Source organism: Pleurodeles waltl, chromosome 2_2, assembly GCF_031143425.1.
Source record: "Pleurodeles waltl isolate 20211129_DDA chromosome 2_2, aPleWal1.hap1.20221129, whole genome shotgun sequence".
Taxonomy (NCBI): domain Eukaryota; kingdom Metazoa; phylum Chordata; class Amphibia; order Caudata; family Salamandridae; genus Pleurodeles; species Pleurodeles waltl.
The window spans coordinates 121,188,508-121,260,596 of record NC_090439.1 but is presented as its reverse complement, the minus strand read 5'-3'; positions in this window follow the sequence as shown (position 1 = coordinate 121,260,596).

Below are 72,089 nucleotides of genomic sequence, written 5' to 3'. Positions count from 1 at the left end.
ACTAGAGACCTAGGGGAATCCAAGGAGGGGTGACTTGCGGGCTCGGACCAGGTTCTGTTACCCAGAATCCTTTGCAAACCTCAAAATCTGGCTAAAAAAACACATGTTCCTCACATTTCTGTGGCAGAAAGTTCTGGAATCTGAGAGGAGCCACAAATTTCCTTCCACCCAGCGTTCCCCCAAGTCTCCCGATGAAAATGATACCTCACTTGCATGGGTAGGCCTAGCCGCGGCGACAGGAAACACCCCAAAGCGCAACGTGGACACATCCAAAATTTTGGAAGAAAACAGAGGTGTTTTTTTCGAAGTGCCTACCTGTAGATTTTGGCCTCTAGCTCAGCCGGCACCTAGGGAAACCTACCAAACCTGTGCATTTCTGAAAACTAGAGACCTAGGGGAATCCAAGGAGGGGTGACTTGCGGGGCTCGGACCAGGTTCTGTTACCCAGAATCCTTTGCAAACCTCAAAATTTGGCTAAAAAAACGCATGTTCCTCACATTTCTGAGGCAGAAAGTTCTGGAATCTGAGAGGAGCCACAAATTTCCTTCCACCCAGCGTTCCCACAAGTCTCCCAATAAAAATGATACCTCACTTGCATGGGTAGGCCTAGCGCCGGTGACAGGAAACACCCCAAAGCGCAACGTGGACACATCCAAAATTTTGGAAGAAAACAGAGGTGTTTTTTACGAAGTACCTACCTGTAGATTTTGGCCTCTAGCTCAGCCGGCACCTAGGGAAACCTACCAAACCTGTGCATTTCTGAAAACTAGAGACCTAGGGGAATCCAAGGATGGGTGACTTGCGGGGCTCGGACCAGGTTCTGTTACCCAGAATCCTTTGCAAACCTCAAAATCTGGCTAAAAAAACACATGTTCCTCACATTTCTGTGGCAGAAAGTTCTGGAATCTGAGAGGAGCCACAAATTTCCTTCCACCCAGCGTTCCCCCAAGTCTCCCGATGAAAATGATACCTCACTTGTGTGGGTAGGCCTAGACGCGGCGACAGGAAACACCCCAAAGCGCAACGTGGACACATCCAAAATTTTGGAAGAAAACAGAGGTGTTTTTTGCGAAGTGCCTACCTGTAGATTTTGGCCTCTAGCTCAGCCGGCACCTAGGGAAACCTACCAAACCTGTGCATTTCTGAATACTAGAGACCTAGGGGAATCCAAGGAGGGGTGACTTGCGGGGCTCGGACCAGGTTCTGTTACCCAGAATCCTTTGCAAACCTCAAAATCTGGCTAAAAAAACACATGTTCCTAACATTTCTGTGGCAGAAAGTTCTGGAATCTGAGAGGAGCCACAAATTTCCTTCCACCCAGCGTTCCCCAAGTCTCCCGATGAAAATGATACCTCACTTGCATGGGTAGGCCTAGCCGCGGCGACAGGAAACACCCCAAAGCGCAACGTGGACACATCCAAAATTTTGGAAGAAAACAGAGGTGTTTTTTACGAAGTACCTACCTGTAGATTTTGGCCTCTAGCTCAGCCGGCACCTAGGGAAACCTACCAAACCTTTGCATTTCTGAAAACTAGAGACCTAGGGGAATCCAAGGATGGGTGACTTGCGGGGCTCGGACCAGGTTCTGTTACCCAGAATCCTTTGCAAACCTCAAAATCTGGCTAAAAAAACACATGTTCCTCACATTTCTGTGGCAGAAAGTTCTGGAATCTGAGAGGAGCCACAAATTTCCTTCCACCCAGCGTTCCCCCAAGTCTCCCGATGAAAATGATACCTCACTTGCATGGGTAGGCCTAGCGCCGGTGACAGGAAACACCCCAAAGCGCAACGTGGACACATCCAAAATTTTGGAAGAAAACAGAGGTGTTTCTTGCGAAGTGCCTACCTGTAGATTTTGGCCTCTAGCTCAGCCGGCACCTAGGGAAACCTACCAAACCTGTGCATTTCTGAAAACAAGAGACCTAGGGGAATCCAAGAAGGGGTGACTTGCGGGGCTCGGACCAGGTTCTGTTACCCAGAAAACTTTGCAAACCTCAAAATTTGGCTAAAAAAACACATGTTCCTCACATTTCTGTGGCAGAAAGTTCTGGAATCTGAGAGGAGCCACAAATTTCCTTCCACCCAGCGTTCCCCCAAGTCTCCCGATAAAAATGATACCTCACTTGTGTGGGTAGGCCTAGCGCCGGCGACAGGAAACACCCCAAAGCGCAACGTGGACACATCCAAAATTTTGGAAGAAAACAGAGGTGTTTTTTACGAAGTACCTACCTGTAGATTTTGGCCTCTAGCTCAGCCGGCACCTAGGGAAACCTACCAAACCTTTGCATTTCTGAAAACTAGAGACCTAGGGGAATCCAAGGATGGGTGACTTGCGGGGCTCGGACCAGGTTCTGTTACCCAGAATCCTTTGCAAACCTCAAAATCTGGCTAAAAAAACACATGTTCCTCACATTTCTGTGGCAGAAAGTTCTGGAATCTGAGAGGAGCCACAAATTTCCTTCCACCCAGCGTTCCCCCAAGTCTCCCGATGAAAATGATACCTCACTTGCATGGGTAGGCCTAGCCGCGGCGACAGGAAACACCCCAAAGCGCAACGTGGACACATCCAAAATTTTGGAAGAAAACAGAGGTGTTTTTTACGAAGTACCTACCTGTAGATTTTGGCCTCTAGCTCAGCCGGCACCTAGGGAAACCTACCAAACCTTTGCATTTCTGAAAACTAGAGACCTAGGGGAATCCAAGGATGGGTGACTTGCGGGGCTCGGACCAGGTTCTGTTACCCAGAATCCTTTGCAAACCTCAAAATCTGGCTAAAAAAACACATGTTCCTCACATTTCTGTGGCAGAAAGTTCTGGAATCTGAGAGGAGCCACAAATTTCCTTCCAACCCAGCGTTCCCCCAAGTCTCCCAATAAAAATGATACCTCACTTGCATGGGTAGGCCTTGCCGCGGCGACAGGAAACACCCCAAAGCGCAACGTGGACACATCCAAAATTTTGGAAGAAAACAGAGGTGTTTTTTGCGAAGTGCCTACCTGTAGATTTTGGCCTCTAGCTCAGCCGGCACCTAGGGAAACCTACCAAACCTGTGCATTTCTGAAAACTAGAGACCTAGGGGAATCCAAGGATGGGTGACTTGCGGGGCTCGGACCAGGTTCTGTTACCCAGAATCCTTTGCAAACCTCAAAATCTGGCTAAAAAAACACATGTTCCTCACATTTCTGTGGCAGAAAGTTCTGGAATCTGAGAGGAGCCACAAATTTCCTTCCACCCAGCGTTCCCCCAAGTCTCCCGATAAAAATGATACCTCACTTGCATGGGTAGGCCTAGCCGCGGCGACAGGAAACACCCCAAAGCGCAACGTGGACACATCCAAAATTTTGGAAGAAAACAGAGGTGTTTTTTGCGAAGTGCCTACCTGTAGATTTTGGCCTCTAGCTCAGCCGGCACCTAGGGAAACCTACCAAACCTGTGCATTTCTGAAAACTAGAGACCTAGGGGAATCCAAGGAGGGGTGACTTGCGGGGCTCGGACCAGGTTCTGTTACCCAGAAAACTTTGCAAACCTCAAAATTTGGCTAAAAAAACACATGTTCCTCACATTTCTGTGGCAGAAAGTACTGGAATCTGAGAGGAGCCACAAATTTCCTTCCACCCAGCGTTCCCCCAAGTCTCCCGATGAAAATGATACCTCACTTGCATGGGTAGGCCTAGACGCGGCGATAGGAAACACCCCAAAGCGCAACGTGGACACATCCAAAATTTTGGAAGAAAACAGAGGTGTTTTTTGCGAAGTGCCTACCTGTAGATTTTGGCCTCTAGCTCAGCCGGCACCTAGGGAAACCTACCAAACCTGTGCATTTCTGAATACTAGAGACCTAGGGGAATCCAAGGAGGGGTGACTTGCGGGGCTCGGACCAGGTTCTGTTACCCAGAATCCTTTGCAAACCTCAAAATCTGGCTAAAAAAACACATGTTCCTCACATTTCTGTGGCAGAAAGTTCTGGAATCTGAGAGGAGCCACAAATTTCCTTCCACCCAGCGTTCCCCCAAGTCTCCCGATGAAAATGATACCTCACTTGCATGGGTAGGCCTAGCCGCGGCGACAGGAAACACCCCAAAGCGCAACGTGGACACATCCAAAATTTTGGAAGAAAACAGAGGTGTTTTTTTCGAAGTGCCTACCTGTAGATTTTGGCCTCTAGCTCAGCCGGCACCTAGGGAAACCTACCAAACCTGTGCATTTCTGAAAACTAGAGACCTAGGGGAATCCAAGGAGGGGTGACTTGCGGGGCTCGGACCAGGTTCTGTTACCCAGAATCCTTTGCAAACCTCAAAATTTGGCTAAAAAAACGCATGTTCCTCACATTTCTGAGGCAGAAAGTTCTGGAATCTGAGAGGAGCCACAAATTTCCTTCCACCCAGCGTTCCCACAAGTCTCCCAATAAAAATGATACCTCACTTGCATGGGTAGGCCTAGCGCCGGTGACAGGAAACACCCCAAAGCGCAACGTGGACACATCCAAAATTTTGGAAGAAAACAGAGGTGTTTTTTACGAAGTACCTACCTGTAGATTTTGGCCTCTAGCTCAGCCGGCACCTAGGGAAACCTACCAAACCTGTGCATTTCTGAAAACTAGAGACCTAGGGGAATCCAAGGATGGGTGACTTGCGGGGCTCGGACCAGGTTCTGTTACCCAGAATCCTTTGCAAACCTCAAAATCTGGCTAAAAAAACACATGTTCCTCACATTTCTGTGGCAGAAAGTTCTGGAATCTGAGAGGAGCCACAAATTTCCTTCCACCCAGCGTTCCCCCAAGTCTCCCGATGAAAATGATACCTCACTTGCGTGGGTAGGCCTAGACGCGGCGACAGGAAACACCCCAAAGCGCAACGTGGACACATCCAAAATTTTGGAAGAAAACAGAGGTGTTTTTTGCGAAGTGCCTACCTGTAGATTTTGGCCTCTAGCTCAGCCGGCACCTAGGGAAACCTACCAAACCTGTGCATTTCTGAATACTAGAGACCTAGGGGAATCCAAGGAGGGGTGACTTGCGGGGCTCGGACCAGGTTCTGTTACCCAGAATCCTTTGCAAACCTCAAAATCTGGCTAAAAAAACACATGTTCCTAACATTTCTGTGGCAGAAAGTTCTGGAATCTGAGAGGAGCCACAAATTTCCTTCCACCCAGCGTTCCCCCAAGTCTCCCGATGAAAATGATACCTCACTTGCATGGGTAGGCCTAGCCGCGGCGACAGGAAACACCCCAAAGCGCAACGTGGACACATCCAAAATTTTGGAAGAAAACAGAGGTGTTTTTTACGAAGTACCTACCTGTAGATTTTGGCCTCTAGCTCAGCCGGCACCTAGGGAAACCTACCAAACCTTTGCATTTCTGAAAACTAGAGACCTAGGGGAATCCAAGGATGGGTGACTTGCGGGGCTCGGACCAGGTTCTGTTACCCAGAATCCTTTGCAAACCTCAAAATCTGGCTAAAAAAACACATGTTCCTCACATTTCTGTGGCAGAAAGTTCTGGAATCTGAGAGGAGCCACAAATTTCCTTCCACCCAGCGTTCCCCCAAGTCTCCCAATAAAAATGATACCTCACTTGCATGGGTAGGCCTTGCCGCGGCGACAGGAAACACCCCAAAGCGCAACGTGGACACATCCAAAATTTTGGAAGAAAACAGAGGTGTTTTTTGCGAAGTGCCTACCTGTAGATTTTGGCCTCTAGCTCAGCCGGCACCTAGGGAAACCTACCAAACCTGTGCATTTCTGAAAACTAGAGACCTAGGGGAATCCAAGGATGGGTGACTTGCGGGGCTCGGACCAGGTTCTGTTACCCAGAATCCTTTGCAAACCTCAAAATCTGGCTAAAAAAACACATGTTCCTCACATTTCTGTGGCAGAAAGTTCTGGAATCTGAGAGGAGCCACAAATTTCCTTCCACCCAGCGTTCCCCCAAGTCTCCCGATAAAAATGATACCTCACTTGCATGGGTAGGCCTAGCCGCGGCGACAGGAAACACCCCAAAGCGCAACGTGGACACATCCAAAATTTTGGAAGAAAACAGAGGTGTTTTTTGCGAAGTGCCTACCTGTAGATTTTGGCCTCTAGCTCAGCCGGCACCTAGGGAAACCTACCAAACCTGTGCATTTCTGAAAACTAGAGACCTAGGGGAATCCAAGGAGGGGTGACTTGCGGGGCTCGGACCAGGTTCTGTTACCCAGAAAACTTTGCAAACCTCAAAATTTGGCTAAAAAAACACATGTTCATCACATTTCTGTGGCAGAAAGTACTGGAATCTGAGAGGAGCCACAAATTTCCTTCCACCCAGCGTTCCCCCAAGTCTCCCGATGAAAATGATACCTCACTTGCATGGGTAGGCCTAGACGCGGCGACAGGAAACACCCCAAAGCGCAACGTGGACACATCCAAAATTTTGGAAGAAAACAGAGGTGTTTTTTGCGAAGTGCCTACCTGTAGATTTTGGCCTCTAGCTCAGCCGGCACCTAGGGAAACCTACCAAACCTGTGCATTTCTGAATACTAGAGACCTAGGGGAATCCAAGGAGGGGTGACTTGCGGGGCTCGGACCAGGTTCTGTTACCCAGAATCCTTTGCAAACCTCAAAATCTGGCTAAAAAAACACATGTTCCTCACATTTCTGTGGCAGAAAGTTCTGGAATCTGAGAGGAGCCACAAATTTCCTTCCACCCAGCGTTCCCCCAAGTCTCCCGATGAAAATGATACCTCACTTGCATGGGTAGGCCTAGCCGCGGCGACAGGAAACACCCCAAAGCGCAACGTGGACACATCCAAAATTTTGGAAGAAAACAGAGGTGTTTTTTTCGAAGTGCCTACCTGTAGATTTTGGCCTCTAGCTCAGCCGGCACCTAGGGAAACCTACCAAACCTGTGCATTTCTGAAAACTAGAGACCTAGGGGAATCCAAGGAGGGGTGACTTGCGGGGCTCGGACCAGGTTCTGTTACCCAGAATCCTTTGCAAACCTCAAAATTTGGCTAAAAAAACGCATGTTCCTCACATTTCTGAGGCAGAAAGTTCTGGAATCTGAGAGGAGCCACAAATTTCCTTCCACCCAGCGTTCCCACAAGTCTCCCAATAAAAATGATACCTCACTTGCATGGGTAGGCCTAGCGCCGGTGACAGGAAACACCCCAAAGCGCAACGTGGACACATCCAAAATTTTGGAAGAAAACAGAGGTGTTTTTTACGAAGTACCTACCTGTAGATTTTGGCCTCTAGCTCAGCCGGCACCTAGGGAAACCTACCAAACCTGTGCATTTCTGAAAACTAGAGACCTAGGGGAATCCAAGGATGGGTGACTTGCGGGGCTCGGACCAGGTTCTGTTACCCAGAATCCTTTGCAAACCTCAAAATCTGGCTAAAAAAACACATGTTCCTCACATTTCTGTGGCAGAAAGTTCTGGAATCTGAGAGGAGCCACAAATTTCCTTCCACCCAGCGTTCCCCCAAGTCTCCCGATGAAAATGATACCTCACTTGTGTGGGTAGGCCTAGACGCGGCGACAGGAAACACCCCAAAGCGCAACGTGGACACATCCAAAATTTTGGAAGAAAACAGAGGTGTTTTTTGCGAAGTGCCTACCTGTAGATTTTGGCCTCTAGCTCAGCCGGCACCTAGGGAAACCTACCAAACCTGTGCATTTCTGAATACTAGAGACCTAGGGGAATCCAAGGAGGGGTGACTTGCGGGGCTCGGACCAGGTTCTGTTACCCAGAATCCTTTGCAAACCTCAAAATCTGGCTAAAAAAACACATGTTCCTAACATTTCTGTGGCAGAAAGTTCTGGAATCTGAGAGGAGCCACAAATTTCCTTCCACCCAGCGTTCCCCCAAGTCTCCCGATGAAAATGATACCTCACTTGCATGGGTAGGCCTAGCCGCGGCGACAGGAAACACCCCAAAGCGCAACGTGGACACATCCAAAATTTTGGAAGAAAACAGAGGTGTTTTTTACGAAGTACCTACCTGTAGATTTTGGCCTCTAGCTCAGCCGGCACCTAGGGAAACCTACCAAACCTTTGCATTTCTGAAAACTAGAGACCTAGGGGAATCCAAGGATGGGTGACTTGCGGGGCTCGGACCAGGTTCTGTTACCCAGAATCCTTTGCAAACCTCAAAATCTGGCTAAAAAAACACATGTTCCTCACATTTCTGTGGCAGAAAGTTCTGGAATCTGAGAGGAGCCACAAATTTCCTTCCACCCAGCGTTCCCCCAAGTCTCCCAATAAAAATGATACCTCACTTGCATGGGTAGGCCTTGCCGCGGCGACAGGAAACACCCCAAAGCGCAACGTGGACACATCCAAAATTTTGGAAGAAAACAGAGGTGTTTTTTGCGAAGTGCCTACCTGTAGATTTTGGCCTCTAGCTCAGCCGGCACCTAGGGAAACCTACCAAACCTGTGCATTTCTGAAAACTAGAGACCTAGGGGAATCCAAGGATGGGTGACTTGCGGGGCTCGGACCAGGTTCTGTTACCCAGAATCCTTTGCAAACCTCAAAATCTGGCTAAAAAAACACATGTTCCTCACATTTCTGTGGCAGAAAGTTCTGGAATCTGAGAGGAGCCACAAATTTCCTTCCACCCAGCGTTCCCCCAAGTCTCCCGATAAAAATGATACCTCACTTGCATGGGTAGGCCTAGCCGCGGCGACAGGAAACACCCCAAAGCGCAACGTGGACACATCCAAAATTTTGGAAGAAAACAGAGGTGTTTTTTGCGAAGTGCCTACCTGTAGATTTTGGCCTCTAGCTCAGCCGGCACCTAGGGAAACCTACCAAACCTGTGCATTTCTGAAAACTAGAGACCTAGGGGAATCCAAGGAGGGTTGACTTGCGGGGCTCGGACCAGGTTCTGTTACCCAGAAAACTTTGCAAACCTCAAAATTTGGCTAAAAAAACACATGTTCCTCACATTTCTGTGGCAGAAAGTACTGGAATCTGAGAGGAGCCACAAATTTCCTTCCACCCAGCGTTCCCCCAAGTCTCCCGATGAAAATGATACCTCACTTGCATGGGTAGGCCTAGACGCGGCGACAGGAAACACCCCAAAGCGCAACGTGGACACATCCAAAATTTTGGAAGAAAACAGAGGTGTTTTTTGCGAAGTGCCTACCTGTAGATTTTGGCCTCTAGCTCAGCCGGCACCTAGGGAAACCTACCAAACCTGTGCATTTCTGAATACTAGAGACCTAGGGGAATCCAAGGAGGGGTGACTTGCGGGGCTCGGACCAGGTTCTGTTACCCAGAATCCTTTGCAAACCTCAAAATCTGGCTAAAAAAACACATGTTCCTCACATTTCTGTGGCAGAAAGTTCTGGAATCTGAGAGGAGCCACAAATTTCCTTCCACCCAGCGTTCCCCCAAGTCTCCCGATGAAAATGATACCTCACTTGCATGGGTAGGCCTAGCCGCGGCGACAGGAAACACCCCAAAGCGCAACGTGGACACATCCAAAATTTTGGAAGAAAACAGAGGTGTTTTTTGCGAAGTGCCTACCTGTAGATTTTGGCCTCTAGCTCAGCCGGCACCTAGGGAAACCTACCAAACCTGTGCATTTCTGAAAACTAGAGACCTAGGGGAATCCAAGGAGGGGTGACTTGCGGGGCTCGGACCAGGTTCTGTTACCCAGAATCCTTTGCAAACCTCAAAATTTGGCTAAAAAAACGCATGTTCCTCACATTTCTGAGGCAGAAAGTTCTGGAATCTGAGAGGAGCCACAAATTTCCTTCCACCCAGCGTTCCCACAAGTCTCCCAATAAAAATGATACCTCACTTGCATGGGTAGGCCTAGCGCCGGTGACAGGAAACACCCCAAAGCGCAACGTGGACACATCCAAAATTTTGGAAGAAAACAGAGGTGTTTTTTACGAAGTACCTACCTGTAGATTTTGGCCTCTAGCTCAGCCGGCACCTAGGGAAACCTACCAAACCTGTGCATTTCTGAAAACTAGAGACCTAGGGGAATCCAAGGATGGGTGACTTGCGGGGCTCGGACCAGGTTCTGTTACCCAGAATCCTTTGCAAACCTCAAAATCTGGCTAAAAAAACACATGTTCCTCACATTTCTGTGGCAGAAAGTTCTGGAATCTGAGAGGAGCCACAAATTTCCTTCCACCCAGCGTTCCCCCAAGTCTCCCGATGAAAATGATACCTCACTTGCGTGGGTAGGCCTAGACGAGGCGACAGGAAACACCCCAAAGCGCAACGTGGACACATCCAAAATTTTGGAAGAAAACAGAGGTGTTTTTTGCGAAGTGCCTACCTGTAGATTTTGGCCTCTAGCTCAGCCGGCACCTAGGGAAACCTACCAAACCTGTGCATTTCTGAATACTAGAGACCTAGGGGAATCCAAGGAGGGGTGACTTGCGGGGCTCGGACCAGGTTCTGTTACCCAGAATCCTTTGCAAACCTCAAAATCTGGCTAAAAAAACACATGTTCCTCACATTTCTGTGGCAGAAAGTTCTGGAATCTGAGAGGAGCCACAAATTTCCTTCCACCCAGCGTTCCCCCAAGTCTCCCGATGAAAATGATACCTCACTTGCATGGGTAGGCCTAGCCGCGGCGACAGGAAACACCCCAAAGCGCAACGTGGACACATCCAAAATTTTGGAAGAAAACAGAGGTGTTTTTTGCGAAGTGCCTACCTGTAGATTTTGGCCTCTAGCTCAGCCGGCACCTAGGGAAACCTACCAAACCTGTGCATTTCTGAAAACTAGAGACCTAGGGGAATCCAAGGAGGGGTGACTTGCGGGGCTCGGACCAGGTTCTGTTACCCAGAATCCTTTGCAAACCTCAAAATTTGGCTAAAAAAACGCATGTTCCTCACATTTCTGAGGCAGAAAGTTCTGGAATCTGAGAGGAGCCACAAATTTCCTTCCACCCAGCGTTCCCACAAGTCTCCCAATAAAAATGATACCTCACTTGCATGGGTAGGCCTAGCGCCGGTGACAGGAAACACCCCAAAGCGCAACGTGGACACATCCAAAATTTTGGAAGAAAACAGAGGTGTTTTTTACGAAGTACCTACCTGTAGATTTTGGCCTCTAGCTCAGCCGGCACCTAGGGAAACCTACCAAACCTGTGCATTTCTGAAAACTAGAGACCTAGGGGAATCCAAGGATGGGTGACTTGCGGGGCTCGGACCAGGTTCTGTTACCCAGAATCCTTTGCAAACCTCAAAATCTGGCTAAAAAAACACATGTTCCTCACATTTCTGTGGCAGAAAGTTCTGGAATCTGAGAGGAGCCACAAATTTCCTTCCACCCAGCGTTCCCCCAAGTCTCCCGATGAAAATGATACCTCACTTGCGTGGGTAGGCCTAGACGAGGCGACAGGAAACACCCCAAAGCGCAACGTGGACACATCCAAAATTTTGGAAGAAAACAGAGGTGTTTTTTGCGAAGTGCCTACCTGTAGATTTTGGCCTCTAGCTCAGCCGGCACCTAGGGAAACCTACCAAACCTGTGCATTTCTGAATACTAGAGACCTAGGGGAATCCAAGGAGGGGTGACTTGCGGGGCTCGGACCAGGTTCTGTTACCCAGAATCCTTTGCAAACCTCAAAATCTGGCTAAAAAAACACATGTTCCTAACATTTCTGTGGCAGAAAGTTCTGGAATCTGAGAGGAGCCACAAATCTCCTTCCACCCAGCGTTCCCCCAAGTCTCCCGATGAAAATGATACCTCACTTGCATGGGTAGGCCTAGCCGCGGCGACAGGAAACACCCCAAAGCGCAACGTGGACACATCCAAAATTTTGGAAGAAAACAGAGGTGTTTTTTGCGAAGTGCCTACCTGTAGATTTTGGCCTCTAGCTCAGCCGGCACCTAGGGAAACCTACCAAACCTGTGCATTTCTGAAAACTAGAGACCTAGGGGAATCCAAGGAGGGGTGACTTGCGGGGCTCGGACCAGGTTCTGTTACCCAGAATCCTTTGCAAACCTCAAAATTTGGCTAAAAAAACGCATGTTCCTCACATTTCTGTGGCAGAAAGTTCTGGAATCTGAGAGGAGCCACAAATTTCCTTCCACCCAGCGTTCCCACAAGTCTCCCAATAAAAATGATACCTCACTTGCATGGGTAGGCCTAGCGCCGGTGACAGGAAACACCCCAAAGCGCAACGTGGACACATCCAAAATTTTGGAAGAAAACAGAGGTGTTTCTTGCGAAGTGCCTACCTGTAGATTTTGGCCTCTAGCTCAGCCGGCACCTAGGGAAACCTACCAAACCTGTGCATTTCTGAAAACAAGAGACCTAGGGGAATCCAAGAAGGGGTGACTTGCGGGGCTCGGACCAGGTTCTGTTACCCAGAAAACTTTGCAAACCTCAAAATTTGGCTAAAAAAACACATGTTCCTCACATTTCTGTGGCAGAAAGTTCTGGAATCTGAGAGGAGCCACAAATTTCCTTCCACCCAGCGTTCCCCCAAGTCTCCCGATAAAAATGATACCTCACTTGTGTGGGTAGGCCTAGCGCCGGCGACAGGAAACACCCCAAAGCGCAACGTGGACACATCCAAAATTTTGGAAGAAAACAGAGGTGTTTTTTACGAAGTACCTACCTGTAGATTTTGGCCTCTAGCTCAGCCGGCACCTAGGGAAACCTACCAAACCTTTGCATTTCTGAAAACTAGAGACCTAGGGGAATCCAAGGATGGGTGACTTGCGGGGCTCGGACCAGGTTCTGTTACCCAGAATCCTTTGCAAACCTCAAAATCTGGCTAAAAAAACACATGTTCCTCACATTTCTGTGGCAGAAAGTTCTGGAATCTGAGAGGAGCCACAAATTTCCTTCCACCCAGCGTTCCCCCAAGTCTCCCGATGAAAATGATACCTCACTTGCATGGGTAGGCCTAGCCGCGGCGACAGGAAACACCCCAAAGCGCAACGTGGACACATCCAAAATTTTGGAAGAAAACAGAGGTGTTTTTTACGAAGTACCTACCTGTAGATTTTGGCCTCTAGCTCAGCCGGCACCTAGGGAAACCTACCAAACCTTTGCATTTCTGAAAACTAGAGACCTAGGGGAATCCAAGGATGGGTGACTTGCGGGGCTCGGACCAGGTTCTGTTACCCAGAATCCTTTGCAAACCTCAAAATCTGGCTAAAAAAACACATGTTCCTCACATTTCTGTGGCAGAAAGTTCTGGAATCTGAGAGGAGCCACAAATTTCCTTCCACCCAGCGTTCCCCCAAGTCTCCCAATAAAAATGATACCTCACTTGCATGGGTAGGCCTTGCCGCGGCGACAGGAAACACCCCAAAGCGCAACGTGGACACATCCAAAATTTTGGAAGAAAACAGAGGTGTTTTTTGCGAAGTGCCTACCTGTAGATTTTGGCCTCTAGCTCAGCCGGCACCTAGGGAAACCTACCAAACCTGTGCATTTCTGAAAACTAGAGACCTAGGGGAATCCAAGGATGGGTGACTTGCGGGGCTCGGACCAGGTTCTGTTACCCAGAATCCTTTGCAAACCTCAAAATCTGGCTAAAAAAACACATGTTCCTCACATTTCTGTGGCAGAAAGTTCTGGAATCTGAGAGGAGCCACAAATTTCCTTCCACCCAGCGTTCCCCCAAGTCTCCCGATAAAAATGATACCTCACTTGCATGGGTAGGCCTAGCCGCGGCGACAGGAAACACCCCAAAGCGCAACGTGGACACATCCAAAATTTTGGAAGAAAACAGAGGTGTTTTTTGCGAAGTGCCTACCTGTAGATTTTGGCCTCTAGCTCAGCCGGCACCTAGGGAAACCTACCAAACCTGTGCATTTCTGAAAACTAGAGACCTAGGGGAATCCAAGGAGGGGTGACTTGCGGGGCTCGGACCAGGTTCTGTTACCCAGAAAACTTTGCAAACCTCAAAATTTGGCTAAAAAAACACATGTTCCTCACATTTCTGTGGCAGAAAGTACTGGAATCTGAGAGGAGCCACAAATTTCCTTCCACCCAGCGTTCCCCCAAGTCTCCCGATGAAAATGATACCTCACTTGCATGGGTAGGCCTAGACGCGGCGATAGGAAACACCCCAAAGCGCAACGTGGACACATCCAAAATTTTGGAAGAAAACAGAGGTGTTTTTTGCGAAGTGCCTACCTGTAGATTTTGGCCTCTAGCTCAGCCGGCACCTAGGGAAACCTACCAAACCTGTGCATTTCTGAATACTAGAGACCTAGGGGAATCCAAGGAGGGGTGACTTGCGGGGCTCGGACCAGGTTCTGTTACCCAGAATCCTTTGCAAACCTCAAAATCTGGCTAAAAAAACACATGTTCCTCACATTTCTGTGGCAGAAAGTTCTGGAATCTGAGAGGAGCCACAAATTTCCTTCCACCCAGCGTTCCCCCAAGTCTCCCGATGAAAATGATACCTCACTTGCATGGGTAGGCCTAGCCGCGGCGACAGGAAACACCCCAAAGCGCAACGTGGACACATCCAAAATTTTGGAAGAAAACAGAGGTGTTTTTTTCGAAGTGCCTACCTGTAGATTTTGGCCTCTAGCTCAGCCGGCACCTAGGGAAACCTACCAAACCTGTGCATTTCTGAAAACTAGAGACCTAGGGGAATCCAAGGAGGGGTGACTTGCGGGGCTCGGACCAGGTTCTGTTACCCAGAATCCTTTGCAAACCTCAAAATTTGGCTAAAAAAACGCATGTTCCTCACATTTCTGAGGCAGAAAGTTCTGGAATCTGAGAGGAGCCACAAATTTCCTTCCACCCAGCGTTCCCACAAGTCTCCCAATAAAAATGATACCTCACTTGCATGGGTAGGCCTAGCGCCGGTGACAGGAAACACCCCAAAGCGCAACGTGGACACATCCAAAATTTTGGAAGAAAACAGAGGTGTTTTTTACGAAGTACCTACCTGTAGATTTTGGCCTCTAGCTCAGCCGGCACCTAGGGAAACCTACCAAACCTGTGCATTTCTGAAAACTAGAGACCTAGGGGAATCCAAGGATGGGTGACTTGCGGGGCTCGGACCAGGTTCTGTTACCCAGAATCCTTTGCAAACCTCAAAATCTGGCTAAAAAAACACATGTTCCTCACATTTCTGTGGCAGAAAGTTCTGGAATCTGAGAGGAGCCACAAATTTCCTTCCACCCAGCGTTCCCCCAAGTCTCCCGATGAAAATGATACCTCACTTGCGTGGGTAGGCCTAGACGCGGCGACAGGAAACACCCCAAAGCGCAACGTGGACACATCCAAAATTTTGGAAGAAAACAGAGGTGTTTTTTGCGAAGTGCCTACCTGTAGATTTTGGCCTCTAGCTCAGCCGGCACCTAGGGAAACCTACCAAACCTGTGCATTTCTGAATACTAGAGACCTAGGGGAATCCAAGGAGGGGTGACTTGCGGGGCTCGGACCAGGTTCTGTTACCCAGAATCCTTTGCAAACCTCAAAATCTGGCTAAAAAAACACATGTTCCTAACATTTCTGTGGCAGAAAGTTCTGGAATCTGAGAGGAGCCACAAATTTCCTTCCACCCAGCGTTCCCCCAAGTCTCCCGATGAAAATGATACCTCACTTGCATGGGTAGGCCTAGCCGCGGCGACAGGAAACACCCCAAAGCGCAACGTGGACACATCCAAAATTTTGGAAGAAAACAGAGGTGTTTTTTACGAAGTACCTACCTGTAGATTTTGGCCTCTAGCTCAGCCGGCACCTAGGGAAACCTACCAAACCTTTGCATTTCTGAAAACTAGAGACCTAGGGGAATCCAAGGATGGGTGACTTGCGGGGCTCGGACCAGGTTCTGTTACCCAGAATCCTTTGCAAACCTCAAAATCTGGCTAAAAAAACACATGTTCCTCACATTTCTGTGGCAGAAAGTTCTGGAATCTGAGAGGAGCCACAAATTTCCTTCCACCCAGCGTTCCCCCAAGTCTCCCGATAAAAATGATACCTCACTTGCATGGGTAGGCCTAGCCGCGGCGACAGGAAACACCCCAAAGCGCAACGTGGACACATCCAAAATTTTGGAAGAAAACAGAGGTGTTTTTTGCGAAGTGCCTACCTGTAGATTTTGGCCTCTAGCTCAGCCGGCACCTAGGGAAACCTACCAAACCTGTGCATTTCTGAATACTAGAGACCTAGGGGAATCCAAGGAGGGGTGACTTGCGGGGCTCGGACCAGGTTCTGTTACCCAGAATCCTTTGCAAACCTCAAAATCTGGCTAAAAAAACACATGTTCCTCACATTTCTGTGGCAGAAAGTTCTGGAATCTGAGAGGAGCCACAAATTTCCTTCCACCCAGCGTTCCCCCAAGTCTCCCGATGAAAATGATACCTCACTTGCATGGGTAGGCCTAGCCGCGGCGACAGGAAACACCCCAAAGCGCAACGTGGACACATCCAAAATTTTGGAAGAAAACAGAGGTGTTTTTTTCGAAGTGCCTACCTGTAGATTTTGGCCTCTAGCTCAGCCGGCACCTAGGGAAACCTACCAAACCTGTGCATTTCTGAAAACTAGAGACCTAGGGGAATCCAAGGAGGGGTGACTTGCGGGGCTCGGACCAGGTTCTGTTACCCAGAATCCTTTGCAAACCTCAAAATTTGGCTAAAAAAACGCATGTTCCTCACATTTCTGAGGCAGAAAGTTCTGGAATCTGAGAGGAGCCACAAATTTCCTTCCACCCAGCGTTCCCACAAGTCTCCCAATAAAAATGATACCTCACTTGCATGGGTAGGCCTAGCGCCGGTGACAGGAAACACCCCAAAGCGCAACGTGGACACATCCAAAATTTTGGAAGAAAACAGAGGTGTTTTTTACGAAGTACCTACCTGTAGATTTTGGCCTCTAGCTCAGCCGGCACCTAGGGAAACCTACCAAACCTGTGCATTTCTGAAAACTAGAGACCTAGGGGAATCCAAGGATGGGTGACTTGCGGGGCTCGGACCAGGTTCTGTTACCCAGAATCCTTTGCAAACCTCAAAATCTGGCTAAAAAAACACATGTTCCTCACATTTCTGTGGCAGAAAGTTCTGGAATCTGAGAGGAGCCACAAATTTCCTTCCACCCAGCGTTCCCCCAAGTCTCCCGATGAAAATGATACCTCACTTGCGTGGGTAGGCCTAGACGCGGCGACAGGAAACACCCCAAAGCGCAACGTGGACACATCCAAAATTTTGGAAGAAAACAGAGGTGTTTTTTGCGAAGTGCCTACCTGTAGATTTTGGCCTCTAGCTCAGCCGGCACCTAGGGAAACCTACCAAACCTGTGCATTTCTGAATACTAGAGACCTAGGGGAATCCAAGGAGGGGTGACTTGCGGGGCTCGGACCAGGTTCTGTTACCCAGAATCCTTTGCAAACCTCAAAATCTGGCTAAAAAAACACATGTTCCTAACATTTCTGTGGCAGAAAGTTCTGGAATCTGAGAGGAGCCACAAATTTCCTTCCACCCAGCGTTCCCCCAAGTCTCCCGATGAAAATGATACCTCACTTGCATGGGTAGGCCTAGCCGCGGCGACAGGAAACACCCCAAAGCGCAACGTGGACACATCCAAAATTTTGGAAGAAAACAGAGGTGTTTTTTACGAAGTACCTACCTGTAGATTTTGGCCTCTAGCTCAGCCGGCACCTAGGGAAACCTACCAAACCTTTGCATTTCTGAAAACTAGAGACCTAGGGGAATCCAAGGATGGGTGACTTGCGGGGCTCGGACCAGGTTCTGTTACCCAGAATCCTTTGCAAACCTCAAAATCTGGCTAAAAAAACACATGTTCCTCACATTTCTGTGGCAGAAAGTTCTGGAATCTGAGAGGAGCCACAAATTTCCTTCCACCCAGCGTTCCCCCAAGTCTCCCAATAAAAATGATACCTCACTTGCATGGGTAGGCCTTGCCGCGGCGACAGGAAACACCCCAAAGCGCAACGTGGACACATCCAAAATTTTGGAAGAAAACAGAGGTGTTTTTTGCGAAGTGCCTACCTGTAGATTTTGGCCTCTAGCTCAGCCGGCACCTAGGGAAACCTACCAAACCTGTGCATTTCTGAAAACTAGAGACCTAGGGGAATCCAAGGATGGGTGACTTGCGGGGCTCGGACCAGGTTCTGTTACCCAGAATCCTTTGCAAACCTCAAAATCTGGCTAAAAAAACACATGTTCCTCACATTTCTGTGGCAGAAAGTTCTGGAATCTGAGAGGAGCCACAAATTTCCTTCCACCCAGCGTTCCCCCAAGTCTCCCGATAAAAATGATACCTCACTTGCATGGGTAGGCCTAGCCGCGGCGACAGGAAACACCCCAAAGCGCAACGTGGACACATCCAAAATTTTGGAAGAAAACAGAGGTGTTTTTTGCGAAGTGCCTACCTGTAGATTTTGGCCTCTAGCTCAGCCGGCACCTAGGGAAACCTACCAAACCTGTGCATTTCTGAAAACTAGAGACCTAGGGGAATCCAAGGAGGGGTGACTTGCGGGGCTCGGACCAGGTTCTGTTACCCAGAAAACTTTGCAAACCTCAAAATTTGGCTAAAAAAACACATGTTCCTCACATTTCTGTGGCAGAAAGTACTGGAATCTGAGAGGAGCCACAAATTTCCTTCCACCCAGCGTTCCCCCAAGTCTCCCGATGAAAATGATACCTCACTTGCATGGGTAGGCCTAGACGCGGCGACAGGAAACACCCCAAAGCGCAACGTGGACACATCCAAAATTTTGGAAGAAAACAGAGGTGTTTTTTGCGAAGTGCCTACCTGTAGATTTTGGCCTCTAGCTCAGCCGGCACCTAGGGAAACCTACCAAACCTGTGCATTTCTGAATACTAGAGACCTAGGGGAATCCAAGGAGGGGTGACTTGCGGGGCTCGGACCAGGTTCTGTTACCCAGAATCCTTTGCAAACCTCAAAATCTGGCTAAAAAAACACATGTTCCTCACATTTCTGTGGCAGAAAGTTCTGGAATCTGAGAGGAGCCACAAATTTCCTTCCACCCAGCGTTCCCCCAAGTCTCCCGATGAAAATGATACCTCACTTGCATGGGTAGGCCTAGCCGCGGCGACAGGAAACACCCCAAAGCGCAACGTGGACACATCCAAAATTTTGGAAGAAAACAGAGGTGTTTTTTTCGAAGTGCCTACCTGTAGATTTTGGCCTCTAGCTCAGCCGGCACCTAGGGAAACCTACCAAACCTGTGCATTTCTGAAAACTAGAGACCTAGGGGAATCCAAGGAGGGGTGACTTGCGGGGCTCGGACCAGGTTCTGTTACCCAGAATCCTTTGCAAACCTCAAAATTTGGCTAAAAAAACGCATGTTCCTCACATTTCTGAGGCAGAAAGTTCTGGAATCTGAGAGGAGCCACAAATTTCCTTCCACCCAGCGTTCCCACAAGTCTCCCAATAAAAATGATACCTCACTTGCATGGGTAGGCCTAGCGCCGGTGACAGGAAACACCCCAAAGCGCAACGTGGACACATCCAAAATTTTGGAAGAAAACAGAGGTGTTTTTTACGAAGTACCTACCTGTAGATTTTGGCCTCTAGCTCAGCCGGCACCTAGGGAAACCTACCAAACCTGTGCATTTCTGAAAACTAGAGACCTAGGGGAATCCAAGGATGGGTGACTTGCGGGGCTCGGACCAGGTTCTGTTACCCAGAATCCTTTGCAAACCTCAAAATCTGGCTAAAAAAACACATGTTCCTCACATTTCTGTGGCAGAAAGTTCTGGAATCTGAGAGGAGCCACAAATTTCCTTCCACCCAGCGTTCCCCCAAGTCTCCCGATGAAAATGATACCTCACTTGCGTGGGTAGGCCTAGACGCGGCGACAGGAAACACCCCAAAGCGCAACGTGGACACATCCAAAATTTTGGAAGAAAACAGAGGTGTTTTTTGCGAAGTGCCTACCTGTAGATTTTGGCCTCTAGCTCAGCCGGCACCTAGGGAAACCTACCAAACCTGTGCATTTCTGAATACTAGAGACCTAGGGGAATCCAAGGAGGGGTGACTTGCGGGGCTCGGACCAGGTTCTGTTACCCAGAATCCTTTGCAAACCTCAAAATCTGGCTAAAAAAACACATGTTCCTAACATTTCTGTGGCAGAAAGTTCTGGAATCTGAGAGGAGCCACAAATTTCCTTCCACCCAGCGTTCCCCCAAGTCTCCCGATGAAAATGACACCTCACTTGCATGGGTAGGCCTAGACGCGGCGACAGGAAACACCCCAAAGCGCAACGTGGACACATCCAAAATTTTGGAAGAAAACAGAGGTGTTTTTTGCGAAGTGCCTACCTGTAGATTTTGGCCTCTAGCTCAGCCGGCACCTAGGGAAACCTACCAAACCTGTGCATTTCTGAATACTAGAGACCTAGGGGAATCCAAGGAGGGGTGACTTGCGGGGCTCGGACCAGGTTCTGTTACCCAGAAAACTTTGCAAACCTCAAAATTTGGCTAAAAAAACACATGTTCCTCACATTTCTGTGGCAGAAAGTACTGGAATCTGAGAGGAGCCACAAATTTCCTTCCACCCAGCGTTCCCCCAAGTCTCCCGATGAAAATGATACCTCACTTGCATGGGTAGGCCTAGACGCGGCGACAGGAAACACCCCAAAGCGCAACGTGGACACATCCAAAATTTTGGAAGAAAACAGAGGTGTTTTTTGCGAAGTGCCTACCTGTAGATTTTGGCCTCTAGCTCAGCCGGCACCTAGGGAAACCTACCAAACCTGTGCATTTCTGAATACTAGAGACCTAGGGGAATCCAAGGAGGGGTGACTTGCGGGGCTCGGACCAGGTTCTGTTACCCAGAATCCTTTGCAAACCTCAAAATCTGGCTAAAAAAACACATGTTCCTCACATTTCTGTGGCAGAAAGTTCTGGAATCTGAGAGGAGCCACAAATTTCCTTCCACCCAGCGTTCCCCCAAGTCTCCCGATGAAAATGATACCTCACTTGCATGGGTAGGCCTAGCCGCGGCGACAGGAAACACCCCAAAGCGCAACGTGGACACATCCAAAATTTTGGAAGAAAACAGAGGTGTTTTTTTCGAAGTGCCTACCTGTAGATTTTGGCCTCTAGCTCAGCCGGCACCTAGGGAAACCTACCAAACCTGTGCATTTCTGAAAACTAGAGACCTAGGGGAATCCAAGGAGGGGTGACTTGCGGGGCTCGGACCAGGTTCTGTTACCCAGAATCCTTTGCAAACCTCAAAATTTGGCTAAAAAAACGCATGTTCCTCACATTTCTGAGGCAGAAAGTTCTGGAATCTGAGAGGAGCCACAAATTTCCTTCCACCCAGCGTTCCCACAAGTCTCCCAATAAAAATGATACCTCACTTGCATGGGTAGGCCTAGCGCCGGTGACAGGAAACACCCCAAAGCGCAACGTGGACACATCCAAAATTTTGGAAGAAAACAGAGGTGTTTTTTACGAAGTACCTACCTGTAGATTTTGGCCTCTAGCTCAGCCGGCACCTAGGGAAACCTACCAAACCTGTGCATTTCTGAAAACTAGAGACCTAGGGGAATCCAAGGATGGGTGACTTGCGGGGCTCGGACCAGGTTCTGTTACCCAGAATCCTTTGCAAACCTCAAAATCTGGCTAAAAAAACACATGTTCCTCACATTTCTGTGGCAGAAAGTTCTGGAATCTGAGAGGAGCCACAAATTTCCTTCCACCCAGCGTTCCCCCAAGTCTCCCGATGAAAATGATACCTCACTTGCGTGGGTAGGCCTAGACGCGGCGACAGGAAACACCCCAAAGCGCAACGTGGACACATCCAAAATTTTGGAAGAAAACAGAGGTGTTTTTTGCGAAGTGCCTACCTGTAGATTTTGGCCTCTAGCTCAGCCGGCACCTAGGGAAACCTACCAAACCTGTGCATTTCTGAATACTAGAGACCTAGGGGAATCCAAGGAGGGGTGACTTGCGGGGCTCGGACCAGGTTCTGTTACCCAGAATCCTTTGCAAACCTCAAAATCTGGCTAAAAAAACACATGTTCCTAACATTTCTGAGGCAGAAAGTTCTGGAATCTGAGAGGAGCCACAAATTTCCTTCCACCCAGCGTTCCCACAAGTCTCCCAATAAAAATGATACCTCACTTGCATGGGTAGGCCTAGCGCCGGTGACAGGAAACACCCCAAAGCGCAACGTGGACACATCCAAAATTTTGGAAGAAAACAGAGGTGTTTTTTACGAAGTACCTACCTGTAGATTTTGGCCTCTAGCTCAGCCGGCACCTAGGGAAACCTACCAAACCTGTGCATTTCTGAAAACTAGAGACCTAGGGGAATCCAAGGATGGGTGACTTGCGGGGCTCGGACCAGGTTCTGTTACCCAGAATCCTTTGCAAACCTCAAAATCTGGCTAAAAAAACACATGTTCCTCACATTTCTGTGGCAGAAAGTTCTGGAATCTGAGAGGAGCCACAAATTTCCTTCCACCCAGCGTTCCCCCAAGTCTCCCGATGAAAATGATACCTCACTTGCGTGGGTAGGCCTAGACGCGGCGACAGGAAACACCCCAAAGCGCAACGTGGACACATCCAAAATTTTGGAAGAAAACAGAGGTGTTTTTTGCGAAGTGCCTACCTGTAGATTTTGGCCTCTAGCTCAGCCGGCACCTAGGGAAACCTACCAAACCTGTGCATTTCTGAATACTAGAGACCTAGGGGAATCCAAGGAGGGGTGACTTGCGGGGCTCGGACCAGGTTCTGTTACCCAGAATCCTTTGCAAACCTCAAAATCTGGCTAAAAAAACACATGTTCCTAACATTTCTGTGGCAGAAAGTTCTGGAATCTGAGAGGAGCCACAAATTTCCTTCCACCCAGCGTTCCCCCAAGTCTCCCGATGAAAATGATACCTCACTTGCATGGGTAGGCCTAGCCGCGGCGACAGGAAACACCCCAAAGCGCAACGTGGACACATCCAAAATTTTGGAAGAAAACAGAGGTGTTTTTTACGAAGTAAGTACCTGTAGATTTTGGCCTCTAGCTCAGCCGGCACCTAGGGAAACCTACCAAACCTTTGCATTTCTGAAAACTAGAGACCTAGGGGAATCCAAGGATGGGTGACTTGCGGGGCTCGGACCAGGTTCTGTTACCCAGAATCCTTTGCAAACCTCAAAATCTGGCTAAAAAAACACATGTTCCTCACATTTCTGTGGCAGAAAGTTCTGGAATCTGAGAGGAGCCACAAATTTCCTTCCACCCAGCGTTCCCCCAAGTCTCCCAATAAAAATGATACCTCACTTGCATGGGTAGGCCTTGCCGCGGCGACAGGAAACACCCCAAAGCGCAACGTGGACACATCCAAAATTTTGGAAGAAAACAGAGGTGTTTTTTGCGAAGTGCCTACCTGTAGATTTTGGCCTCTAGCTCAGCCGGCACCTAGGGAAACCTACCAAACCTGTGCATTTCTGAAAACTAGAGACCTAGGGGAATCCAAGGATGGGTGACTTGCGGGGCTCGGACCAGGTTCTGTTACCCAGAATCCTTTGCAAACCTCAAAATCTGGCTAAAAAAACACATGTTCCTCACATTTCTGTGGCAGAAAGTTCTGGAATCTGAGAGGAGCCACAAATTTCCTTCCACCCAGCGTTCCCCCAAGTCTCCCGATAAAAATGATACCTCACTTGCATGGGTAGGCCTAGCCGCGGCGACAGGAAACACCCCAAAGCGCAACGTGGACACATCCAAAATTTTGGAAGAAAACAGAGGTGTTTTTTGCGAAGTGCCTACCTGTAGATTTTGGCCTCTAGCTCAGCCGGCACCTAGGGAAACCTACCAAACCTGTGCATTTCTGAAAACTAGAGACCTAGGGGAATCCAAGGAGGGGTGACTTGCGGGGCTCGGACCAGGTTCTGTTACCCAGAAAACTTTGCAAACCTCAAAATTTGGCTAAAAAAACACATGTTCCTCACATTTCTGTGGCAGAAAGTACTGGAATCTGAGAGGAGCCACAAATTTCCTTCCACCCAGCGTTCCCCCAAGTCTCCCGATGAAAATGATACCTCACTTGCATGGGTAGGCCTAGACGCGGCGACAGGAAACACCCCAAAGCGCAACGTGGACACATCCAAAATTTTGGAAGAAAACAGAGGTGTTTTTTGCGAAGTGCCTACCTGTAGATTTTGGCCTCTAGCTCAGCCGGCACCTAGGGAAACCTACCAAACCTGTGCATTTCTGAATACTAGAGACCTAGGGGAATCCAAGGAGGGGTGACTTGCGGGGCTCGGACCAGGTTCTGTTACCCAGAATCCTTTGCAAACCTCAAAATCTGGCTAAAAAAACACATGTTCCTCACATTTCTGTGGCAGAAAGTTCTGGAATCTGAGAGGAGCCACAAATTTCCTTCCACCCAGCGTTCCCCCAAGTCTCCCGATGAAAATGATACCTCACTTGCATGGGTAGGCCTAGCCGCGGCGACAGGAAACACCCCAAAGCGCAACGTGGACACATCCAAAATTTTGGAAGAAAACAGAGGTGTTTTTTGCGAAGTGCCTACCTGTAGATTTTGGCCTCTAGCTCAGCCGGCACCTAGGGAAACCTACCAAACCTGTGCATTTCTGAAAACTAGAGACCTAGGGGAATCCAAGGAGGGGTGACTTGCGGGGCTCGGACCAGGTTCTGTTACCCAGAATCCTTTGCAAACCTCAAAATTTGGCTAAAAAAACGCATGTTCCTCACATTTCTGAGGCAGAAAGTTCTGGAATCTGAGAGGAGCCACAAATTTCCTTCCACCCAGCGTTCCCACAAGTCTCCCAATAAAAATGATACCTCACTTGCATGGGTAGGCCTAGCGCCGGTGACAGGAAACACCCCAAAGCGCAACGTGGACACATCCAAAATTTTGGAAGAAAACAGAGGTGTTTTTTACGAAGTACCTACCTGTAGATTTTGGCCTCTAGCTCAGCCGGCACCTAGGGAAACCTACCAAACCTGTGCATTTCTGAAAACTAGAGACCTAGGGGAATCCAAGGATGGGTGACTTGCGGGGCTCGGACCAGGTTCTGTTACCCAGAATCCTTTGCAAACCTCAAAATCAGGCTAAAAAAACACATGTTCCTCACATTTCTGTGGCAGAAAGTTCTGGAATCTGAGAGGAGCCACAAATTTCCTTCCACCCAGCGTTCCCCCAAGTCTCCCGATGAAAATGATACCTCACTTGCGTGGGTAGGCCTAGACGAGGCGACAGGAAACACCCCAAAGCGCAACGTGGACACATCCAAAATTTTGGAAGAAAACAGAGGTGTTTTTTGCGAAGTGCCTACCTGTAGATTTTGGCCTCTAGCTCAGCCGGCACCTAGGGAAACCTACCAAACCTGTGCATTTCTGAATACTAGAGACCTAGGGGAATCCAAGGAGGGGTGACTTGCGGGGCTCGGACCAGGTTCTGTTACCCAGAATCCTTTGCAAACCTCAAAATCTGGCTAAAAAAACACATGTTCCTAACATTTCTGTGGCAGAAAGTTCTGGAATCTGAGAGGAGCCACAAATCTCCTTCCACCCAGCGTTCCCCCAAGTCTCCCGATGAAAATGATACCTCACTTGCATGGGTAGGCCTAGCCGCGGCGACAGGAAACACCCCAAAGCGCAACGTGGACACATCCAAAATTTTGGAAGAAAACAGAGGTGTTTTTTGCGAAGTGCCTACCTGTAGATTTTGGCCTCTAGCTCAGCCGGCACCTAGGGAAACCTACCAAACCTGTGCATTTCTGAAAACTAGAGACCTAGGGGAATCCAAGGAGGGGTGACTTGCGGGGCTCGGACCAGGTTCTGTTACCCAGAATCCTTTGCAAACCTCAAAATTTGGCTAAAAAAACGCATGTTCCTCACATTTCTGTGGCAGAAAGTTCTGGAATCTGAGAGGAGCCACAAATTTCCTTCCACCCAGCGTTCCCACAAGTCTCCCAATAAAAATGATACCTCACTTGCATGGGTAGGCCTAGCGCCGGTGACAGGAAACACCCCAAAGCGCAACGTGGACACATCCAAAATTTTGGAAGAAAACAGAGGTGTTTCTTGCGAAGTGCCTACCTGTAGATTTTGGCCTCTAGCTCAGCCGGCACCTAGGGAAACCTACCAAACCTGTGCATTTCTGAAAACAAGAGACCTAGGGGAATCCAAGAAGGGGTGACTTGCGGGGCTCGGACCAGGTTCTGTTACCCAGAAAACTTTGCAAACCTCAAAATTTGGCTAAAAAAACACATGTTCCTCACATTTCTGTGGCAGAAAGTTCTGGAATCTGAGAGGAGCCACAAATTTCCTTCCACCCAGCGTTCCCCCAAGTCTCCCGATAAAAATGATACCTCACTTGTGTGGGTAGGCCTAGCGCCGGCGACAGGAAACACCCCAAAGCGCAACGTGGACACATCCAAAATTTTGGAAGAAAACAGAGGTGTTTTTTACGAAGTACCTACCTGTAGATTTTGGCCTCTAGCTCAGCCGGCACCTAGGGAAACCTACCAAACCTTTGCATTTCTGAAAACTAGAGACCTAGGGGAATCCAAGGATGGGTGACTTGCGGGGCTCGGACCAGGTTCTGTTACCCAGAATCCTTTGCAAACCTCAAAATCTGGCTAAAAAAACACATGTTCCTCACATTTCTGTGGCAGAAAGTTCTGGAATCTGAGAGGAGCCACAAATTTCCTTCCACCCAGCGTTCCCCCAAGTCTCCCAATAAAAATGATACCTCACTTGCATGGGTAGGCCTTGCCGCGGCGACAGGAAACACCCCAAAGCGCAACGTGGACACATCCAAAATTTTGGAAGAAAACAGAGGTGTTTTTTGCGAAGTGCCTACCTGTAGATTTTGGCCTCTAGCTCAGCCGGCACCTAGGGAAACCTACCAAACCTGTGCATTTTTGAAAACAAGAGACCTAGGGGAATCCAAGGAGAGGTGACTTGCGGGCTCGGACCAGGTTCTGTTACCCAGAAAACTTTGCAAACCTCAAAATTTGGCTAAAAAAACACATGTTCCTCACATTTCTGTGGCAGAAAGTTCTGGAATCTGAGAGGAGCCACAAATTTCCTTCCACCCAGCGTTCCCCCAAGTCTCCCGATAAAAATGATACCTCACTTGTGTGGGTAGGCCTAGCGCCGGCGACAGGAAACACCCCAAAGCGCAACGTGGACACATCCAAAATTTTGGAAGAAAACAGAGGTGTTTTTTACGAAGTACCTACCTGTAGATTTTGGCCTCTAGCTCAGCCGGCACCTAGGGAAACCTACCAAACCTTTGCATTTCTGAAAACTAGAGACCTAGGGGAATCCAAGGATGGGTGACTTGCGGGGCTCGGACCAGGTTCTGTTACCCAGAATCCTTTGCAAACCTCAAAATCTGGCTAAAAAAACACATGTTCCTCACATTTCTGTGGCAGAAAGTTCTGGAATCTGAGAGGAGCCACAAATTTCCTTCCACCCAGCGTTCCCCCAAGTCTCCCAATAAAAATGATACCTCACTTGCATGGGTAGGCCTTGCCGCGGCGACAGGAAACACCCCAAAGCGCAACGTGGACACATCCAAAATTTTGGAAGAAAACAGAGGTGTTTTTTGCGAAGTGCCTACCTGTAGATTTTGGCCTCTAGCTCAGCCGGCACCTAGGGAAACCTACCAAACCTGTGCATTTCTGAAAACTAGAGACCTAGGGGAATCCAAGGAGGGGTGACTTGCGGGGCTCGGACCAGGTTCTGTTACCCAGAATCCTTTGCAAACCTCAAAATTTGGCTAAAAAAACACATGTTCCTCACATTTCTGTGGCAGAAAGTTCTGGAATCTGAGAGGAGCCACAAATTTCCTTCCACCCAGCGTTCCCCCAAGTCTCCCGATAAAAATGATACCTCACTTGTGTGGGTAGGCCTAGCGCCGGCGACAGGAATCACCCCAAAGCGCAACGTGGACACATCCAAAATTTTGGAAGAAAACAGAGGTGTTTTTTACGAAGTACCTACCTGTAGATTTTGGCCTCTAGCTCAGCCGGCACCTAGGGAAACCTACCAAACCTGTGCATTTCTGAAAACTAGAGACCTAGGGGAATCCAAGGATGGGTGACTTGCGGGGCTCGGACCAGGTTCTGTTACCCAGAATCCTTTGCAAACCTCAAAATCTGGCTAAAAAAACACATGTTCCTCACATTTCTGTGGCAGAAAGTTCTGGAATCTGAGAGGAGCCACAAATTTCCTTCCACCCAGCGTTTCCCCAAGTCTCCCGATAAAAATGATACCTCACTTGTGTGGGTAGGCCTAGCGCCGGCGACAGGAAACACCCCAAAGCGCAACGTGGACACATCCAAAATTTTGGAAGAAAACAGAGGTGTTTTTTACGAAGTACCTACCTGTAGAATTTGGCCTCTAGCTCAGCCGGCACCTAGGGAAACCTACCAAACCTTTGCATTTCTGAAAACTAGAGACCTAGGGGAATCCAAGGATGGGTGACTTGCGGGGCTCGGACCAGGTTCTGTTACCCAGAATCCTTTGCAAACCTCAAAATCTGGCTAAAAAAACACATGTTCCTCACATTTCTGTGGCAGAAAGTTCTGGAATCTGAGAGGAGCCACAAATTTCCTTCCACCCAGCGTTCCCCCAAGTCTCCCAATAAAAATGATACCTCACTTGCATGGGTAGGCCTTGCCGCGGCGACAGGAAACACCCCAAAGCGCAACGTGGACACATCCAAAATTTTGGAAGAAAACAGAGGTGTTTTTTGCGAAGTGCCTACCTGTAGATTTTGGCCTCTAGCTCAGCCGGCACCTAGGGAAACCTACCAAACCTGTGCATTTCTGACAACTAGAGACCTAGGGGAGTCCAAGGAGGGGTGACTTGCGGGGCTCGGACCAGGTTCTGTTACCCAGAATCCTTTGCAAACCTCAAAATTTGGCTAAAAAAACACATGTTCCTCACATTTCTGTGGCAGAAAGTTCTGGAATCTGAGAGGAGCCACAAATTTCCTTCCACCCAGCGTTCCCCCAAGTCTCCCGATAAAAATGATACCTCACTTGTGTGGGTAGGCCTAGCGCCGGCGACAGGAAACACCCCAAAGCGCAACGTGGACACATCCAAAATTTTGGAAGAAAACAGAGGTGTTTTTTACGAAGTACCTACCTGTAGATTTTGGCCTCTAGCTCAGCCGGCACCTAGGGAAACCTACCAAACCTGTGCATTTCTGAAAACTAGAGACCTAGGGGAATCCAAGGATGGGTGACTTGCGGGGCTCGGGCCATGTTCTGTTACCCAGAATCCTTTGCAAACCTCAAAATCTGGCTAAAAAAACACATGTTCCTCACATTTCTGTGGCAGAAAGTTCTGGAATCTGAGAGGAGCCACAAATTTCCTTCCACCCAGCGTTCCCCCAAGTCTCCCGATGAAAATGATACCTCACTTGCATGGGTAGGCCTAGACGCGGCGACAGGAAACACCCCAAAGCGCAACGTGGACACATCCAAAATTTTGGAAGAAAACAGAGGTGTTTTTTGCGAAGTGCCTACCTGTAGATTTTGGCCTCTAGCTCAGCCGGCACCTAGGCAAACCTACCAAACCTGTGCATTTCTGAATACTAGAGACCGAGGGGAATCCAAGGAGGGGTGACTTGCGGGGCTCGGACCAGGTTCTGTTACCCAGAATCCTTTGCAAACCTCAAAATCTGGCTAAAAAAACACATGTTCCTCACATTTCTGTGGCAGAAAGTTCTGGAATCTGAGAGGAGCCACAAATTCCCTTCCACCCAGCGTTCCCCCAAGTCTCCCGATGAAAATGATACCTCACTTGCATGGGTAGGCCTTGCCGCGGCGACAGGAAACACCCCAAAGCGCAACGTGGACACATCCAAAATTTTGGAAGAAAACAGAGGTGTTTTTTGCGAAGTGCCTACCTGTAGATTTTGGCCTCTAGCTCAGCCGGCACCTAGGGAAACCTACCAAACCTGTGCATTTCTGACAACTAGAGACCTAGGGGAATCCAAGGAGGGGTGACTTGCGGGGCTCGGACCAGGTTCTGTTACCCAGAATCCTTTGCAAACCTCAAAATTTGGCTAAAAAAACACATGTTCCTCACATTTCTGTGGCAGAAAGTTCTGGAATATGAGAGGAGCCACAAATTTCCTTCCACCCAGCGTTCCCCCAAGTCTCCCAATAAAAATGATACCTCACTTGCGTGGGTAGGCCTAGCGCCGGTGACAGGAAACACCCCAAAGCGCAACGTGGACACATCCAAAATTTTGGAAGAAAACAGAGGTGTTTCTTGCGAAGTGCCTACCTGTAGATTTTGGCCTCTAGCTCAGCCGGCACCTAGGGAAACCTACCAAACCTGTGCATTTCTGAAAACAAGAGACCTAGGTGAATCCAAGGAGAGGTGACTTGCGGGGCTCGGACCAGGTTCTGTTACCCAGAATCCTTTGCAAACCTCAAAATTTGCCTAAAGAAACACATGTTCCTCACATTTCTGTGGCAGAAAGTTCTGGAATCTGAGAGGAGCCACAAATTTCCTTCCACCCAGCGTTCCCCCAAGTCTCCCGATGAAAATGATACCTCACTTGCATGGGTAGGCCTAGCCGCGGCGACAGGAAACACCTCAAAGCGCAACGTGGACACATCCAAAATTTTGGAAGAAAACAGAGGTGTTTTTTGCGAAGTGCCTACCTGTAGATTTTGGCCTCTAGCTCAGCCGGCACCTAGGGAAACCTACCAAACCTGTGCATTTCTGAAAACTAGAGACCTAGGGGAATCCAAGGAGGGGTGACTTGCGGGGCTCGGACCAGGTTCTGTTACCCAGAATCCTTTGCAAACCTCAAAATTTGGCTAAAAAAACACATGTTCCTCACATTTCTGTGGCAGAAAGTTCTGGAATATGAGAGGAGCCACAAATTTCCTTCCACCCAGCGTTCCCCCAAGTCTCCCAATAAAAATGATACCTCACTTGCGTGGGTAGGCCTAGCGCCGGTGACAGGAAACACCCCAAAGCGCAACGTGGACACATCCAAAATTTTGGAAGAAAACAGAGGTGTTTCTTGCGAAGTGCCTACCTGTAGATTTTGGCCTCTAGCTCAGCCGGCACCTAGGGAAACCTACCAAACCTGTGCATTTCTGAAAACAAGAGACCTAGGGGAATCCAAGAAGGGGTGACTTGCGGGGCTCGGACCAGGTTCTGTTACCCAGAAAACTTTGCAAACCTCAAAATTTGGCTAAAAAAACACATGTTCCTCACATTTCTGTGGCAGAAAGTTCTGGAATCTGAGAGGAGCCACAAATTTCCTTCCACCCAGCGTTCCCCCAAGTCTCCCGATAAAAATGATACCTCACTTGTGTGGGTAGGCCTAGCGCCGGCGACAGGAAACACCCCAAAGCGCAACGTGGACACATCCAAAATTTTGTAAGAAAACAGAGGTGTTTTTTACGAAGTACCTACCTGTAGATTTTGGCCTCTAGCTCAGCCGGCACCTAGGGAAACCTACCAAACCTTTGCATTTCTGAAAACTAGAGACCTAGGGGAATCCAAGGAGAGGTGACTTGCGGGGCTCGGACCAGGTTCTGTTACCCAGAATCCTTTGCAAACCTCAAAATTTGGCTAAAGAAACACATGTTCCTCACATTTCTGTGGCAGAAAGTTCTGGAATCTGAGAGGAGCCACAACTTTCCTTCCACCCAGCGTTCCCCCAAGTCTCCCAATAAAAATGATACCTCACTTGCATGGGTAGGCCTTGCAGCGGCGACAGGAAACACCCCAAAGCGCAACGTGGACACATCCAAAATTTTGGAAGAAAACAGAGGTGTTTTTTGCGAAGTGCCTACCTGTAGATTTTGGCCTCTAGCTCAGCCGGCACCTAGGGAAACCTACCAAACCTGTGCATTTCTGAAAACTAGAGACCTAGGGGAATCCAAGGAGGGGTGACTTGCGGGGCTCGGACCAGGTTCTGTTACCCAGAATCCTTTGCAAACCTCAAAATTTGGCTAAAAAAACGCATGTTCCTCACATTTCTGAGGCAGAAAGTTCTGGAATCTGAGAGGAGCCACAAATTTCCTTCCACCCAGCGTTCCCACAAGTCTCCCAATAAAAATGATACCTCACTTGCATGGGTAGGCCTAGCGCCGGTGACAGGAAACACCCCAAAGCGCAACGTGGACACATCCAAAATTTTGGAAGAAAACAGAGGTGTTTTTTACGAAGTACCTACCTGTAGATTTTGGCCTCTAGCTCAGCCGGCACCTAGGGAAACCTACCAAACCTGTGCATTTCTGAAAACTAGAGACCTAGGGGAATCCAAGGATGGGTGACTTGCGGGGCTCGGACCAGGTTCTGTTACCCAGAATCCTTTGCAAACCTCAAAATCTGGCTAAAAAAACACATGTTCCTCACATTTCTGTGGCAGAAAGTTCTGGAATCTGAGAGGAGCCACAAATTTCCTTCCACCCAGCGTTCCCCCAAGTCTCCCGATGAAAATGATACCTCACTTGCGTGGGTAGGCCTAGACGCGGCGACAGGAAACACCCCAAAGCGCAACGTGGACACATCCAAAATTTTGGAAGAAAACAGAGGTGTTTTTTGCGAAGTGCCTACCTGTAGATTTTGGCCTCTAGCTCAGCCGGCACCTAGGGAAACCTACCAAACCTGTGCATTTCTGAATACTAGAGACCTAGGGGAATCCAAGGAGGGGTGACTTGCGGGGCTCGGACCAGGTTCTGTTACCCAGAATCCTTTGCAAACCTCAAAATCTGGCTAAAAAAACACATGTTCCTCACATTTCTGTGGCAGAAAGTTCTGGAATCTGAGAGGAGCCACAAATTTCCTTCCACCCAGCGTTCCCCCAAGTCTCCCGATGAAAATGATACCTCACTTGCATGGGTAGGCCTAGCCGCGGCGACAGGAAACACCCCAAAGCGCAACGTGGACACATCCAAAATTTTGGAAGAAAACAGAGGTGTTTTTTGCGAAGTGCCTACCTGTAGATTTTGGCCTCTAGCTCAGCCGGCACCTAGGGAAACCTACCAAACCTGTGCATTTCTGAAAACTAGAGACCTAGGGGAATCCAAGGAGGGGTGACTTGAGGGGCTCGGACCAGGTTCTGTTACCCAGAATCCTTTGCAAACCTCAAAATCTGGCTAAAAAAACACATGTTCCTCACATTTCTGTGGCAGAAAGTTCTGGAATCTGAGAGGAGCCACAAATTTCCTTCCACCCAGCGTTCCCCCAAGTCTCCCGATGAAAATGATACCTCACTTGCGTGGGTAGGCCTAGACGCGGCGACAGGAAACACCCCAAAGCGCAACGTGGACACATCCAAAATTTTGGAAGAAAACAGAGGTGTTTTTTACGAAGTACCTACCTGTAGATTTTGGCCTCTAGCTCAGCCGGCACCTAGGGAAACCTACCAAACCTGTGCATTTCTGAAAACTAGAGACCTAGGGGAATCCAAGGATGGGTGACTTGCGGGGCTCGGACCAGGTTCTGTTACCCAGAATCCTTTGCAAACCTCAAAATCTGGCTAAAAAAACACATGTTCCTCACATTTCTGTGGCAGAAAGTTCTGGAATCTGAGAGGAGCCACAAATTTCCTTCCACCCAGCGTTCCCCCAAGTCTCCCGATGAAAATGATACCTCACTTGCGTGGGTAGGCCTAGACGCGGCGACAGGAAACACCCCAAAGCGCAACGTGGACACATCCAAAATTTTGGAAGAAAACAGAGGTGTTTTTTGCGAAGTGCCTACCTGTAGATTTTGGCCTCTAGCTCAGCCGGCACCTAGGGAAACCTACCAAACCTGTGCATTTCTGAATACTAGAGACCTAGGGGAATCCAAGGAGGGGTCACTTGCGGGGCTCGGACCAGGTTCTGTTACCCAGAATCCTTTGCAAACCTCAAAATCTGGCTAAAAAAACACATGTTCCTAACATTTCTGTGGCAGAAAGTTCTGGAATCTGAGAGGAGCCACAAATTTCCTTCCACCCAGCGTTCCCCCAAGTCTCCCGATGAAAATGATACCTCACTTGCATGGGTAGGCCTCGCCGCGGCGACAGGAAACACCCCAAAGCGCAACGTGGACACATCCAAAATTTTGGAAGAAAACAGAGGTGTTTTTTGCGAAGTGCCTACCTGTAGATTTTGGCCTCTAGCTCAGCCGGCACCTAGGGAAACCTACCAAACCTGTGCATTTCTGAAAACTAGAGACCTAGGGGAATCCAAGGAGGGGTGACTTGCGGGGCTCGGACCAGGTTCTGTTACCCAGAATCCTTTGCAAACCTCAAAATTTGGCTAAAAAAACGCATGTTCCTCACATTTCTGTGGCAGAAAGTTCTGGAATCTGAGAGGAGCCACAAATTTCCTTCCACCCAGCGTTCCCACAAGTCTCCCAATAAAAATGATACCTCACTTGCATGGGTAGGCCTAGCGCCGGTGACAGGAAACACCCCAAAGCGCAACGTGGACACATCCAAAATTTTGGAAGAAAACAGAGGTGTTTCTTGCGAAGTGCCTACCTGTAGATTTTGGCCTCTAGCTCAGCCGGCACCTAGGGAAACCTACCAAACCTGTGCACTTCTGAAAACAAGAGACCTAGGGGAATCCAAGAAGGGGTGACTTGCGGGGCTCGGACCAGGTTCTGTTACCCAGAAAACTTTGCAAACCTCAAAATTTGGCTAAAAAAACACATGTTCCTCACATTTCTGTGGCAGAAAGTTCTGGAATCTGAGAGGAGCCACAAATTTCCTTCCACCCAGCGTTCCCCCAAGTCTCCCGATAAAAATGATACCTCACTTGTGTGGGTAGGCCTAGCGCCGGCGACAGGAATCACCCCAAAGCGCAACGTGGACACATCCAAAATTTTGGAAGAAAACAGAGGTGTTTTTTACGAAGTACCTACCTGTAGATTTTGGCCTCTAGCTCAGCCGGCACCTAGGGAAACCTACCAAACCTGTGCATTTCTGAAAACTAGAGACCTAGGGGAATCCAAGGATGGGTGACTTGCGGGGCTCGGACCAGGTTCTGTTACCCAGAATCCTTTGCAAACCTCAAAATCTGGCTAAAAAAACACATGTTCCTCACATTTCTGTGGCAGAAAGTTCTGGAATCTGAGAGGAGCCACAAATTTCCTTCCACCCAGCGTTCCCCCAAGTCTCCCAATAAAAATGATACCTCACTTGCATGGGTAGGCCTTGCCGCGGCGACAGGAAACACCCCAAAGCGCAACGTGGACACATCCAAAATTTTGGAAGAAAACAGAGGTGTTTTTTGCGAAGTGCCTACCTGTAGATTTTGGCCTCTAGCTCAGCCGGCACCTAGGGAAACCTACCAAACCTGTGCATTTCTGAAAACTAGAGACCTAGGGGAATCCAAGGAGGGGTGACTTGCGGGGCTCGGACCAGGTTCTGTTACCCAGAATCCTTTGCAAACCTCAAAATTTGGCTAAAAAAACACATGTTCCTCACATTTCTGTGGCAGAAAGTTCTGGAATCTGAGAGGAGCCACAAATTTCCTTCCACCCAGCGTTCCCCCAAGTCTCCCGATAAAAATGATACCTCACTTGTGTGGGTAGGCCTAGCGCCGGCGACAGGAATCACCCCAAAGCGCAACGTGGACACATCCAAAATTTTGGAAGAAAACAGAGGTGTTTTTTACGAAGTACCTACCTGTAGATTTTGGCCTCTAGCTCAGCCGGCACCTAGGGAAACCTACCAAACCTGTGCATTTCTGAAAACTAGAGACCTAGGGGAATCCAAGGATGGGTGACTTGCGGGGCTCGGACCAGGTTCTGTTACCCAGAATCCTTTGCAAACCTCAAAATCTGGCTAAAAAAACACATGTTCCTCACATTTCTGTGGCAGAAAGTTCTGGAATCTGAGAGGAGCCACAAATTTCCTTCCACCCAGCGTTCCCCCAAGTCTCCCGATGAAAATGATACCTCACTTGCGTGGGTAGGCCTAGACGAGGCGACAGGAAACACCCCAAAGCGCAACGTGGACACATCCAAAATTTTGGAAGAAAACAGAGGTGTTTTTTGCGAAGTGCCTACCTGTAGATTTTGGCCTCTAGCTCAGCCGGCACCTAGGGAAACCTACCAAACCTGTGCATTTCTGAATACTAGAGACCTAGGGGAATCCAAGGAGGGGTGACTTGCGGGGCTCGGACCAGGTTCTGTTACCCAGAATCCTTTGCAAACCTCAAAATCTGGCTAAAAAAACACATGTTCCTAACATTTCTGTGGCAGAAAGTTCTGGAATCTGAGAGGAGCCACAAATCTCCTTCCACCCAGCGTTCCCCCAAGTCTCCCGATGAAAATGATACCTCACTTGCATGGGTAGGCCTAGCCGCGGCGACAGGAAACACCCCAAAGCGCAACGTGGACACATCCAAAATTTTGGAAGAAAACAGAGGTGTTTTTTGCGAAGTGCCTACCTGTAGATTTTGGCCTCTAGCTCAGCCGGCACCTAGGGAAACCTACCAAACCTGTGCATTTCTGAAAACTAGAGACCTAGGGGAATCCAAGGAGGGGTGACTTGCGGGGCTCGGACCAGGTTCTGTTACCCAGAATCCTTTGCAAACCTCAAAATTTGGCTAAAAAAACGCATGTTCCTCACATTTCTGTGGCAGAAAGTTCTGGAATCTGAGAGGAGCCACAAATTTCCTTCCACCCAGCGTTCCCACAAGTCTCCCAATAAAAATGATACCTCACTTGCATGGGTAGGCCTAGCGCCGGTGACAGGAAACACCCCAAAGCGCAACGTGGACACATCCAAAATTTTGGAAGAAAACAGAGGTGTTTCTTGCGAAGTGCCTACCTGTAGATTTTGGCCTCTAGCTCAGCCGGCACCTAGGGAAACCTACCAAACCTGTGCATTTCTGAAAACAAGAGACCTAGGGGAATCCAAGAAGGGGTGACTTGCGGGGCTCGGACCAGGTTCTGTTACCCAGAAAACTTTGCAAACCTCAAAATTTGGCTAAAAAAACACATGTTCCTCACATTTCTGTGGCAGAAAGTTCTGGAATCTGAGAGGAGCCACAAATTTCCTTCCACCCAGCGTTCCCCCAAGTCTCCCGATAAAAATGATACCTCACTTGTGTGGGTAGGCCTAGCGCCGGCGACAGGAAACACCCCAAAGCGCAACGTGGACACATCCAAAATTTTGGAAGAAAACAGAGGTGTTTTTTACGAAGTACCTACCTGTAGATTTTGGCCTCTAGCTCAGCCGGCACCTAGGGAAACCTACCAAACCTTTGCATTTCTGAAAACTAGAGACCTAGGGGAATCCAAGGATGGGTGACTTGCGGGGCTCGGACCAGGTTCTGTTACCCAGAATCCTTTGCAAACCTCAAAATCTGGCTAAAAAAACACATGTTCCTCACATTTCTGTGGCAGAAAGTTCTGGAATCTGAGAGGAGCCACAAATTTCCTTCCACCCAGCGTTCCCCCAAGTCTCCCAATAAAAATGATACCTCACTTGCATGGGTAGGCCTTGCCGCGGCGACAGGAAACACCCCAAAGCGCAACGTGGACACATCCAAAATTTTGGAAGAAAACAGAGGTGTTTTTTGCGAAGTGCCTACCTGTAGATTTTGGCCTCTAGCTCAGCCGGCACCTAGGGAAACCTACCAAACCTGTGCATTTTTGAAAACAAGAGACCTAGGGGAATCCAAGGAGAGGTGACTTGCGGGCTCGGACCAGGTTCTGTTACCCAGAAAACTTTGCAAACCTCAAAATTTGGCTAAAAAAACACATGTTCCTCACATTTCTGTGGCAGAAAGTTCTGGAATCTGAGAGGAGCCACAAATTTCCTTCCACCCAGCGTTCCCCCAAGTCTCCCGATAAAAATGATACCTCACTTGTGTGGGTAGGCCTAGCGCCGGCGACAGGAAACACCCCAAAGCGCAACGTGGACACATCCAAAATTTTGGAAGAAAACAGAGGTGTTTTTTACGAAGTACCTACCTGTAGATTTTGGCCTCTAGCTCAGCCGGCACCTAGGGAAACCTACCAAACCTTTGCATTTCTGAAAACTAGAGACCTAGGGGAATCCAAGGATGGGTGACTTGCGGGGCTCGGACCAGGTTCTGTTACCCAGAATCCTTTGCAAACCTCAAAATCTGGCTAAAAAAACACATGTTCCTCACATTTCTGTGGCAGAAAGTTCTGGAATCTGAGAGGAGCCACAAATTTCCTTCCACCCAGCGTTCCCCCAAGTCTCCCAATAAAAATGATACCTCACTTGCATGGGTAGGCCTTGCCGCGGCGACAGGAAACACCCCAAAGCGCAACGTGGACACATCCAAAATTTTGGAAGAAAACAGAGGTGTTTTTTGCGAAGTGCCTACCTGTAGATTTTGGCCTCTAGCTCAGCCGGCACCTAGGGAAACCTACCAAACCTGTGCATTTCTGAAAACTAGAGACCTAGGGGAATCCAAGGAGGGGTGACTTGCGGGGCTCGGACCAGGTTCTGTTACCCAGAATCCTTTGCAAACCTCAAAATTTGGCTAAAAAAACACATGTTCCTCACATTTCTGTGGCAGAAAGTTCTGGAATCTGAGAGGAGCCACAAATTTCCTTCCACCCAGCGTTCCCCCAAGTCTCCCGATAAAAATGATACCTCACTTGTGTGGGTAGGCCTAGCGCCGGCGACAGGAATCACCCCAAAGCGCAACGTGGACACATCCAAAATTTTGGAAGAAAACAGAGGTGTTTTTTACGAAGTACCTACCTGTAGATTTTGGCCTCTAGCTCAGCCGGCACCTAGGGAAACCTACCAAACCTGTGCATTTCTGAAAACTAGAGACCTAGGGGAATCCAAGGATGGGTGACTTGCGGGGCTCGGACCAGGTTCTGTTACCCAGAATCCTTTGCAAACCTCAAAATCTGGCTAAAAAAACACATGTTCCTCACATTTCTGTGGCAGAAAGTTCTGGAATCTGAGAGGAGCCACAAATTTCCTTCCACCCAGCGTTTCCCCAAGTCTCCCGATAAAAATGATACCTCACTTGTGTGGGTAGGCCTAGCGCCGGCGACAGGAAACACCCCAAAGCGCAACGTGGACACATCCAAAATTTTGGAAGAAAACAGAGGTGTTTTTTACGAAGTACCTACCTGTAGAATTTGGCCTCTAGCTCAGCCGGCACCTAGGGAAACCTACCAAACCTTTGCATTTCTGAAAACTAGAGACCTAGGGGAATCCAAGGATGGGTGACTTGCGGGGCTCGGACCAGGTTCTGTTACCCAGAATCCTTTGCAAACCTCAAAATCTGGCTAAAAAAACACATGTTCCTCACATTTCTGTGGCAGAAAGTTCTGGAATCTGAGAGGAGCCACAAATTTCCTTCCACCCAGCGTTCCCCCAAGTCTCCCAATAAAAATGATACCTCACTTGCATGGGTAGGCCTTGCCGCGGCGACAGGAAACACCCCAAAGCGCAACGTGGACACATCCAAAATTTTGGAAGAAAACAGAGGTGTTTTTTGCGAAGTGCCTACCTGTAGATTTTGGCCTCTAGCTCAGCCGGCACCTAGGGAAACCTACCAAACCTGTGCATTTCTGACAACTAGAGACCTAGGGGAGTCCAAGGAGGGGTGACTTGCGGGGCTCGGACCAGGTTCTGTTACCCAGAATCCTTTGCAAACCTCAAAATTTGGCTAAAAAAACACATGTTCCTCACATTTCTGTGGCAGAAAGTTCTGGAATCTGAGAGGAGCCACAAATTTCCTTCCACCCAGCGTTCCCCCAAGTCTCCCGATAAAAATGATACCTCACTTGTGTGGGTAGGCCTAGCGCCGGCGACAGGAAACACCCCAAAGCGCAACGTGGACACATCCAAAATTTTGGAAGAAAACAGAGGTGTTTTTTACGAAGTACCTACCTGTAGATTTTGGCCTCTAGCTCAGCCGGCACCTAGGGAAACCTACCAAACCTGTGCATTTCTGAAAACTAGAGACCTAGGGGAATCCAAGGATGGGTGACTTGCGGGGCTCGGACCATGTTCTGTTACCCAGAATCCTTTGCAAACCTCAAAATCTGGCTAAAAAAACACATGTTCCTCACATTTCTGTGGCAGAAAGTTCTGGAATCTGAGAGGAGCCACAAATTTCCTTCCACCCAGCGTTCCCCCAAGTCTCCCGATGAAAATGATACCTCACTTGCATGGGTAGGCCTAGACGCGGCGACAGGAAACACCCCAAAGCGCAACGTGGACACATCCAAAATTTTGGAAGAAAACAGAGGTGTTTTTTGCGAAGTGCCTACCTGTAGATTTTGGCCTCTAGCTCAGCCGGCACCTAGGCAAACCTACCAAACCTGTGCATTTCTGAATACTAGAGACCGAGGGGAATCCAAGGAGGGGTGACTTGCGGGGCTCGGACCAGGTTCTGTTACCCAGAATCCTTTGCAAACCTCAAAATCTGGCTAAAAAAACACATGTTCCTCACATTTCTGTGGCAGAAAGTTCTGGAATCTGAGAGGAGCCACAAATTCCCTTCCACCCAGCGTTCCCCCAAGTCTCCCGATGAAAATGATACCTCACTTGCATGGGTAGGCCTTGCCGCGGCGACAGGAAACACCCCAAAGCGCAACGTGGACACATCCAAAATTTTGGAAGAAAACAGAGGTGTTTTTTGCGAAGTGCCTACCTGTAGATTTTGGCCTCTAGCTCAGCCGGCACCTAGGGAAACCTACCAAACCTGTGCATTTCTGACAACTAGAGACCTAGGGGAATCCAAGGAGGGGTGACTTGCGGGGCTCGGACCAGGTTCTGTTACCCAGAATCCTTTGCAAACCTCAAAATTTGGCTAAAAAAACACATGTTCCTCACATTTCTGTGGCAGAAAGTTCTGGAATATGAGAGGAGCCACAAATTTCCTTCCACCCAGCGTTCCCCCAAGTCTCCCAATAAAAATGATACCTCACTTGCGTGGGTAGGCCTAGCGCCGGTGACAGGAAACACCCCAAAGCGCAACGTGGACACATCCAAAATTTTGGAAGAAAACAGAGGTGTTTCTTGCGAAGTGCCTACCTGTAGATTTTGGCCTCTAGCTCAGCCGGCACCTAGGGAAACCTACCAAACCTGTGCATTTCTGAAAACAAGAGACCTAGGTGAATCCAAGGAGAGGTGACTTGCGGGGCTCGGACCAGGTTCTGTTACCCAGAATCCTTTGCAAACCTCAAAATTTGCCTAAAGAAACACATGTTCCTCACATTTCTGTGGCAGAAAGTTCTGGAATCTGAGAGGAGCCACAAATTTCCTTCCACCCAGCGTTCCCCCAAGTCTCCCGATGAAAATGATACCTCACTTGCATGGGTAGGCCTAGCCGCGGCGACAGGAAACACCTCAAAGCGCAACGTGGACACATCCAAAATTTTGGAAGAAAACAGAGGTGTTTTTTGCGAAGTGCCTACCTGTAGATTTTGGCCTCTAGCTCAGCCGGCACCTAGGGAAACCTACCAAACCTGTGCATTTCTGAAAACTAGAGACCTAGGGGAATCCAAGGAGGGGTGACTTGCGGGGCTCGGACCAGGTTCTGTTACCCAGAATCCTTTGCAAACCTCAAAATTTGGCTAAAAAAACACATGTTCCTCACATTTCTGTGGCAGAAAGTTCTGGAATATGAGAGGAGCCACAAATTTCCTTCCACCCAGCGTTCCCCCAAGTCTCCCAATAAAAATGATACCTCACTTGCGTGGGTAGGCCTAGCGCCGGTGACAGGAAACACCCCAAAGCGCAACGTGGACACATCCAAAATTTTGGAAGAAAACAGAGGTGTTTCTTGCGAAGTGCCTACCTGTAGATTTTGGCCTCTAGCTCAGCCGGCACCTAGGGAAACCTACCAAACCTGTGCATTTCTGAAAACAAGAGACCTAGGGGAATCCAAGAAGGGGTGACTTGCGGGGCTCGGACCAGGTTCTGTTACCCAGAAAACTTTGCAAACCTCAAAATTTGGCTAAAAAAACACATGTTCCTCACATTTCTGTGGCAGAAAGTTCTGGAATCTGAGAGGAGCCACAAATTTCCTTCCACCCAGCGTTCCCCCAAGTCTCCCGATAAAAATGATACCTCACTTGTGTGGGTAGGCCTAGCGCCGGCGACAGGAAACACCCCAAAGCGCAACGTGGACACATCCAAAATTTTGTAAGAAAACAGAGGTGTTTTTTACGAAGTACCTACCTGTAGATTTTGGCCTCTAGCTCAGCCGGCACCTAGGGAAACCTACCAAACCTTTGCATTTCTGAAAACTAGAGACCTAGGGGAATCCAAGGAGAGGTGACTTGCGGGGCTCGGACCAGGTTCTGTTACCCAGAATCCTTTGCAAACCTCAAAATTTGGCTAAAGAAACACATGTTCCTCACATTTCTGTGGCAGAAAGTTCTGGAATCTGAGAGGAGCCACAACTTTCCTTCCACCCAGCGTTCCCCCAAGTCTCCCAATAAAAATGATACCTCACTTGCATGGGTAGGCCTTGCAGCGGCGACAGGAAACACCCCAAAGCGCAACGTGGACACATCCAAAATTTTGGAAGAAAACAGAGGTGTTTTTTGCGAAGTGCCTACCTGTAGATTTTGGCCTCTAGCTCAGCCGGCACCTAGGGAAACCTACCAAACCTGTGCATTTCTGAAAACTAGAGACCTAGGGGAATCCAAGGAGGGGTGACTTGCGGGGCTCGGACCAGGTTCTGTTACCCAGAATCCTTTGCAAACCTCAAAATTTGGCTAAAAAAACGCATGTTCCTCACATTTCTGAGGCAGAAAGTTCTGGAATCTGAGAGGAGCCACAAATTTCCTTCCACCCAGCGTTCCCACAAGTCTCCCAATAAAAATGATACCTCACTTGCATGGGTAGGCCTAGCGCCGGTGACAGGAAACACCCCAAAGCGCAACGTGGACACATCCAAAATTTTGGAAGAAAACAGAGGTGTTTTTTACGAAGTACCTACCTGTAGATTTTGGCCTCTAGCTCAGCCGGCACCTAGGGAAACCTACCAAACCTGTGCATTTCTGAAAACTAGAGACCTAGGGGAATCCAAGGATGGGTGACTTGCGGGGCTCGGACCAGGTTCTGTTACCCAGAATCCTTTGCAAACCTCAAAATCTGGCTAAAAAAACACATGTTCCTCACATTTCTGTGGCAGAAAGTTCTGGAATCTGAGAGGAGCCACAAATTTCCTTCCACCCAGCGTTCCCCCAAGTCTCCCGATGAAAATGATACCTCACTTGCGTGGGTAGGCCTAGACGCGGCGACAGGAAACACCCCAAAGCGCAACGTGGACACATCCAAAATTTTGGAAGAAAACAGAGGTGTTTTTTGCGAAGTGCCTACCTGTAGATTTTGGCCTCTAGCTCAGCCGGCACCTAGGGAAACCTACCAAACCTGTGCATTTCTGAATACTAGAGACCTAGGGGAATCCAAGGAGGGGTGACTTGCGGGGCTCGGACCAGGTTCTGTTACCCAGAATCCTTTGCAAACCTCAAAATCTGGCTAAAAAAACACATGTTCCTCACATTTCTGTGGCAGAAAGTTCTGGAATCTGAGAGGAGCCACAAATTTCCTTCCACCCAGCGTTCCCCCAAGTCTCCCGATGAAAATGATACCTCACTTGCATGGGTAGGCCTAGCCGCGGCGACAGGAAACACCCCAAAGCGCAACGTGGACACATCCAAAATTTTGGAAGAAAACAGAGGTGTTTTTTGCGAAGTGCCTACCTGTAGATTTTGGCCTCTAGCTCAGCCGGCACCTAGGGAAACCTACCAAACCTGTGCATTTCTGAAAACTAGAGACCTAGGGGAATCCAAGGAGGGGTGACTTGAGGGGCTCGGACCAGGTTCTGTTACCCAGAATCCTTTGCAAACCTCAAAATCTGGCTAAAAAAACACATGTTCCTCACATTTCTGTGGCAGAAAGTTCTGGAATCTGAGAGGAGCCACAAATTTCCTTCCACCCAGCGTTCCCCCAAGTCTCCCGATGAAAATGATACCTCACTTGCGTGGGTAGGCCTAGACGCGGCGACAGGAAACACCCCAAAGCGCAACGTGGACACATCCAAAATTTTGGAAGAAAACAGAGGTGTTTTTTACGAAGTACCTACCTGTAGATTTTGGCCTCTAGCTCAGCCGGCACCTAGGGAAACCTACCAAACCTGTGCATTTCTGAAAACTAGAGACCTAGGGGAATCCAAGGATGGGTGACTTGCGGGGCTCGGACCAGGTTCTGTTACCCAGAATCCTTTGCAAACCTCAAAATCTGGCTAAAAAAACACATGTTCCTCACATTTCTGTGGCAGAAAGTTCTGGAATCTGAGAGGAGCCACAAATTTCCTTCCACCCAGCGTTCCCCCAAGTCTCCCGATGAAAATGATACCTCACTTGCGTGGGTAGGCCTAGACGCGGCGACAGGAAACACCCCAAAGCGCAACGTGGACACATCCAAAATTTTGGAAGAAAACAGAGGTGTTTTTTGCGAAGTGCCTACCTGTAGATTTTGGCCTCTAGCTCAGCCGGCACCTAGGGAAACCTACCAAACCTGTGCATTTCTGAATACTAGAGACCTAGGGGAATCCAAGGAGGGGTCACTTGCGGGGCTCGGACCAGGTTCTGTTACCCAGAATCCTTTGCAAACCTCAAAATCTGGCTAAAAAAACACATGTTCCTAACATTTCTGTGGCAGAAAGTTCTGGAATCTGAGAGGAGCCACAAATTTCCTTCCACCCAGCGTTCCCCCAAGTCTCCCGATGAAAATGATACCTCACTTGCATGGGTAGGCCTCGCCGCGGCGACAGGAAACACCCCAAAGCGCAACGTGGACACATCCAAAATTTTGGAAGAAAACAGAGGTGTTTTTTGCGAAGTGCCTACCTGTAGATTTTGGCCTCTAGCTCAGCCGGCACCTAGGGAAACCTACCAAACCTGTGCATTTCTGAAAACTAGAGACCTAGGGGAATCCAAGGAGGGGTGACTTGCGGGGCTCGGACCAGGTTCTGTTACCCAGAATCCTTTGCAAACCTCAAAATTTGGCTAAAAAAACGCATGTTCCTCACATTTCTGTGGCAGAAAGTTCTGGAATCTGAGAGGAGCCACAAATTTCCTTCCACCCAGCGTTCCCACAAGTCTCCCAATAAAAATGATACCTCACTTGCATGGGTAGGCCTAGCGCCGGTGACAGGAAACACCCCAAAGCGCAACGTGGACACATCCAAAATTTTGGAAGAAAACAGAGGTGTTTCTTGCGAAGTGCCTACCTGTAGATTTTGGCCTCTAGCTCAGCCGGCACCTAGGGAAACCTACCAAACCTGTGCACTTCTGAAAACAAGAGACCTAGGGGAATCCAAGAAGGGGTGACTTGCGGGGCTCGGACCAGGTTCTGTTACCCAGAAAACTTTGCAAACCTCAAAATTTGGCTAAAAAAACACATGTTCCTCACATTTCTGTGGCAGAAAGTTCTGGAATCTGAGAGGAGCCACAAATTTCCTTCCACCCAGCGTTCCCCCAAGTCTCCCGATAAAAATGATACCTCACTTGTGTGGGTAGGCCTAGCGCCGGCGACAGGAATCACCCCAAAGCGCAACGTGGACACATCCAAAATTTTGGAAGAAAACAGAGGTGTTTTTTACGAAGTACCTACCTGTAGATTTTGGCCTCTAGCTCAGCCGGCACCTAGGGAAACCTACCAAACCTGTGCATTTCTGAAAACTAGAGACCTAGGGGAATCCAAGGATGGGTGACTTGCGGGGCTCGGACCAGGTTCTGTTACCCAGAATCCTTTGCAAACCTCAAAATCTGGCTAAAAAAACACATGTTCCTCACATTTCTGTGGCAGAAAGTTCTGGAATCTGAGAGGAGCCACAAATTTCCTTCCACCCAGCGTTCCCCCAAGTCTCCCAATAAAAATGATACCTCACTTGCATGGGTAGGCCTTGCCGCGGCGACAGGAAACACCCCAAAGCGCAACGTGGACACATCCAAAATTTTGGAAGAAAACAGAGGTGTTTTTTGCGAAGTGCCTACCTGTAGATTTTGGCCTCTAGCTCAGCCGGCACCTAGGGAAACCTACCAAACCTGTGCATTTCTGAAAACTAGAGACCTAGGGGAATCCAAGGAGGGGTGACTTGCGGGGCTCGGACCAGGTTCTGTTACCCAGAATCCTTTGCAAACCTCAAAATTTGGCTAAAAAAACACATGTTCCTCACATTTCTGTGGCAGAAAGTTCTGGAATCTGAGAGGAGCCACAAATTTCCTTCCACCCAGCGTTCCCCCAAGTCTCCCGATAAAAATGATACCTCACTTGTGTGGGTAGGCCTAGCGCCGGCGACAGGAATCACCCCAAAGCGCAACGTGGACACATCCAAAATTTTGGAAGAAAACAGAGGTGTTTTTTACGAAGTACCTACCTGTAGATTTTGGCCTCTAGCTCAGCCGGCACCTAGGGAAACCTACCAAACCTGTGCATTTCTGAAAACTAGAGACCTAGGGGAATCCAAGGATGGGTGACTTGCGGGGCTCGGACCAGGTTCTGTTACCCAGAATCCTTTGCAAACCTCAAAATCTGGCTAAAAAAACACATGTTCCTCACATTTCTGTGGCAGAAAGTTCTGGAATCTGAGAGGAGCCACAAATTTCCTTCCACCCAGCGTTTCCCCAAGTCTCCCGATAAAAATGATACCTCACTTGTGTGGGTAGGCATAGCGCCGGCGACAGGAAACACCCCAAAGCGCAACGTGGACACATCCAAAATTTTGGAAGAAAACAGAGGTGTTTTTTACGAAGTACCTACCTGTAGATTTTGGCCTCTAGCTCAGCCGGCACCTAGGGAAACCTACCAAACCTTTGCATTTCTGAAAACTAGAGACCTAGGGGAATCCAAGGATGGGTGACTTGCGGGGCTCGGACCAGGTTCTGTTACCCAGAATCCTTTGCAAACCTCAAAATCTGGCTAAAAAAACACATGTTCCTCACATTTCTGTGGCAGAAAGTTCTGGAATCTGAGAGGAGCCACAAATTTCCTTCCACCCAGCGTTCCCCCAAGTCTCCCAATAAAAATGATACCTCACTTGCATGGGTAGGCCTTGCCGCGGCGACAGGAAACACCCCAAAGCGCAACGTGGACACATCCAAAATTTTGGAAGAAAACAGAGGTATTTTTTGCGAAGTGCCTACCTGTAGATTTTGGCCTCTAGCTCAGCCGGCACCTAGGGAAACCTACCAAACCTGTGCATTTCTGAAAACTAGAGACCTAGGGGAGTCCAAGGAGGGGTGACTTGCGGGGCTCGGACCAGGTTCTGTTACCCAGAATCCTTTGCAAACCTCAAAATTTGGCTAAAAAAACACATGTTCCTCACATTTCTGTGGCAGAAAGTTCTGGAATCTGAGAGGAGCCACAAATTTCCTTCCACCCAGCGTTCCCCCAAGTCTCCCGATAAAAATGATACCTCACTTGTGTGGGTAGGCCTAGCGCCGGCGACAGGAAACACCCCAAAGCGCAACGTGGACACATCCAAAATTTTGGAAGAAAACAGAGGTGTTTTTTACGAAGTACCTACCTGTAGATTTTGGCCTCTAGCTCAGCCGGCACCTAGGGAAACCTACCAAACCTGTGCATTTCTGAAAACTAGAGACCTAGGGGAATCCAAGGATGGGTGACTTGCGGGGCTCGGACCATGTTCTGTTACCCAGAATCCTTTGCAAACCTCAAAATCTGGCTAAAAAAACACATGTTCCTCACATTTCTGTGGCAGAAAGTTCTGGAATCTGAGAGGAGCCACAAATTTCCTTCCACCCAGCGTTCCCCCAAGTCTCCCGATGAAAATGATACCTCACTTGCATGGGTAGGCCTAGACGCGGCGACAGGAAACACCCCAAAGCGCAACGTGGACACATCCAAAATTTTGGAAGAAAACAGAGGTGTTTTTTGCGAAGTGCCTACCTGTAGATTTTGGCCTCTAGCTCAGCCGGCACCTAGGCAAACCTACCAAACCTGTGCATTTCTGAATACTAGAGACCTAGGGGAATCCAAGGAGGGGTGACTTGCGGGGCTCGGACCAGGTTCTGTTACCCAGAATCCTTTGCAAACCTCAAAATCTGGCTAAAAAAACACATGTTCCTCACATTTCTGTGGCAGAAAGTTCTGGAATCTGAGAGGAGCCACAAATTTCCTTCCACCCAGCGTTCCCCCAAGTCTCCCGATGAAAATGATACCTCACTTGCATGGGTAGGCCTTGCCGCGGCGACAGGAAACACCCCAAAGCGCAACGTGGACACATCCAAAATTTTGGAAGAAAACAGAGGTGTTTTTTGCGAAGTGCCTACCTGTAGATTTTGGCCTCTAGCTCAGCCGGCACCTAGGGAAACCTACCAAACCTGTGCATTTCTGACAACTAGAGACCTAGGGGAATCCAAGGAGGGGTGACTTGCGGGGCTCGGACCAGGTTCTGTTACCCAGAATCCTTTGCAAACCTCAAAATTTGGCTAAAAAAACACATGTTCCTCACATTTCTGTGGCAGAAAGTTCTGGAATATGAGAGGAGCCACAAATTTCCTTCCACCCAGCGTTCCCCCAAGTCTCCCAATAAAAATGATACCTCACTTGCGTGGGTAGGCCTAGCGCCGGTGACAGGAAACACCCCAAAGCGCAACGTGGACACATCCAAAATTTTGGAAGAAAACAGAGGTGTTTTTTGCGAAGTACCTACCTGTAGATTTTGGCCTCTAGCTCAGCCGGCATCTAGGGAAACCTACCAAACCTGTGCATTTCTGAAAACTAGAGACCTAGGGGAATCCAAGGAGGGGTGACTTGCGGGGCTCGGACCAGGTTCTGTTACCCAGAATCCTTTGCAAACCTCAAAATCTGGCTAAAAAAACACATGTTCCTTACATTTCTGTGGCAGAAAGTTCTGGAATCTGAGAGGAGCCACAAATTTCCTTCCACCCAGCGTTCCCCCAAGTCTCCCGATGAAAATGATACCTCACTGGCATGGGTAGGCCTAGCCGCGGCGACAGGAAACACCCCAAAGCGCAACGTGGACACATCCAAAATTTTGGAAGAAAACAGAGGTGTTTTTTGCGAAGTGCCTACCTGTAGATTTTGGCCTCTAGCTCAGCCGGCACCTAGGGAAACCTACCAAACCTGTGCATTTCTGAAAACTAGAGACCTAGGGGAATCCAAGGAGGGGTGACTTGCGGGGCTCGGACCAGGTTCTGTTACCCAGAATCCTTTGCAAACCTCAAAATTTGGCTAAAAAAACGCATGTTCCTCACATTTCTGAGGCAGAAAGTTCTGGAATCTGAGAGGAGCCACAAATTTCCTTCCACCCAGCGTTCCCACAAGTCTCCCAATAAAAATGATACCTCACTTGCATGGGTAGGCCTAGCGCCGGTGACAGGAAACACCCCAAAGCGCAACGAGGACACATCCAAAATTTTGGAAGAAAACAGAGGTGTTTTTTACGAAGTACCTACCTGTAGATTTTGGCCTCTAGCTCAGCCGGCACCTAGGGAAACCTACCAAACCTGTGCATTTCTGAAAACTAGAGACCTAGGGGAATCCAAGGATGGGTGACTTGCGGGGCTCGGACCAGGTTCTGTTACCCAGAATCCTTTGCAAACCTCAAAATCTGGCTAAAAAAACACATGTTCCTCACATTTCTGTGGCAGAAAGTTCTGGAATCTGAGAGGAGCCACAAATTTCCTTCCACCCAGCGTTCCCCCAAGTCTCCCAATAAAAATGATACCTCACTTGCATGGGTAGGCCTTGCCGCGGCGACAGGAAACACCCCAAAGCGCAACGTGGACACATCCAAAATTTTGGAAGAAAACAGAGGTATTTTTTGCGAAGTGCCTACCTGTAGATTTTGGCCTCTAGCTCAGCCGGCACCTAGGGAAACCTACCAAACCTGTGCATTTCTGAAAACTAGAGACCTAGGGGAGTCCAAGGAGGGGTGACTTGCGGGGCTCGGACCAGGTTCTGTTACCCAGAATCCTTTGCAAACCTCAAAATTTGGCTAAAAAAACACATGTTCCTCACATTTCTGTGGCAGAAAGTTCTGGAATCTGAGAGGAGCCACAAATTTCCTTCCACCCAGCGTTCCCCCAAGTCTCCCGATAAAAATGATACCTCACTTGTGTGGGTAGGCCTAGCGCCGGCGACAGGAAACACCCCAAAGCGCAACGTGGACACATCCAAAATTTTGGAAGAAAACAGAGGTGTTTTTTACGAAGTACCTACCTGTAGATTTTGGCCTCTAGCTCAGCCGGCACCTAGGGAAACCTACCAAACCTGTGCATTTCTGAAAACTAGAGACCTAGGGGAATCCAAGGATGGGTGACTTGCGGGGCTCGGACCATGTTCTGTTACCCAGAATCCTTTGCAAACCTCAAAATCTGGCTAAAAAAACACATGTTCCTCACATTTCTGTGGCAGAAAGTTCTGGAATCTGAGAGGAGCCACAAATTTCCTTCCACCCAGCGTTCCCCCAAGTCTCCCGATGAAAATGATACCTCACTTGCATGGGTAGGCCTAGACGCGGCGACAGGAAACACCCCAAAGCGCAACGTGGACACATCCAAAATTTTGGAAGAAAACAGAGGTGTTTTTTGCGAAGTGCCTACCTGTAGATTTTGGCCTCTAGCTCAGCCGGCACCTAGGCAAACCTACCAAACCTGTGCATTTCTGAATACTAGAGACCTAGGGGAATCCAAGGAGGGGTGACTTGCGGGGCTCGGACCAGGTTCTGTTACCCAGAATCCTTTGCAAACCTCAAAATCTGGCTAAAAAAACACATGTTCCTCACATTTCTGTGGCAGAAAGTTCTGGAATCTGAGAGGAGCCACAAATTTCCTTCCACCCAGCGTTCCCCCAAGTCTCCCGATGAAAATGATACCTCACTTGCATGGGTAGGCCTTGCCGCGGCGACAGGAAACACCCCAAAGCGCAACGTGGACACATCCAAAATTTTGGAAGAAAACAGAGGTGTTTTTTGCGAAGTGCCTACCTGTAGATTTTGGCCTCTAGCTCAGCCGGCACCTAGGGAAACCTACCAAACCTGTGCATTTCTGACAACTAGAGACCTAGGGGAATCCAAGGAGGGGTGACTTGCGGGGCTCGGACCAGGTTCTGTTACCCAGAATCCTTTGCAAACCTCAAAATTTGGCTAAAAAAACACATGTTCCTCACATTTCTGTGGCAGAAAGTTCTGGAATATGAGAGGAGCCACAAATTTCCTTCCACCCAGCGTTCCCCCAAGTCTCCCAATAAAAATGATACCTCACTTGCGTGGGTAGGCCTAGCGCCGGTGACAGGAAACACCCCAAAGCGCAACGTGGACACATCCAAAATTTTGGAAGAAAACAGAGGTGTTTTTTGCGAAGTACCTACCTGTAGATTTTGGCCTCTAGCTCAGCCGGCATCTAGGGAAACCTACCAAACCTGTGCATTTCTGAAAACTAGAGACCTAGGGGAATCCAAGGAGGGGTGACTTGCGGGGCTCGGACCAGGTTCTGTTACCCAGAATCCTTTGCAAACCTCAAAATCTGGCTAAAAAAACACATGTTCCTTACATTTCTGTGGCAGAAAGTTCTGGAATCTGAGAGGAGCCACAAATTTCCTTCCACCCAGCGTTCCCCCAAGTCTCCCGATGAAAATGATACCTCACTGGCATGGGTAGGCCTAGCCGCGGCGACAGGAAACACCCCAAAGCGCAACGTGGACACATCCAAAATTTTGGAAGAAAACAGAGGTGTTTTTTGCGAAGTGCCTACCTGTAGATTTTGGCCTCTAGCTCAGCCGGCACCTAGGGAAACCTACCAAACCTGTGCATTTCTGAAAACTAGAGACCTAGGGGAATCCAAGGAGGGGTGACTTGCGGGGCTCGGACCAGGTTCTGTTACCCAGAATCCTTTGCAAACCTCAAAATTTGGCTAAAAAAACGCATGTTCCTCACATTTCTGAGGCAGAAAGTTCTGGAATCTGAGAGGAGCCACAAATTTCCTTCCACCCAGCGTTCCCACAAGTCTCCCAATAAAAATGATACCTCACTTGCATGGGTAGGCCTAGCGCCGGTGACAGGAAACACCCCAAAGCGCAACGAGGACACATCCAAAATTTTGGAAGAAAACAGAGGTGTTTTTTACGAAGTACCTACCTGTAGATTTTGGCCTCTAGCTCAGCCGGCACCTAGGGAAACCTACCAAACCTGTGCATTTCTGAAAACTAGAGACCTAGGGGAATCCAAGGATGGGTGACTTGCGGGGCTCGGACCAGGTTCTGTTACCCAGAATCCTTTGCAAACCTCAAAATCTGGCTAAAAAAACACATGTTCCTCACATTTCTGTGGCAGAAAGTTCTGGAATCTGAGAGGAGCCACAAATTTCCTTCCACCCAGCGTTCCCCCAAGTCTCCCGATGAAAATGATACCTCACTTGCGTGGGTAGGCCTAGACGCGGCGACAGGAAACACCCCAAAGCGCAACGTGGACACATCCAAAATTTTGGAAGAAAACAGAGGTGTTTTTTGCGAAGTGCCTACCTGTAGATTTTGGCCTCTAGCTCAGCCGGCACCTAGGGAAACCTACCAAACCTGTGCATTTCTGAATACTAGAGACCTAGGGGAATCCAAGGAGGGGTGACTTGCGGGGCTCGGACCAGGTTCTGTTACCCAGAATCCTTTGCAAACCTCAAAATCTGGCTAAAAAAACACATGTTCCTAACATTTCTGTGGCAGAAAGTTCTGGAATCTGAGAGGAGCCACAAATTTCCTTCCACCCAGCGTTCCCCCAAGTCTCCCGATGAAAATGATACCTCACTTGCATGGGTAGGCCTAGCCGCGGCGACAGGAAACACCCCAAAGCGCAACGTGGACACATCCAAAATTTTGGAAGAAAACAGAGGTGTTTTTTGCGAAGTGCCTACCTGTAGATTTTGGCCTCTAGCTCAGCCGGCACCTAGGGAAACCTACCAAACCTGTGCATTTCTGAAAACTAGAGACCTAGGGGAATCCAAGGAGGGGTGACTTGCGGGGCTCGGACCAGGTTCTGTTACCCAGAATCCTTTGCAAACCTCAAAATCTGGCTAAAAAAACACATGTTCCTCACATTTCTGTGGCAGAAAGTTCTGGAATCTGAGAGGAGCCACAAATTTCCTTCCACCCAGCGTTCCCCCAAGTCTCCCGATGAAAATGATACCTCACTTGCGTGGGTAGGCCTAGACGCGGCGACAGGAAACACCCCAAAGCGCAACGTGGACACATCCAAAATTTTGGAAGAAAACAGAGGTGTTTTTTACGAAGTACCTACCTGTAGATTTTGGCCTCTAGCTCAGCCGGCACCTAGGGAAACCTACCAAACCTGTGCATTTCTGAAAACTAGAGACCTAGGGGAATCCAAGGATGGGTGACTTGCGGGGCTCGGACCAGGTTCTGTTACCCAGAATCCTTTGCAAACCTCAAAATCTGGCTAAAAAAACACATGTTCCTCACATTTCTGTGGCAGAAAGTTCTGGAATCTGAGAGGAGCCACAAATTTCTTTCCACCCAGCGTTCCCCCAAGTCTCCCGATGAAAATGATACCTCACTTGCGTGGGTAGGCCTAGACGCGGCGACAGGAAACACCCCAAAGCGCAACGTGGACACATCCAAAATTTTGGAAGAAAACAGAGGTGTTTTTTGCGAAGTGCCTACCTGTAGATTTTGGCCTCTAGCTCAGCCGGCACCTAGGGAAACCTACCAAACCTGTGCATTTCTGAATACTAGAGACCTAGGGGAATCCAAGGAGGGGTGACTTGCGGGGCTCGGACCAGGTTCTGTTACCCAGAATCCTTTGCAAACCTCAAAATCTGGCTAAAAAAACACATGTTCCTAACATTTCTGTGGCAGAAAGTTCTGGAATCTGAGAGGAGCCACAAATTTCCTTCCACCCAGCGTTCCCCCAAGTCTCCCGATTAAAATGATACCTCACTTGCATGGGTAGGCCTAGCCGCGGCGACAGGAAACACCCCAAAGCGCAACGTGGACACATCCAAAATTTTGGAAGAAAACAGAGGTGTTTTTTGCGAAGTGCCTACCTGTAGATTTTGGCCTCTAGCTCAGCCGGCACCTAGGGAAACCTACCAAACCTGTGCATTTCTGACAACTAGAGACCTAGGGGAATCCAAGGAGGGGTGACTTGCGGGGCTCGGACCAGGTTCTGTTACCCAGAATCCTTTGCAAACCTCAAAATTTGGCTAAAAAAACGCATGTTCCTCACATTTCTGTGGCAGAAAGTTCTGGAATCTGAGAGGAGCCACAAATTTCCTTCCACCCAGCGTTCCCACAAGTCTCCCAATAAAAATGATACCTCACTTGCATGGGTAGGCCTAGCGCCGGTGACAGGAAACACCCCAAAGCGCAACGTGAACACATCCAAAATTTTGGAAGAAAACAGAGGTGTTTCTTGCGAAGTGCCTACCTGTAGATTTTGGCCTCTAGCTCAGCCGGCACCTAGGGAAACCTACCAAACCTGTGCATTTCTGAAAACAAGAGACCTAGGGGAATCCAAGAAGGGGTGACTTGCGGGGCTCGGACCAGGTTCTGTTACCCAGAAAACTTTGCAAACCTCAAAATTTGGCTAAAAAAACACATGTTCCTCACATTTCTGTGGCAGAAAGTTCTGGAATCTGAGAGGAGCCACAAATTTCCTTCCACCCAGCGTTCCCCCAAGTCTCCCGATAAAAATGATACCTCACTTGTGTGGGTAGGCCTAGCGCCGGCGACAGGAAACACCCCAAAGCGCAACGTGGACACATCCAAAATTTTGGAAGAAAACAGAGGTGTTTTTTACGAAGTACCTACCTGTAGATTTTGGCCTCTAGCTCAGCCGGCACCTAGGGAAACCTACCAAACCTTTGCATTTCTGAAAACTAGAGACCTAGGGGAATCCAAGGATGGGTGACTTGCGGGGCTCGGACCAGGTTCTGTTACCCAGAATCCTTTGCAAACCTCAAAATCTGGCTAAAAAAACACATGTTCCTCACATTTCTGTGGCAGAAAGTTCTGGAATCTGAGAGGAGCCACAAATTTCCTTCCACCCAGCGTTCCCCCAAGTCTCCCAATAAAAATGATACCTCACTTGCATGGGTAGGCCTTGCCGCGGCGACAGGAAACACCCCAAAGCGCAACGTGGACACATCCAAAATTTTGGAAGAAAACAGAGGTGTTTTTTGCGAAGTGCCTACCTGTAGATTTTGGCCTCTAGCTCAGCCGGCACCTAGGGAAACCTACCAAACCTGTGCATTTCTGAAAACTAGAGACCTAGGGGAATCCAAGGAGGGGTGACTTGCGGGGCTCGGACCAGGTTCTGTTACCCAGAATCCTTTGCAAACCTCAAAATTTGGCTAAAAAAACACATGTTCCTCACATTTCTGTGGCAGAAAGTTCTGGAATCTGAGAGGAGCCACAAATTTCCTTCCACCCAGCGTTCCCCCAAGTCTCCCGATAAAAATGATACCTCACTTGTGTGGGTAGGCCTAGCGCCGGCGACAGGAATCACCCCAAAGCGCAACGTGGACACATCCAAAATTTTGGAAGAAAACAGAGGTGTTTTTTACGAAGTACCTACCTGTAGATTTTGGCCTCTAGCTCAGCCGGCACCTAGGGAAACCTACCAAACCTGTGCATTTCTGAAAACTAGAGACCTAGGGGAATCCAAGGATGGGTGACTTGCGGGGCTCGGACCAGGTTCTGTTACCCAGAATCCTTTGCAAACCTCAAAATCTGGCTAAAAAAACACATGTTCCTCACATTTCTGTGGCAGAAAGTTCTGGAATCTGAGAGGAGCCACAAATTTCCTTCCACCCAGCGTTTCCCCAAGTCTCCCGATAAAAATGATACCTCACTTGTGTGGGTAGGCATAGCGCCGGCGACAGGAAACACCCCAAAGCGCAACGTGGACACATCCAAAATTTTGGAAGAAAACAGAGGTGTTTTTTACGAAGTACCTACCTGTAGATTTTGGCCTCTAGCTCAGCCGGCACCTAGGGAAACCTACCAAACCTTTGCATTTCTGAAAACTAGAGACCTAGGGGAATCCAAGGATGGGTGACTTGCGGGGCTCGGACCAGGTTCTGTTACCCAGAATCCTTTGCAAACCTCAAAATCTGGCTAAAAAAACACATGTTCCTCACATTTCTGTGGCAGAAAGTTCTGGAATCTGAGAGGAGCCACAAATTTCCTTCCACCCAGCGTTCCCCCAAGTCTCCCAATAAAAATGATACCTCACTTGCATGGGTAGGCCTTGCCGCGGCGACAGGAAACACCCCAAAGCGCAACGTGGACACATCCAAAATTTTGGAAGAAAACAGAGGTGTTTTTTGCGAAGTGCCTACCTGTAGATTTTGGCCTCTAGCTCAGCCGGCACCTAGGGAAACCTACCAAACCTGTGCATTTCTGAAAACTAGAGACCTAGGGGAGTCCAAGGAGGGGTGACTTGCGGGGCTCGGACCAGGTTCTGTTACCCAGAATCCTTTGCAAACCTCAAAATTTGGCTAAAAAAACACATGTTCCTCACATTTCTGTGGCAGAAAGTTCTGGAATCTGAGAGGAGCCACAAATTTCCTTCCACCCAGCGTTCCCCCAAGTCTCCCGATAAAAATGATACCTCACTTGTGTGGGTAGGCCTAGCGCCGGCGACAGGAAACACCCCAAAGCGCAACGTGGACACATCCAAAATTTTGGAAGAAAACAGAGGTGTTTTTTACGAAGTACCTACCTGTAGATTTTGGCCTCTAGCTCAGCCGGCACCTAGGGAAACCTACCAAACCTGTGCATTTCTGAAAACTAGAGACCTAGGGGAATCCAAGGATGGGTGACTTGCGGGGCTCGGACCATGTTCTGTTACCCAGAATCCTTTGCAAACCTCAAAATCTGGCTAAAAAAACACATGTTCCTCACATTTCTGTGGCAGAAAGTTCTGGAATCTGAGAGGAGACACAAATTTCCTTCCACCCAGCGTTCCCCCAAGTCTCCCGATGAAAATGATACCTCACTTGCATGGGTAGGCCTAGACGCGGCGACAGGAAACACCCCAAAGCGCAACGTGGACACATCCAAAATTTTGGAAGAAAACAGAGGTGTTTTTTGCGAAGTGCCTACCTGTAGATTTTGGCCTCTAGCTCAGCCGGCACCTAGGCAAACCTACCAAACCTGTGCATTTCTGAATACTAGAGACCTAGGGGAATCCAAGGAGGGGTGACTTGCGGGGCTCGGACCAGGTTCTGTTACCCAGAAAACTTTGCAAACCTCAAAATTTGGCTAAAAAAACACATGTTCCTCACATTTCTGTGGCAGAAAGTTCTGGAATCTGAGAGGAGCCACAAATTTCCTTCCACCCAGCGTTCCCCCAAGTCTCCCGATAAAAATGATACCTCACTTGTGTGGGTAGGCCTAGCGCCGGCGACAGGAAACACCCCAAAGCGCAACGTGGACACATCCAAAATTTTGGAAGAAAACAGAGGTGTTTTTTACGAAGTACCTACCTGTAGATTTTGGCCTCTAGCTCAGCCGGCACCTAGGGAAACCTACCAAACCTTTGCATTTCTGAAAACTAGAGACCTAGGGGAATCCAAGGATGGGTGACTTGCGGGGCTCGGACCAGGTTCTGTTACCCAGAATCCTTTGCAAACCTCAAAATCTGGCTAAAAAAACACATGTTCCTCACATTTCTGTGGCAGAAAGTTCTGGAATCTGAGAGGAGCCACAAATTTCCTTCCACCCAGCGTTCCCCCAAGTCTCCCAATAAAAATGATACCTCACTTGCATGGGTAGGCCTTGCCGCGGCGACAGGAAACACCCCAAAGCGCAACGTGGACACATCCAAAATTTTGGAAGAAAACAGAGGTGTTTTTTGCGAAGTGCCTACCTGTAGATTTTGGCCTCTAGCTCAGCCGGCACCTAGGGAAACCTACCAAACCTGTGCATTTCTGAAAACTAGAGACCTAGGGGAATCCAAGGAGGGGTGACTTGCGGGGCTCGGACCAGGTTCTGTTACCCAGAATCCTTTGCAAACCTCAAAATTTGGCTAAAAAAACACATGTTCCTCACATTTCTGTGGCAGAAAGTTCTGGAATCTGAGAGGAGCCACAAATTTCCTTCCACCCAGCGTTCCCCCAAGTCTCCCGATAAAAATGATACCTCACTTGTGTGGGTAGGCCTAGCGCCGGCGACAGGAATCACCCCAAAGCGCAACGTGGACACATCCAAAATTTTGGAAGAAAACAGAGGTGTTTTTTACGAAGTACCTACCTGTAGATTTTGGCCTCTAGCTCAGCCGGCACCTAGGGAAACCTACCAAACCTGTGCATTTCTGAAAACTAGAGACCTAGGGGAATCCAAGGATGGGTGACTTGCGGGGCTCGGACCAGGTTCTGTTACCCAGAATCCTTTGCAAACCTCAAAATCTGGCTAAAAAAACACATGTTCCTCACATTTCTGTGGCAGAAAGTTCTGGAATCTGAGAGGAGCCACAAATTTCCTTCCACCCAGCGTTTCCCCAAGTCTCCCGATAAAAATGATACCTCACTTGTGTGGGTAGGCATAGCGCCGGCGACAGGAAACACCCCAAAGCGCAACGTGGACACATCCAAAATTTTGGAAGAAAACAGAGGTGTTTTTTACGAAGTACCTACCTGTAGATTTTGGCCTCTAGCTCAGCCGGCACCTAGGGAAACCTACCAAACCTTTGCATTTCTGAAAACTAGAGACCTAGGGGAATCCAAGGATGGGTGACTTGCGGGGCTCGGACCAGGTTCTGTTACCCAGAATCCTTTGCAAACCTCAAAATCTGGCTAAAAAAACACATGTTCCTCACATTTCTGTGGCAGAAAGTTCTGGAATCTGAGAGGAGCCACAAATTTCCTTCCACCCAGCGTTCCCCCAAGTCTCCCAATAAAAATGATACCTCACTTGCATGGGTAGGCCTTGCCGCGGCGACAGGAAACACCCCAAAGCGCAACTTGGACACATCCAAAATTTTGGAAGAAAACAGAGGTGTTTTTTGCGAAGTGCCTACCTGTAGATTTTGGCCTCTAGCTCAGCCGGCACCTAGGGAAACCTACCAAACCTGTGCATTTCTGAAAACTAGAGACCTAGGGGAGTCCAAGGAGGGGTGACTTGCGGGGCTCGGACCAGGTTCTGTTACCCAGAATCCTTTGCAAACCTCAAAATTTGGCTAAAAAAACACATGTTCCTCACATTTCTGTGGCAGAAAGTTCTGGAATCTGAGAGGAGCCACAAATTTCCTTCCACCCAGCGTTCCCCCAAGTCTCCCGATAAAAATGATACCTCACTTGTGTGGGTAGGCCTAGCGCCGGCGACAGGAAACACCCCAAAGCGCAACGTGGACACATCCAAAATTTTGGAAGAAAACAGAGGTGTTTTTTACGAAGTACCTACCTGTAGATTTTGGCCTCTAGCTCAGCCGGCACCTAGGGAAACCTACCAAACCTGTGCATTTCTGAAAACTAGAGACCTAGGGGAATCCAAGGATGGGTGACTTGCGGGGCTCGGACCATGTTCTGTTACCCAGAATCCTTTGCAAACCTCAAAATCTGGCTAAAAAAACACATGTTCCTCACATTTCTGTGGCAGAAAGTTCTGGAATCTGAGAGGAGCCACAAATTTCCTTCCACCCAGCGTTCCCCCAAGTCTCCCGATGAAAATGATACCTCACTTGCATGGGTAGGCCTAGACGCGGCGACAGGAAACACCCCAAAGCGCAACGTGGACACATCCAAAATTTTGGAAGAAAACAGAGGTGTTTTTTGCGAAGTGCCTACCTGTAGATTTTGGCCTCTAGCTCAGCCGGCACCTAGGCAAACCTACCAAACCTGTGCATTTCTGAATACTAGAGACCTAGGGGAATCCAAGGAGGGGTGACTTGCGGGGCTCGGACCAGGTTCTGTTACCCAGAATCCTTTGCAAACCTCAAAATCTGGCTAAAAAAACACATGTTCCTCACATTTCTGTGGCAGAAAGTTCTGGAATCTGAGAGGAGCCACAAATTTCCTTCCACCCAGCGTTCCCCCAAGTCTCCCGATGAAAATGATACCTCACTTGCATGGGTAGGCCTTGCCGCGGCGACAGGAAACACCCCAAAGCGCAACGTGGACACATCCAAAATTTTGGAAGAAAACAGAGGTGTTTTTTGCGAAGTGCCTACCTGTAGATTTTGGCCTCTAGCTCAGCCGGCACCTAGGGAAACCTACCAAACCTGTGCATTTCTGACAACTAGAGACCTAGGGGAATCCAAGGAGGGGTGACTTGCGGGGCTCGGACCAGGTTCTGTTACCCAGAATCCTTTGCAAACCTCAAAATTTGGCTAAAAAAACACATGTTCCTCACATTTCTGTGGCAGAAAGTTCTGGAATATGAGAGGAGCCACAAATTTCCTTCCACCCAGCGTTCCCCCAAGTCTCCCAATAAAAATGATACCTCACTTGCGTGGGTAGGCCTAGCGCCGGTGACAGGAAACACCCCAAAGCGCAACGTGGACACATCCAAAATTTTGGAAGAAAACAGAGGTGTTTCTTGCGAAGTGCCTACCTGTAGATTTTGGCCTCTAGCTCAGCCGGCACCTAGGGAAACCTACCAAACCTGTGCATTTCTGAAAACAAGAGACCTAGGGGAATCCAAGGAGAGGTGACTTGCGGGGCTCGGACCAGGTTCTGTTACCCAGAATCCTTTGCAAACCTCAAAATTTGCCTAAAGAAACACATGTTCCTCACATTTCTGTGGCAGAAAGTTCTGAAATCTGAGAGGAGCCACAAATTTCCTTCCACCCAGCGTTCCCCCAAGGCTCCCGATAAAAATGAAACCTCACTTGTGTGGGTAGGCCTAGCGCCCGCGACAGGAAACACTGCAAAGCGCAACGTGGACACATCCAAAATTTTGGAAGAAAACAGAGGTGTTTTTTGCAAAGTGCCTACCTGTAGATTTTGGCCTCTAGCTCAGCCGGCACCTAGGGAAACCTACCAAACCTGTGCATTTCTGAAAACTAGAGACCTAGGGGAATCCAAGGAGGGGTGACTTGCGGGGCTCGGACCAGGTTCTGTTACCCAGAATCCTTTGCAAACCTCAAAATTTGGCTAAAAAAACACATGTTCCTCACATTTCTGTGGCAGAAAGTTCTGGAATATGAGAGGAGCCACAAATTTCCTTCCACCCAGCGTTCCCCCAAGTCTCCCAATAAAAATGATACCTCACTTGCGTGGGTAGGCCTAGCGCCGGTGACAGGAAACACCCCAAAGCGCAACGTGGACACATCCAAAATTATGGAAGAAAACAGAGGTGTTTCTTGCGAAGTGCCTACCTGTAGATTTTGGCCTCTAGCTCAGCCGGCACCTAGGGAAACCTACCAAACCTGTGCATTTCTGAAAACAAGAGACCTAGGGGAATCCAAGAAGGGGTGACTTGCGGGGCTCGGACCAGGTTCTGTTACCCAGAAAACTTTGCAAACCTCAAAATTTGGCTAAAAAAACACATGTTCCTCATATTTCTGTGGCAGAAAGTTCTGGAATCTGAGAGGAGCCACAAATTTCCTTCCACCCAGCGTTCCCCCAAGTCTCCCGATAAAAATGATACCTCACTTGTGTGGGTAGGCCTAGCGCCGGCGACAGGAAACACCCCAAAGCGCAACGTGGACACATCCAAAATTTTGGAAGAAAACAGAGGTGTTTTTTACGAAGTACCTACCTGTAGATTTTGGCCTCTAGCTCAGCCGGCACCTAGGGAAACCTACCAAACCTTTGCATTTCTGAAAACTAGAGACCTAGGGGAATCCAAGGAGAGGTGACTTGCGGGGCTCGGACCAGGTTCTGTTACCCAGAATCCTTTGCAAACCTCAAAATTTGGCTAAAGAAACACATGTTCCTCACATTTCTGTGGCAGAAAGTTCTGAAATCTGAGAGGAGCCACAACTTTCCTTCCACCCAGCGTTCCCCCAAGTCTCCCAATAAAAATGATACCTCACTTGCATGGGTAGGCCTTGCAGCGGCGACAGGAAACACCCCAAAGCGCAACGTGGACACATCCAAAATTTTGGAAGAAAACAGAGGTGTTTTTTGCGAAGTGCCTACCTGTAGATTTTGGCCTCTAGCTCAGCCGGCATCTAGGGAAACCTACCAAACCTGTGCATTTCTGAAAACTAGAGACCTAGGGGAATCCAAGGAGGGGTGACTTGCGGGGCTCGGACCAGGTTCTGTTACCCAGAATCCTTTGCAAACCTCAAAATCTGGCTAAAAAAACACATGTTCCTAACATTTCTGTGGCAGAAAGTTCTGGAATCTGAGAGGAGCCACAAATTTCCTTCCACCCAGCGTTCCCCCAAGTCTCCCGATGAAAATGATACCTCACTTGCATGGGTAGGCCTAGCCGCGGCGACAGGAAACACCCCAAAGCGCAACGTGGACACATCCAAAATTTTGGAAGAAAACAGAGGTGTTTTTTGCGAAGTGCCTACCTGTAGATTTTGGCCTCTAGCTCAGCCGGCACCTAGGGAAACCTACCAAACCTGTGCATTTCTGAAAACTAGAGACCTAGGGGAATCCAAGGAGGGGTGACTTGCGGGGCTCGGACCAGGTTCTGTTACCCAGAATCCTTTGCAAACCTCAAAATTTGGCTAAAAAAACGCATGTTCCTCACATTTCTGTGGCAGAAAGTTCTGGAATCTGAGAGGAGCCACAAATTTCCTTCCACCCAGCGTTCCCACAAGTCTCCCAATAAAAATGATACCTCACTTGCATGGGTAGGCCTAGCGCCGGTGACAGGAAACACCCCAAAGCGCAACGTGGACACATCCAAAATTTTGGAAGAAAACAGAGGTGTTTCTTACGAAGTGCCTACCTGTAGATTTTGGCCTCTAGCTCAGCCGGCACCTAGGGAAACCTACCAAACCTGTGCATTTCTGAAAACAAGAGACCTAGGGGAATCCAAGAAGGGGTGACTTGCGGGGCTCGGACCAGGTTCTGTTACCCAGAAAACTTTGCAAACCTCAAAATTTGGCTAAAAAAACACATGTTCCTCACATTTCTGTGGCAGAAAGTTCTGGAATCTGAGAGGAGCCACAAATTTCCTTCCACCCAGCGTTCCCCCAAGTCTCCCGATAAAAATGATACCTCACTTGTGTGGGTAGGCCTAGCGCCGGCGACAGGAAACACCCCAAAGCGCAACGTGGACACATCCAAAATTTTGGAAGAAAACAGAGGTGTTTTTTACGAAGTACCTACCTGTAGATTTTGGCCTCTAGCTCAGCCGGCACCTAGGGAAACCTACCAAACCTTTGCATTTCTGAAAACTAGAGACCTAGGGGAATCCAAGGATGGGTGACTTGCGGGGCTCGGACCAGGTTCTGTTACCCAGAATCCTTTGCAAACCTCAAAATCTGGCTAAAAAAACACATGTTCCTCACATTTCTGTGGCAGAAAGTTCTGGAATCTGAGAGGAGCCACAAATTTCCTTCCACCCAGCGTTCCCCCAAGTCTCCCAATAAAAATGATACCTCACTTGCATGGGGAGGCCTTGCCGCGGCGACAGGAAACACCCCAAAGCGCAACGTGGACACATCCAAAATTTTGGAAGAAAACAGAGGTGTTTTTTGCGAAGTGCCTACCTGTAGATTTTGGCCTCTAGCTCAGCCGGCACCTAGGGAAACCTACCAAACCTGTGCATTTCTGAAAACTAGAGACCTAGGGGAATCCAAGGAGGGGTGACTTGCGGGGCTCGGACCAGGTTCTGTTACCCAGAATCCTTTGCAAACCTCAAAATTTGGCTAAAAAAACACATGTTCCTCACATTTCTGTGGCAGAAAGTTCTGGAATCTGAGAGGAGCCACAAATTTCCTTCCACCCAGCGTTCCCCCAAGTCTCCCGATAAAAATGATACCTCACTTGTGTGGGTAGGCCTAGCGCCGGCGACAGGAATCACCCCAAAGCGCAACGTGGACACATCCAAAATTTTGGAAGAAAACAGAGGTGTTTTTTACGAAGTACCTACCTGTAGATTTTGGCCTCTAGCTCAGCCGGCACCTAGGGAAACCTACCAAACCTGTGCAGTTCTGAAAACTAGAGACCTAGGGGAATCCAAGGATGGGTGACTTGCGGGGCTCGGACCATGTTCTGTTACCCAGAATCCTTTGCAAACCTCAAAATTTGGCTAAAGAAACACATGTTCCTCACATTTCTGTGGCAGAAAGTTCTGAAATCTGAGAGGAGCCACAACTTTCCTTCCACCCAGCGTTCCCCCAAGTCTCCCAATAAAAATGATACCTCACTTGCATGGGTAGGCCTTGCAGCGGCGACAGGAAACACCCCAAAGCGCAACGTGGACACATCCAAAATTTTGGAAGAAAACAGAGGTGTTTTTTGCGAAGTGCCTACCTGTAGATTTTGGCCTCTAGCTCAGCCGGCATCTAGGGAAACCTACCAAACCTGTGCATTTCTGAAAACTAGAGACCTAGGGGAATCCAAGGAGGGGTGACTTGCGGGGCTCGGACCAGGTTCTGTTACCCAGAATCCTTTGCAAACCTCAAAATCTGGCTAAAAAAACACATGTTCCTAACATTTCTGTGGCAGAAAGTTCTGGAATCTGAGAGGAGCCACAAATTTCCTTCCACCCAGCGTTCCCCCAAGTCTCCCGATGAAAATGATACCTCACTTGCATGGGTAGGCCTAGCCGCGGCGACAGGAAACACCCCAAAGCGCAACGTGGACACATCCAAAATTTTGGAAGAAAACAGAGGTGTTTTTTGCGAAGTGCCTACCTGTAGATTTTGGCCTCTAGCTCAGCCGGCACCTAGGGAAACCTACCAAACCTGTGCATTTCTGAAAACTAGAGACCTAGGGGAATCCAAGGAGGGGTGACTTGCGGGGCTCGGACCAGGTTCTGTTACCCAGAATCCTTTGCAAACCTCAAAATTTGGCTAAAAAAACGCATGTTCCTCACATTTCTGTGGCAGAAAGTTCTGGAATCTGAGAGGAGCCACAAATTTCCTTCCACCCAGCGTTCCCACAAGTCTCCCAATAAAAATGATACCTCACTTGCATGGGTAGGCCTAGCGCCGGTGACAGGAAACACCCCAAAGCGCAACGTGGACACATCCAAAATTTTGGAAGAAAACAGAGGTGTTTCTTACGAAGTGCCTACCTGTAGATTTTGGCCTCTAGCTCAGCCGGCACCTAGGGAAACCTACCAAACCTGTGCATTTCTGAAAACAAGAGACCTAGGGGAATCCAAGAAGGGGTGACTTGCGGGGCTCGGACCAGGTTCTGTTACCCAGAAAACTTTGCAAACCTCAAAATTTGGCTAAAAAAACACATGTTCCTCACATTTCTGTGGCAGAAAGTTCTGGAATCTGAGAGGAGCCACAAATTTCCTTCCACCCAGCGTTCCCCCAAGTCTCCCGATAAAAATGATACCTCACTTGTGTGGGTAGGCCTAGCGCCGGCGACAGGAAACACCCCAAAGCGCAACGTGGACACATCCAAAATTTTGGAAGAAAACAGAGGTGTTTTTTACGAAGTACCTACCTGTAGATTTTGGCCTCTAGCTCAGCCGGCACCTAGGGAAACCTACCAAACCTTTGCATTTCTGAAAACTAGAGACCTAGGGGAATCCAAGGATGGGTGACTTGCGGGGCTCGGACCAGGTTCTGTTACCCAGAATCCTTTGCAAACCTCAAAATCTGGCTAAAAAAACACATGTTCCTCACATTTCTGTGGCAGAAAGTTCTGGAATCTGAGAGGAGCCACAAATTTCCTTCCACCCAGCGTTCCCCCAAGTCTCCCAATAAAAATGATACCTCACTTGCATGGGGAGGCCTTGCCGCGGCGACAGGAAACACCCCAAAGCGCAACGTGGACACATCCAAAATTTTGGAAGAAAACAGAGGTGTTTTTTGCGAAGTGCCTACCTGTAGATTTTGGCCTCTAGCTCAGCCGGCACCTAGGGAAACCTACCAAACCTGTGCATTTCTGAAAACTAGAGACCTAGGGGAATCCAAGGAGGGGTGACTTGCGGGGCTCGGACCAGGTTCTGTTACCCAGAATCCTTTGCAAACCTCAAAATTTGGCTAAAAAAACACATGTTCCTCACATTTCTGTGGCAGAAAGTTCTGGAATCTGAGAGGAGCCACAAATTTCCTTCCACCCAGCGTTCCCCCAAGTCTCCCGATAAAAATGATACCTCACTTGTGTGGGTAGGCCTAGCGCCGGCGACAGGAATCACCCCAAAGCGCAACGTGGACACATCCAAAATTTTGGAAGAAAACAGAGGTGTTTTTTACGAAGTACCTACCTGTAGATTTTGGCCTCTAGCTCAGCCGGCACCTAGGGAAACCTACCAAACCTGTGCAGTTCTGAAAACTAGAGACCTAGGGGAATCCAAGGATGGGTGACTTGCGGGGCTCGGACCAGGTTCTGTTACCCAGAATCCTTTGCAAACCTCAAAATCTGGCTAAAAAAACACATGTTCCTCACATTTCTGTGGCAGAAAGTTCTGGAATCTGAGAGGAGCCACAAATTTCCTTCCACCCAGCGTTTCCCCAAGTCTCCCGATAAAAATGATACCTCACTTGTGTGGGTAGGCCTAGCGCCGGCGACAGGAAACACCCCAAAGCGCAACGTGGACACATCCAAAATTTTGGAAGAAAACAGAGGTGTTTTTTACGAAGTACCTACCTGTAGATTTTGGCCTCTAGCTCAGCCGGCACCTAGGGAAACCTACCAAACCTTTGCATTTCTGAAAACTAGAGACCTAGGGGAATCCAAGGATGGGTGACTTGCGGGGCTCGGACCAGGTTCTGTTACCCAGAATCCTTTGCAAACCTCAAAATCTGGCTAAAAAAACACATGTTCCTCACATTTCTGTGGCAGAAAGTTCTGGAATCTGAGAGGAGCCACAAATTTCCTTCCACCCAGCGTTCCCCCAAGTCTCCCAATAAAAATGATACCTCACTTGCATGGGTAGGCCTTGCCGCGGCGACAGGAAACACCCCAAAGCGCAACGTGGACACATCCAAAATTTTGGAAGAAAACAGAGGTGTTTTTTGCGAAGTGCCTACCTGTAGATTTTGGCCTCTAGCTCAGCCGGCACCTAGGGAAACCTACCAAACCTGTGCATTTCTGAAAACTAGAGACCTAGGGGAGTCCAAGGAGGGGTGACTTGCGGGGCTCGGACCAGGTTCTGTTACCCAGAATCCTTTGCAAACCTCAAAATTTGGCTAAAAAAACACATGTTCCTCACATTTCTGTGGCAGAAAGTTCTGGAATCTGAGAGGAGCCACAAATTTCCTTCCACCCAGCGTTCCCCCAAGTCTCCCGATGAAAATGATACCTCACTTGCATGGGTAGGCCTAGCCGCGGCGACAGGAAACACCCCAAAGCGCAACGTGGACACATCCAAAATTTTGGAAGAAAACAGAGGTGTTTTTTGCGAAGTGCCTACCTGTAGATTTTGGCCTCTAGCTCAGCCGGCACCTAGGGAAACCTACCAAACCTGTGCATTTCTGAAAACTAGAGACCTAGGGGAATCCAAGGAGGGGTGACTTGCGGGGCTCGGACCAGGTTCTGTTACCCAGAATCCTTTGCAAACCTCAAAATTTGGCTAAAAAAACGCATGTTCCTCACATTTCTGTGGCAGAAAGTTCTGGAATCTGAGAGGAGCCACAAATTTCCTTCCACCCAGCGTTCCCACAAGTCTCCCAATAAAAATGATACCTCACTTGCATGGGTAGGCCTAGCGCCGGTGACAGGAAACACCCCAAAGCGCAACGTGGACACATCCAAAATTTTGGAAGAAAACAGAGGTGTTTCTTACGAAGTGCCTACCTGTAGATTTTGGCCTCTAGCTCAGCCGGCACCTAGGGAAACCTACCAAACCTGTGCATTTCTGAAAACAAGAGACCTAGGGGAATCCAAGAAGGGGTGACTTGCGGGGCTCGGACCAGGTTCTGTTACCCAGAAAACTTTGCAAACCTCAAAATTTGGCTAAAAAAACACATGTTCCTCACATTTCTGTGGCAGAAAGTTCTGGAATCTGAGAGGAGCCACAAATTTCCTTCCACCCAGCGTTCCCCCAAGTCTCCCGATAAAAATGATACCTCACTTGTGTGGGTAGGCCTAGCGCCGGCGACAGGAAACACCCCAAAGCGCAACGTGGACACATCCAAAATTTTAGAAGAAAACAGAGGTGTTTTTTACGAAGTACCTACCTGTAGATTTTGGCCTCTAGCTCAGCCGGCACCTAGGGAAACCTACCAAACCTTTGCATTTCTGAAAACTAGAGACCTAGGGGAATCCAAGGATGGGTGACTTGCGGGGCTCGGACCAGGTTCTGTTACCCAGAATCCTTTGCAAACCTCAAAATCTGGCTAAAAAAACACATGTTCCTCACATTTCTGTGGCAGAAAGTTCTGGAATCTGAGAGGAGCCACAAATTTCCTTCCACCCAGCGTTCCCCCAAGTCTCCCAATAAAAATGATACCTCACTTGCATGGGGAGGCCTTGCCGCGGCGACAGGAAACACCCCAAAGCGCAACGTGGACACATCCAAAATTTTGGAAGAAAACAGAGGTGTTTTTTGCGAAGTGCCTACCTGTAGATTTTGGCCTCTAGCTCAGCCGGCACCTAGGGAAACCTACCAAACCTGTGCATTTCTGAAAACTAGAGACCTAGGGGAATCCAAGGAGGGGTGACTTGCGGGGCTCGGACCAGGTTCTGTTACCCAGAATCCTTTGCAAACCTCAAAATTTGGCTAAAAAAACACATGTTCCTCACATTTCTGTGGCAGAAAGTTCTGGAATCTGAGAGGAGCCACAAATTTCCTTCCACCCAGCGTTCCCCCAAGTCTCCCGATAAAAATGATACCTCACTTGTGTGGGTAGGCCTAGCGCCGGCGACAGGAATCACCCCAAAGCGCAACGTGGACACATCCAAAATTTTGGAAGAAAACAGAGGTGTTTTTTACGAAGTACCTACCTGTAGATTTTGGCCTCTAGCTCAGCCAGCACCTAGGGAAACCTACCAAACCTGTGCAGTTCTGAAAACTAGAGACCTAGGGGAATCCAAGGATGGGTGACTTGCGGGGCTCGGACCAGGTTCTGTTACCCAGAATCCTTTGCAAACCTCAAAATCTGGCTAAAAAAACACATGTTCCTCACATTTCTGTGGCAGAAAGTTCTGGAATCTGAGAGGAGCCACAAATTTCCTTCCACCCAGCGTTTCCCCAAGTCTCCCGATAAAAATGATACCTCACTTGTGTGGGTAGGCCTAGCGCCGGCGACAGGAAACACCCCAAAGCGCAACGTGGACACATCCAAAATTTTGGAAGAAAACAGAGGTGTTTTTTACGAAGTACCTACCTGTAGATTTTGGCCTCTAGCTCAGCCGGCACCTAGGGAAACCTACTAAACCTTTGCATTTCTGAAAACTAGAGACCTAGGGGAATCCAAGGATGGGTGACTTGCGGGGCTCGGACCAGGTTCTGTTACCCAGAATCCTTTGCAAACCTCAAAATCTGGCTAAAAAAACACATGTTCCTCACATTTCTGTGGCAGAAAGTTCTGGAATCTGAGAGGAGCCACAAATTTCCTTCCACCCAGCGTTCCCCCAAGTCTCCCAATAAAAATGATACCTCACTTGCATGGGTAGGCCTTGCCGCGGCGACAGGAAACACCCCAAAGCGCAACGTGGACACATCCAAAATTTTGGAAGAAAACAGAGGTGTTTTTTGCGAAGTGCCTACCTGTAGATTTTGGCCTCTAGCTCAGCCGGCACCTAGGGAAACCTACCAAACCTGTGCATTTCTGAAAACTAGAGACCTAGGGGAGTCCAAGGAGGGGTGACTTGCGGGGCTCGGACCAGGTTCTGTTACCCAGAATCCTTTGCAAACCTCAAAATTTGGCTAAAAAAACACATGTTCCTCACATTTCTGTGGCAGAAAGTTCTGGAATCTGAGAGGAGCCACAAATTTCCTTCCACCCAGCGTTCCCCCAAGTCTCCCGATAAAAATGATACCTCACTTGTGTGGGTAGGCCTAGCGCCGGCGACAGGAAACACCCCAAAGCGCAACGTGGACACATCCAAAATTTTGGAAGAAAACAGAGGTGTTTTTTACGAAGTACCTACCTGTAGATTTTGGCCTCTAGCTCAGCCGGCACCTAGGGAAACCTACCAAACCTGTGCATTTCTGAAAACTAGAGACCTAGGGGAATCCAAGGATGGGTGACTTGCGGGGCTCGGACCATGTTCTGTTACCCAGAATCCTTTGCAAACCTCAAAATCTGGCTAAAAAAACACATGTTCCTCACATTTCTGTGGCAGAAAGTTCTGGAATCTGAGAGGAGCCACAAATTTCCTTCCACCCAGCGTTCCCCCAAGTCTCCCGATGAAAATGATACCTCACTTGCATGGGTAGGCCTAGACGCGGCGACAGGAAACACCCCAAAGCGCAACGTGGACACATCCAAAATTTTGGAAGAAAACAGAGGTGTTTTTTGCGAAGTGCCTACCTGTAGATTTTGGCCTCTAGCTCAGCCGGCACCTAGGCAAACCTACCAAACCTGTGCATTTCTGAATACTAGAGACCTAGGGGAATCCAAGGAGGGGTGACTTGCGGGGCTCGGACCAGGTTCTGTTACCCAGAATCCTTTGCAAACCTCAAAATCTGGCTAAAAAAACACATGTTCCTCACATTTCTGTGGCAGAAAGTTCTGGAATCTGAGAGGAGCCACAAATTTCCTTCCACCCAGCGTTCCCCCAAGTCTCCCGATGAAAATGATACCTCACTTGCATGGGTAGGCCTTGCCGCGGCGACAGGAAACACCCCAAAGCGCAACGTGGACACATCCAAAATTTTGGAAGAAAACAGAGGTGTTTTTTGCGAAGTGCCTACCTGTAGATTTTGGCCTCTAGCTCAGCCGGCACCTAGGGAAACCTACCAAACCTGTGCATTTCTGACAACTAGAGACCTAGGGGAATCCAAGGAGGGGTGACTTGCGGGGCTCGGACCAGGTTCTGTTACCCAGAATCCTTTGCAAACCTCAAAATTTGGCTAAAAAAACACATGTTCCTCACATTTCTGTGGCAGAAAGTTCTGGAATATGAGAGGAGCCACAAATTTCCTTCCACCCAGCGTTCCCCCAAGTCTCCCAATAAAAATGATACCTCACTTGCGTGGGTAGGCCTAGCGCCGGTGACAGGAAACACCCCAAAGCGCAACGTGGACACATCCAAAATTTTGGAAGAAAACAGAGGTGTTTCTTGCGAAGTGCCTACCTGTAGATTTTGGCCTCTAGCTCAGCCGGCACCTAGGGAAACCTACCAAACCTGTGCATTTCTGAAAACTAGAGACCTAGGAGAATCCAAGGAGGGGTGACTTGCGGGGCTCGGACCAGGTTCTGTTACCCAGAATCCTTTGCAAACCTCAAAATTTGGCTAAAAAAACACATGTTCCTCACATTTCTGTGGCAGAAAGTTCTGGAATCTGAGAGGAGCCACAAATTTCCTTCCACCCAGCGTTCCCCCAAGTCTCCCGATAAAAATGATACCTCACTTGTGTGGGTAGGCCTAGCGCCGGCGACAGGAATCACCCCAAAGCGCAACGTGGACACATCCAAAATTTTGGAAGAAAACAGAGGTGTTTTTTACGAAGTACCTACCTGTAGATTTTGGCCTCTAGCTCAGCCGGCACCTAGGGAAACCTACCAAACCTGTGCATTTCTGAAAACTAGAGACCTAGGGGAATCCAAGGATGGGTGACTTGCGGGGCTCGGACCAGGTTCTGTTACCCAGAATCCTTTGCAAACCTCAAAATCTGGCTAAAAAAACACATGTTCCCCACATTTCTGTGGCAGAAAGTTCTGGAATCTGAGAGGAGCCACAAATTTCCTTCCACCCAGCGTTTCCCCAAGTCTCCCGATAAAAATGATACCTCACTTGTGTGGGTAGGCCTAGCGCCGGCGACAGGAAACACCCCAAAGCGCAACGTGGACACATCCAAAATTTTGGAAGAAAACAGAGGTGTTTTTTACGAAGTACCTACCTGTAGATTTTGGCCTCTAGCTCAGCCGGCACCTAGGGAAACCTACCAAACCTTTGCATTTCTGAAAACTAGAGACCTAGGGGAATCCAAGGATGGGTGACTTGCGGGGCTCGGACCAGGTTCTGTTACCCAGAATCCTTTGCAAACCTCAAAAT